General features: G+C 43.7%; 1 protein-coding gene across 1 annotated transcript; it reads right to left on the bottom strand.

Annotated features, from left to right (window-relative positions):
* Positions 1 to 42087: 42087 nt before the first annotated feature.
* Positions 42088 to 71723, bottom strand: ALKBH3 (alkB homolog 3, alpha-ketoglutarate dependent dioxygenase). The gene is made up of 10 exons (XM_066583463.1): positions 71690 to 71723; positions 67350 to 67459; positions 63064 to 63158; positions 62310 to 62344; positions 60145 to 60192; positions 52998 to 53101; positions 52740 to 52828; positions 51091 to 51300; positions 47042 to 47140; positions 42088 to 44661 (listed from the first exon to the last, which is right to left on the bottom strand). The coding sequence occupies exons 2-10, from the start codon at positions 67420 to 67422 to the stop codon at positions 44578 to 44580; spliced, it is 837 nt and encodes a 278-aa protein (XP_066439560.1). The 5' UTR covers positions 67423 to 67459; positions 71690 to 71723; the 3' UTR covers positions 42088 to 44577.
* Positions 71724 to 72089: the final 366 nt, after the last annotated feature.

The raw sequence follows: 72089 nt of genomic DNA, 5'->3' as shown, positions 1-72089 counted from the left end.
ATGGTTACCTACTTCATTCCAAGTAAGCAGGGGAGAGACTTAGGAATTGCTGGGTTTGATGGAAATTTCAAGGTGTCATGTGACATTTGAAATAGTACAGGTTTTTCTAATTTCCTCTCCCCCCTTAAGGCCGCCTCACACGAGCGTAAGATTACCGCATATGATGTGCGTGCATGTGATACGCGGTAACTCACCGGAAATAAAATACACTGCCTTACGCAGTTCGGCTCACATTCGCATGTAGGAATTGTGTAATACGCGAGAGCAAAAAAGAGCGCAGCATGTTCTGCAGCATATTACGTGGGAGAGAGAAGATTGTTCTCTATAGGTGCATAATAAATGCCGCCCGTATGCAATTACATTTTGTATGGGTGGCATATATACGCACCGTTGCAAAGCGACAGCGCGAGAAATTTAAACAAAAAAAAACCAGGAAGGCGACCCTGTGTGGGGGGAGTGTATATATATATATATAGAATCTCAGATTTTTTTTCCAACAGAAAATAATAAAAATACGGAGGTGAATCGCGTCTGAAAAACTGATGCCCTATGGATGTAATGTCTTTTGAAATACGTAATAGATTTTAAAAAAATAAAATACTAAATTTTTTTAAATTTTATATATGACTTGTTTCAAAAATACATTCCATCTATATGTTTTCCATCTGTATTTCTATTTTCTGTTGGGAAACTACTGATCTCTATTTGCCCAATAGAATACCAATAAGGAGACAAAAATTAGATCATGCTGCTTTTTTGAAAACTTCTTCAATGTGATCAGCCGTATAAATTAAAATGAATCTTCATTGTGCTCATCTCAACATGAAACCAAGGGCTAAAATAGATGGCCATATGCGCAACTACGCTTGCCGTTACAGTGTGTAGTTGCGCATGAGCTGGGATTTTTTTTTTTTTTTTCTTGAACTTTTCAAACCCCGCACTAGTGGTGTGAGTTTGGGGCAGGCCTGTCTATCACGCATGCAGTACTAGGGCTTATTCAGCGTATTTTACATCAGTATTTTTTGAGCCAAAACCAGGAGTGCAGAGAAAGTATAATTTAAAGATTTGCATTTCTTGGATATTTTGGACCCATTTCTGGTTTTGGCTCACAAAATACTGATGTAAAATGCGCTTGTCTGAATAAACCCCTAATAAGTGAGAAAATCGCTAATGAAAACTAAACCATTGAAATCAACGGGACTGAATCACACCCATGTGCTTTAGCCCTAATCAGAAGTAAAATACGCTAGTCTGAAAGTAGCTTTAGGCTGGATTTAGAGGTGTGATTTGTTTTGTCCTGAAAGAGCTATCCAATTTTTCTTCTTTTTTTTCAAATGTATTTTTGCAATTTTTCAGGTGCGATTTGCATCAGTTTTTTACATGCATTAAAAAAACAGAAATGTACATGCTTTGCACTTCCTGGTTGTTTTTTATAATTTAATTTAATGCACCCATTGACTTGAATGGGTGATTTTCATATGAAATTAGCACTGAAATAATACAAGCTGCTATTTTTTTTCCTAAATCTTCATATTGAATAGAATGAAAAAATCATTTGTGTGAATATACCTTTTAATAAAAAGCTGTGCTTGTCCACAGTTACTTTCTAGCATTGCAGCCCAGAGCATTGCAGCCCAGACCCAATCAATTGCCGGGGTAAAGCGGTAATGCAGTTAACGTTATCCCCTACCCAAAGGAAAGGGGACAACAATATGATCAGTGAGGGTCTGACCACTGGGACCCCACTTATCCCAAGAACAGGGGTTCCTGCATGAATGGAGTAGAGATCAAGCATGCACCATTGCCTCATTCACATCAATGGGAGTGTCAGAAATTGCCAAGTGAAAGCGATCAGCAATCTCAGGTACTCTTATTCAGGAACCTTTTGGGACCCCCATTCTTAGGATCAGTAGGGGTCCCAGTAGTTGGACTGACTGATCATAAAGTTATGCCATATCCTGTGGATAAGGGATAACTTGGCACAACCCCTTTTAAGTGAATGGAGCTGCAAAATCAGACAAAGCCTGAGGACGAGAGTGACCCCATTTCTGAAAAGATGATTACATCCAAAAAAATTCTGTCTGCAACTTGGCTGTAGTGTCATGATGATAACCCTTCTCCTCTCTAGGGCTTCAGGCAAATGGTGGAGAGGGGGCGGGAGCTCAGTGCACTGCTCCCGGCTCTTCCAGCCTCCTCCCCCTGAAGCGAGGGACGCCGTATATCGGCCGGGCGTGAAAACCCGGCCGATATACGGTCGCCTGAAGGCGCCCTAAGTTACAGAACTTTGAGTGGCTTTCCCATTTATCTGAATGCATCTTGCAGAACTAACCCCATCCAGTTATATAGAACTTTCTTTCAGTTGAATAACTTGCTACAGCATGTGAATTCTCCCCTAAGGGAATGTTCACAAAGCGTGGAGAAAACCCGCACCAAAATCAGCCCATGTGTAGATTTTGAACACATATCTCACTCACTGTATTGCAATGAATGAATTCCGATGTGAAAATCTCCACAACAGATAGAGTACGCTGTAGGTTTTGTTTTCCCGCTGTCGGGCTACATCCACACACAATATTTTTCTGACGACATTCATCATGCGGGGCAAATAATGTGTTACTTTGATAGATCAGACTTTTACGGACGCAGCGATACCAAATATGTATCTTTGTTTTATTATGTAGATTCTTTTATTATAAATATGGCAAAAGTTTTTTTATTTATTTATTTTTTTACTTTTATTCCTTTTTAGTTTTACTAATTAGTAAAACTTTCTTGATCTTATTTTTACTTCTTTCTTTAGTCCCCACAGGGGACGACCATTTACGATGCTTTGATCGCTCCTGCAGTATGGTGTAATGCTACAACATTACATCATACTGCGATCGGGCAGGCAGTTCTATCAAGCCACCCCACAGGTATGGGACCCCCAGCTACCATGACACCTGCACAGCTTCCTGTGATCTCATCGTGGGGGGGCTCAACGGGACTTCCAAACATCATTTGGGTGATTTAAATGCCCCTGTCAGAACTGACGGCATTTAAAGGGTTAACAGTTTCGATCAGCTACGCTGTTGATTGAAGCTGTTGCCGCCAGATGTCGGCTGTAAGAAACAGCTGACACCAGCATTGTATGAAGGAAGATCGGAGCCCAATCTCTCTTCATACATAGACCGCCAAAACAGGCCTTCAAAAGGAGTATCGGTGGTCACTAAGGGGTTAAACAACATAGGAGCCAAGTAACAACAAAAATGGAAGTGCAATATGTGGCTCACGATGGGGACAGACAGCACCCGCTAGACCCTATTGACTATAATGGGGTTTGTCAGGTGTCCATTGTGCATTTTACCAGACAAAGTAGCACACCATGCTGTATAACTTGTCTGGCATCTTTGGCAGATCTGTGCCCAAGCCTGGATGGAAACAGAACCTCATCTGATGAGCGTTTGTGTAGAACGGGAAGATGCCGCCTGTTCCTCACTTGGATCTAAATCTCTATTTTTGTGCACCAGCCTGAAATGTAAATGTCTTCAAGCAACAGGGGACGATTTACTAGGCAAAATGTTTGTACGTGTCGTGTGCCACATTTACTATGTGGTTGAAACCCTTTATCCACCAACCTGATGATTGTGATACTATGACTGTCTGGAGAAAGAAGTTTGACTAAGAGGAGTCTTAAGATGTGTCGTCTACAGTATTATAGAAGTGCGCCATTTTTGGCTGCAGAATACTGTTGTACATAAACAGAACATCAGCTGGAGAGGCGGTGGCGGAAGGAAGAGAACAGCTTCTAATATGTTTAGTGAGTCACAGCCAGTATATGTCTACCATTTTGACACCGTTGGCACAATTGCGCAGCTTGTAAATTTGTACCTTCATGACCTTATTGATAAATCTCCCCTGATTTGTCATTACTTACCTGAGAACGTCTTTAAGTCAAGTCAGGCTGTATTTACATAGACGAGGACAAGCTCATGCTTACAAAAATGTGTTTTCCCTGCGATACGTTCTGTGAGAAACGCGGTATGTACGTGTTTCATGTGCATGAAAATTGGATATTATTTCAATAGTAAAAATAAAAATCGCATCAAACTCGCATGAAAATTGCATCTGCATGCAAGTGGGATAAAAAAAATGTTTTTCACTACCATAGAAAATAATGGGCGGTATCCCCCCAAAAAATAGGACATGCTGCCCATGTAAACAGACCCAATGCAGATGAGGGGCCTTTCACACTGGGCGAAATAGGAAGCACCACACATTGCAAGCCTTTGTAAATTGCACGCCAAAATTCGCTGGCTACCTGCGGATTCTGATACTGAATTGAAAATGGCTTAAAACCTGCCTGCAATTCCGCATCCAAATCCGCAGTTAGGGCTTAAACACATGAGCGTAGATTTCTTCCCTTACATATGCAAAAAAAAAGACAAAAGTATTATAGAGGTGATACTTGTATTGACTGACCAGATAAATTGTATGTGAAAGCTCTTAAGATTAGACAAGCGTATTTAAATGGAGGTGCTGACATGTTCTGACCAGCTGACAGGAAGGGGTCAGCGATTCATGCTGCTTGTGCAAATTCTGACCTCATATCAGCACGGTGCAACAGAAATCTGGATTCATCTGACCAGCAGATGTTTTTCCACTGCTCAGTGATACAATTTTAGCGCTTTTTGGCTGACCGGAGTCTCGCCTTTCTGTTTCTCAGAGACGGCATTGGTACTTGAACTGGTTGTCTACTCTTATAGTCAAGAATGACGAATTCTGGATTTGAACACATTAATGGGAATACCAGCATTGTATTTGGCTGCAATTTGCTTGTATGTGTACCGCCTGTTCATCAGAATGATTCTTGACATTCTCCTCTGACCCCTTGGGTTAACAAGCAGGGTTGGAGGCCAACAAATTCTTTTGACTTTTCTGTTACATGATATTTTTTTTACTGTTCCAATGTGCATTTTCAATGCTGATTTCAAATCTGGCATCAGTTTTTGTGTGGATGCTATAGTTTTCTTGCAATTTTATATTTTTGATTTTAGTCGGAAAATCTATGCTTTCCCATTTTTTTTTTTTTCCGTCTTTCAGGTTCCACTGACTACGGGCTACATTGTGATTTGTTTACAGTCAAGTACAGGAGGTTAAATAGAGTAAAGGCCGAACCTCAGAAGGGCATAAGAACACGTCAATCTCACAGTTTGTAATATGGCTTCATCAAGTAGAGACAGATGTGTGAATAAACCTGATGCCTTCTGCTACATATGGGGATGCTACACACTTCCTCATCAGAGACGGAATATAATGTCTTTTGTGAGGCTTGCTTACAAAACTTACTTCAAAATTCCTCTTGGTGACCGGGACAAGAAATGGGCTCCATATATTATGTGTCATAACTGTGAAGAAATGCTTCGTGCCTGAACGAAAGGAAAACGAAAGGGTCTACCTTTTGGGGTTCCTATGGTTTGGTGTAGGAAACAAAAATTGCCATGCAGTCACGTACCCTAATATACTTTCGGCAATAAGACCTGTACAACATGGTGAAGATCACCCGGTTCCACATTTCAAAGGCTTTGCATGTGAAGGAGGTGAAGATAGTGAGGATGTTGAAGACCATGATATGGGGGATGAAATAGTTCTAGAAAGAGAAGAATCCTCATCTGACACGGCACAGTCTTCATGTCCTCAAAAACTTAATAAACAAGAACTTAGTGACTTAGTGATTTGGGCCTCTCCAAGCAATCGTCAGAGCTGTTAGCCTCAAGATTCCACAAGAAACATTTGCTACATCGCTCAGCAACAGTTTCTTACTTCCGAAAGAGACAGCAAGATTTTATTAGATTCTTTTCAGAGGAAAAGGATTTTGGTTTTTGTCCCGGTATTCCAGGCCTTCTCCATGAATTAGGGATAAACCCATACAGTGTAACAGAATGGCGATTGTTTCTTGATAGCTCCAAGTGTAGCTTAAAGTGTATTCTCTTGCACAGTGGTAACGTCTACGGTTCAGTTCCAGTTGGACACTCTGTGAATTTGCGAGAAGAGTACAATGATGTCAGGAGAGTAATTGATCTACTGAAATATCATGAGCCCAACTGGATCGTTTGTGTGGATCTGAAAATGGTTAACTTTCTTCTTGGGCAACAAAAAGGTTTTACCAAGTATCCGTGCTACATATGTATCTGGGATAGCAGAACTCGAGAAAAACACTGGGTACAAATGAAGTGGCCATACCGAGACACTTTAGAACACAGGTGTCAAACACAAGGCCTGCGGGTCGAATCCAACCCGCCGCCTTATTTTCTGTGGCCCACCAGCTGTGCAGCAGGTTCCCTCACCCTCCGTGCTGCTGTCAGTAGGCGATCTTCTATCGGCTTGTTCTGTCTCAGTAGAGCAGACAAAGATAGAGGAGTGCCGATAGCACACTGACAACGGCCACAGAGGAGGGGAGAAGACAGCATAGAACATGATCTCTGGTGCCAGAAGAGCGGTGCTGAGGAGGAGCAGCTGCAGGGTGAGAGCCTAGTCAGCACTGATCTCCTCTCACCGGCCCTCCCTCTGTTTATGGCTGCAGGCGTAGGGAGATATTAGGGACCCAAGTGTGTAGGAGAGCCCCAAAGAGGACTGAGATCAGTTGGTATACCTGCCAGTGAATCCACATTGGATGCAGGTAAGTATAAAAATGTGTATAAAAATGCAGAAGTGTCCTTGTGTGTGTGTATATATATGTGTGTATGTATATAATATATATAATATATACAGACACGCACACTCTCACAGGTGCACATATATTATATATAATATATATAATGTGTGTGTGTCTGTGCATATATACGTTTATTAGTGTGCCTCTGTGCGTATATGCATAATAGTGTGCGCCTGTGCGCGTATATGTATAATAGTGTGCGCTTGTGCGTGTATGTGTATAATAGTGTGCGCCTGTGCGCGTATGTGTATAATAGTGTGCCTGTGCGCGTATGTGTATAATAGTGTGCATCTGTGCGAGTATGTGTATAATAGTGTGCGCCTGTGCGTGTATGTGTATAATAGTGCGCCTGTGCGCTTATGTGTATAATAGTGTGCGTCTGTGCGTGTATGTGTATAATAGTGTGCGCCTGTGCGTGTATGTGTATAATAGTGTGTGTCTGTGCATGTATGTGTATAATAGTGCGCCTGTGCGTGTATGTGTATAATAGTGTGCGTCTGTGCATGTATGTGTATAATAGTGCGCCTGTGCGAGTATGTGTATAATAGTGTGCCTGTGCACGTATGTGTATAATAGTGTGCGCCTGTGCGCGTATGTGTATAATAGTGCGCCTGTGCGAGTATGTGTATAATAGTGTGCGCCTGTGCGCGTATGTGTATAATAGTGTGCGCCTGTGCGTGTATGTGTATAATAGTGTGCGCCTGTGCGTGTATGTGTATAGTGTATGTGTATAATGTGCGTGCATGTGTATAATAGTGCGCCTGTGCGCTAATGTGTATAATAGTGCGCCTGTGCGTGTATGTGTATAATAGTGTGCGCCTGTGCGTGTATGTGTATAATAGTGTGCGCCTGTGCGAGTATGTGTATAATAGTGCGCCTGTGCGAGTATGTGTATAATAGTGCGCCTGTGCGAGTATGTGTATAATAGTGTGCGCCTGTGCATGTATGTGTATAATAGTGTGCGTCTGTGCATAATAGTGTGCACCTGTGCGTGTATGTGTATAATAGTGTGCCTGTGCACGTATGTGTATAATAGTGTGCGCCTGTGCGTGTATGTGTATAATAGTGTGCGCCTGTGCGAGTATGTGTATAATAGTGTGCGCCTGTGCGCGTATGTGTATAATAGTGTGCGTCTGTGCGTGTATGTGTATAATAGTGCGACTGTGCGTGTATGTGTATAATAGTGTGCGCCTGTGCGTGTATGTGTATAATAGTGTGCGCCTGTGCGAGTATGTGTATAAAAGTGCGCCTGTGCGCTAATGTGTATAATAGTGCATCTGTGCGTGTATGTGTATAATTTTGTGCGCCACTGGCCACTAAGGGGTACCTTATTACCAATCCGGCCATTATGGGGGTCATTTTTATTATACTGTCTTACAATTAGAATCAGCCCTTTGAAGGCGACCATAAGGCTGATGTGGCCCTCGGTGAAAATGAGTTTGACACCCCTGCTTTAAAAAGTAGCAAAAGCAAACATTGTGAACGAACCTATCGTCAGTCGAGACAGAATAATCCCCACCCCTCTCCCCCCTCGCTCCACATCAAGCTCGGCCTGATGAAGCAGTTTGTGAGAGCATTGGGTACATATGGTGATTGTTTCCAGTATATTGTTTCTGCATTTCTAGCTTTATCTTTTGAGAAAATTCAAGCAAGAGTGTTCAACGGTCCTCAAATTCTTGTTCTTTTACGTGATGAGAAATTTGTCAAGAAGATGAATAGGAAGGAACAGGCAGCACGGATGTCTTTTGTAGAAGTTACAAAAAATTTTCTTGGTAATAAAAAAGCTAAGAATTATGAGGAACTTGTTGAAAAAATGTTAGCGGCCTTTCGTGAACTTGGATGCAACATGAGTGTTAAGCTGCATTTCCTTAACAGTCATCTCAGTCAGTTCCCAGAAAACCTTGGCGATGTTAGTGATGAGCAGGGAGAACGCTTCCATCAGGACTTGTGTACAATGGAGGAAAGATATCAAGGACGATGGGGTAAGAACATGATGGCAGACTACTGCTGGTCCATAAAACGCGATTGCCCTGAGCAAGTACATAAACGCAAAAGCTATAAACATAAATTTCTGCCGGACTAGAACTAGCGCCGACTGTAATGGCCGTCAGAAAGTTGTTGTTCATTACCGTACATGTTATGTAAATAATAAGTACATTTGCATCATATCAACTAAGGTTTTTATTTCCCTATGTACCATGTACTTAATTGTGTTGAAAATGCCCGGCTGCTGAAAGTTCTGGAAAGCAGTGCAGGGGAGCCAGCAGGAGGATGCGTCTGAGTGGCGGAGAGGTGAGCAAAGTTGTTTTTTTTAACCAGCTAGGGATGATTTTCAGGGAAGGGCTTATATTTTAAGCCCTTACCTGAAAATCATGCTGTGGGGGTTGCCACAAAACCACTGCTTTCAATGAGGCCAGCAGCAGCGCCGACCCCATTGAAAGCAATGCGATAGCATCCTGGACTTCTGCCACAGCTAGGACAGCTGTGGTAGAGGATTCCTTAATCCTGTGGCAGAGGATTCCTTAATCCCCGCGGTCCCTGCAGCGTTTTGTTTTGCGCTGCGAGACGAGTGTTTTCACTCGCTCTCGAAGTGCAAGAAATAAAAACGCCAGTGGGTGCGAGCCCTTAATCATACAGCATAAATTACATGATACTTTTTTTCTGCAGGTCAATACGATTACGATACCCAAAATATTATAATTTTTTTTTTGGTTTTTCACTTTTGCACAATAAAAACCCTTTTTTGGAAATTATAATTATTTTTACACTGCGGCATTCAAAGTCCCATAATTTTGTATCTTTCCATGGATGGAGCTCTGTAAGGACTTGTTTTTGAGTGATGAGCTGTAGTTTTTACTGGTACCATGCAGAGGTACATACGGCTTATTTGATCATAGAATCATAGAATAGTAGAGTTGGAAGGGACCTCCAGGGTCATCGGGTCCAACCCCCTGCTCAATGCAGGATTTACTAAATCATCCCAGACAGATATCTGTCCAGCCTTTGTTTGAACACTTCCATTGAAGGAGAACTCACCACCTCCTGTGGTAACCTGTTCCACTTATTGATCACCCTCACTGTCAGAAAGTTTTTTCTAATATCTAATCTGTGTCTCCTCCCTTTCAGTTTCATCCCATTGCTTCTAGACTTTTCTTGTGCAAATGAGAATAGGGCTGATCCCTCTGCACTATGACAGCCCTTCAGATACTTGTAGACAGCTATTAAGTCTCCTCTCAGCCTTCTTTTTTGCAAGCTAAACAATCCCATATCCTTTAACCGTTCCTCATAGGACATGATTTGCAGACCGCTCACCATCTTGGTAACTCTTCTCTGAACTTGCTCCAGTTTTTCTATATCTTTTTTAAAGTGGGGTGCCCAGAACTGGACACAGTATTGCAGATGAGGTCTGACTAAAGAAGAGTAGAGGGGGATAATGACCTCACGTGATCTAGACTCTATGCTTCTCTTAATACATCCCAGAATTGTGTTTGCCTTTTTTGCTGCTGCATCACATTGTTGACTCATGTTCAGTCTATGATCTATTAGTATACTCAAGTCTCTTTCACATGTGCTGCTGCTTAGCTCAATTCCTTCTATTCTGTATGTGCTTTTTTCATTTTTCTTGCCCAGATTTAGGACTTTGCCTTTCTCTTTGTTAAATACCATTCTGTTAGTCGCTGCTAACTGTGCAAGCTTTTCTAGATCTTTTTAAATACTCTCTCTATCTTCCCCAGTGTTAGCTATCCCTCTCAGCTTTTTTTCATCAGCAAATTTGACCAGTTTCCCATCAATTCCCGCCTCCAGATCATTTATAAAAATGTTGAACAGCACTGGGCTCAGGACAGAGCCTTGTGGTACCCCACCAGCTAAGCTCCCAGCCCTCCCCAACCTTTGTTCATAGCCAGCAATGGGACTGGGCGGGACAGAGTGGAGCTTAGCTCCGCCCCACCCACGCCCTCCCATTGCAAATGCCGGACTGGAGAAGAGAGGCAGAGAGCCAGTGAGGGGGAGAAAAGGGGGGAACTGCTTAGCTGGAAGCGTATATCGGCTGGACGTGAAAACCCGACCGATATACGCTTGTGTAAATAAGCCCTTCTTGCGTTTTTTTGTGGGATAAAATGAAGAAAATAAGCATTTTGCCTCCTTTTTTAAGTTTTTTTGCTGTGCAGGATAAATAGTGTGTTCAATTTGTAGTACAGGTCGTTACAGACACGATGATATGAAATATGTGGGTTTTAATTCTTTCATACAAATAGGGCAAAATGAGCAAAAAGGGGTAATTTTTTTACTTGTTTTTTTCTACATTATATATATATATAAAGCTGAAAGCCCTCACTCACTCACTGACTGACTCGCCAAAAGTTCTCCAACTTCCCGATGTCGTAGAAACATGAATTTTGGCAGAAGCATAGATTATCTCCAAAATAGGAAAAGTAATTGGGTCCCAACTCGATTATTCAATTCTAGCGCAAAAGAATTAGCGTCAAAATTTTACATACGTAATCTAAATCTCTCACTTCTCAATGTCATAGAAACTTAAAATTTGGCACGAGCATTGATTATGTCATAAATAGGAAAAGCTAATGGGTCCCAACTTGATTATTCAATTCTATGCGCAAAAGAATTAGCGTCCAAATTTTACGTACGGAATGTAAGTTTCTCACATAGAAACTTAAAATTTGGCAGGAGCATTGATTATGTCATAAATAGGAAAAGCTAATGGGTCCCAACTCGATTATTCAATTCTATGCGCAAAAGAATTAGCGTCCAAATTTTACGTACGGAATGTATTTTTCTCACTTTACTGTGTCATAGAAGCGTGAAATTTGGCAAGAGCATTGATTATGTCATAAATAAGAAAAGCTAATGGGTCCCAATTAGATTATTCAATTCTATGCGCAAAAGAATTAGCGTCCAAATTTTACGTACGGAATCTAATTCTCTCACTTTTTGGTGTCATAGAAACATGAAATTTGGAACGGGCATTGATTATGTCATAAATAGGAAAAGTTAATGCGTCCCACCTTGATTGTTCAATTCTAAGCGCAAAAGAATTAGCGTCCACATTTTACGTACAAAATCTAATTCTCTCACTTCCCGGTGTCATAGAAACTCGAAATTTGGCAGCAGCATTGATTGTGTCATAAATAGGAAAAGCTAATGGGTCCCAACTCCATTATTCAATTCTATGCGCAAAAGAATTAGCGTCCAAATTTTACGTACGGAATGTAATTTTCTCACATAGGAACTTAAAATTTGGCACGGGCATTGAATATGTCATAAATAGGTAAAGTTAATGGGTCCCAACTCGATTATTTAATTCTATGCGCAAAAGAATTAGCGTCCAAATTTTATGTACGGAATGTATTTTTCTCACTTTCCGGTGTCATAGAAACGTGAAATTTGGCACGAGCACTGATTATGTCATGAATAGGAAAAGCTAATGGGTCCCAACTCGATTATTCAATTCTATGCGCAAAATAATTAGCGTCCAAATTGTACGTACGGAATGTAATTTTCTCACTTTCTGGTGTCATAGAAATGTGAAATTTGGCACGAGCATTGATTATGTCATAAATAGGAAAAGTTAATGGGTCCCAACTCCATTATTCAATTCTATGCACAAAAGAATTAGCGTCCAAAATTTTACGTATGGAATGTAATTTTCTCACTTTCCAGTGTCATAGAAACGTGAAATTTGGCACGAGCATTGATTATGTCATAAATAGGAAAAGCTAATGGGTCCCAACTCGATTATTCAATTCTATGTGCAAAAGAATTAGCATCCAAATTTTACGCACGGAATGTATTTTTCTCACTTTCCGGTGTCATAGAAACGTGAAATTTGGCACGAGCATTGATTATGTCATAAATAGGAAAAGCTAATGGGTCCTAACTCCATTATTCAATTCTATGCGCAAAAGAATTAGCTTCCAAATTTTACGTACATAATCTAAATCTCTCACTTCCCAATGTCATAGAAACATGAAATTTGGTACAAGCATTGATTGTGTCATAAATATGAAAAGCTAATGGGTCCCAACTCAATTATTCAATTCTAAGCGCAAAAGAATTAGCGTCCAAATTTTATGTACGTAATCTAATTCTCTCACTTCCTGCTGTCATTTTATATAAAGGAAACGTCGCATGGTTGCCTCCACGTGGGGTTTCCTGGGTAACGCAGAGAACTATGCAAAATGGTGAACACATTTTACCTCGGTATCTCTAAAGTAACCACGACTTCATAAGATTTTCCGTGTGAACACCAGATAAACACCAGTACCAAATTAACTCGGGCGAAGCCGGGTATATCAGCTAATATATATATATATTTATTTTTTTTATTTATTTTTACACTCTTTATGTCCCTGATCGCTATGATAAGGCATTGAGGGCTTTTCTACTGAAATGCCATAGCGCTTATAATAGTGATCATAGGGAATGACAACATATCAGCCCTCCACAATTACATCGCGGGGGTCCGATCACATCCCAGGGGGAGCGCCCTTCCTCTGTGAACCCTTTACATGCCACGATCTACATAGATCCCTAATGGGTTCTATTTTTGTATGTCTAGCAATACCCATGTAAATGCACCCTAATGATGATGCAATGACATTTTGCTGACTGCAATGTGTCAAAAAATCATTTTGAACAGCGACCAAATACTTCTGCTGCTCCAACACATCAGAAGACTTGAAGTTATTCTTCTTTGGGGCTTTACAGGTTTTATATAAAGTGAAGTCCTTGAAAAGTTCTTTAACCTCCTAACACATTTTGAGCTCCAATTCTGCACTAATTGCAGAGCTCTGCTTGCTGCCAGTGAATTGAATATTCTTGCTTACAATCAATGTCTAAAACAATGAGAGTCCCAGCACAGCTGCTAGAATTGTTACAATGTATCAGTGGTGACAGGCTTCTGTGAACTAATGAATACTTTACACGGGGTGATTATCACCCAAATTATTGTGGGAAACAGTAAATTAAGGTGATAATTGTCAAGCAAAACTAAAAACCAACTGACTATCGTCTCATGTAAACAGGAGCCGCTCAATGTTTGAGCAACTCCTGTTTACTGTGAATGGAGGTGAGCGCTGGAATAATCCAGACTCACTGCTTCCATTCACTAGAACACAGGAGTGACAGTCGGGGATGGGGGGGAGGGGGGGTGAAGAATTTGGACAGCATCAGAGCCCGACTTCTCCTCTGTGTCTGCTGTGGACAGACGAGGAACTGAGCTCTAAGGGTGGGTCATACAGGCGAAGGTGATATGCTGATTACATCAGGATGATCACTGAGCTTCCCCCCTTCGTGCTGCTGTCAGTAAAACCTCCGGAACACTAGTGGTTTTTTTTCCGTTGGTGTATAGTTCATTAAAAACGAACTCCACACAGACCTGTATTATTATATGGTGCAACACACTACAAAGTTTTTTCACGCAGACATGAACTTCGTGAAAAAACTAATCACATGCAGTATTCTGATTTGTTTTATGTACGTGCCTTGCCTATTCAAATCAATGGGGAGTCAAAAAGAAATGGATACTACATAGAAGTCATCTATGTACATTCCGCACGCTGTCCTTTTTTTTTTTTTTTTAAAGATGCAGAAAAAAAAATTGGGCTTGAGTCAGTTTGTATCCACGTTTGTATACTTAAAAGGGTTACATGAGGAACACAAGTAATCCCCAATCCACAGGATAAGGGATGGGGGGGTCTCACTGATGAGTCCCCCACCGATGTTGAGAACAGGAGTCCCGTATCCCCCTCTGCCTATCACTGTGGGGTCGCTTCTCCCCTCATAGTGATGTCAGAATGAATGAAGCGCTGGTTCATTTTGTGCGTTTGGCATTGCATTCATTTCAGTGGGGCTGACAGAAATACATGAGTAATTGCCACTTGGCTATCTCCGCATTGAAAGTGACTGGAGCGTCTGCGCACAATTCGCCATCAGCTATACACATCAGCAGCACAAATCTCTGCCCTGTTCTGGGAGTTTGTTACAGTGTATAAGTGCAGGGAAAATGTATTAGTCTGTAGTCCTCGTTGCATAGGTTACAGAGGATTGCCTCCATGTTGAAAAGAGAGAAGTCGTCGTAAAATGCGCAAAATTGACTAACGATGAACACCATTTTTATACAGATATTTGTGCAAATGTATTGTAGCCTTAAAATGGAATAAAGAACAATCGGGCATATTAATGAAGTTTGGTATGCCAGATTTCTGGCATTAAACCCCTTAATGACGCGGCCCTTTTTTTTCCCACTTTTTTTTTCCTCCCCCATTTAAAAAATCGTAACTCCTTCATTTATCCATCGACGTCGCTGTATGAGGGCTTGTTATTTTGCGGGATGAGTTGTATTTTTCAATGGTGCTATTTAATGCACCATATAATGTACTGAAAAAGTTAAAAAAAATTCTAAGTGGAGTAAAGGGAACAAAAATGACATTCCGCCATCTTTCAGTGCGTCTTGTTTCTACAGCGCATAAACTGCAACAAAAACGACATGATAACTTGTATAGGCTTTTTTTTACCGTACTACACTTTTTTTTCAAAGACATTTATTTTTTTTCAATTATTTTCTGCTGTCACCTCCTGCGCGCAATAACTTTTTAATTTTTCCACCAACGTGCTTGAGCGAGGGCTCATTTTTTGCAGGATGTCCTGTAGTTTCCGTTAGTACCAATTTGGAATACATACGACTTTTTGATCGCTTTTTATTGCATTTTTTTCTGGGAGACAGGGTAACTGAAAAAGTGCATTTTTGGCGCTCTTTATTTTTTTTTCAGACGACATTCACCGTGCGGGGTAAATAATGCACTACTTTGATAGATCAGACTTTTACGGATGCGGTGATACCAAATATGTATTTTTCTTTTATGATTTTGATTTTTTCATTATAGATATAGCAAAAGGGGGTGATTTAAACTTTTATTACTTTTTTTTTTACAATTAATAAAACTTTATTGATCTTTTTTTTAACTTTTCTTTTAAGTCCCCCTGGGGGACTACAACATGCGATGCTTTGATCACTCCTGCAGTATGACGTAATGCTATAGCATTACGTCATACTGCATTCTGACAGGCAGCCTATCAAGCCACCCCACGGGGATGGCAGTCTCCTAAGCCAGCCCTGGGGCCTTTCAGAAGGCCCCCGGCAGCCATAACACCTGCACGGCTCCCCCGATCTCACTGTGGGGGGGCGTACAGGACCCCCGAATATTGTTCGGTGATTTAAGTGCCGCTGTCAGAGTTGACAGCGGCATTTAAAGGGTTAATAGCCGCGATCGGCCATACGTAATAAACAGCTGATGCCCGCGCTGTATGAAGAGAGGTCACCCCGCGACCTCTCTTCATATATACCCCGACGCTCCAGAACGTAAATGTACGTCCTGGAGCAGGAAGGGGTTAAAAACTGTAAATTATTGAGCACACCATAGTTTTCAACCTTTGGTCTTTTTTTTGGCCTCCGACACTTTTCTAAATCTAGTGGTGGCTAAGCAAAAACGGAGTGTGGCCACATGCAGCCCATCAGATTTACTATAATTTCTGCAATAAATTGGGGTAAATTATGTCTGCAGCCTACATCAGCTCCTAGCTTGCTTACATTTCAGCTTTGCACAGACGGACTGAAAGATGCGCCAAATGTATGTAGATGCCCGTCCCTCTTAATACATTTCACAGCAGCGCCACCTCTACTTAGAACGACATCTAAAACGCCAGTCTAAGTATATATACCCCATAGTCTCATCATGATATTTCAAGTATATAATAACAAGAGTGCCACTGTCCTAAATTTGGTATAATTTCTACAATTTTCATTGGCTCATGAGTCACACGTTGTACGACTAGACCCAAATATGGGATGAGGTCCAAGCCTCTGAACCCTGCTCTGTACCCGTGCCCCCTAGCCAGTGGAAGTAGTTCTTTCTAAGTTCCTTGCTGTAACAGATTCTGAGAAGCTGTAATGGTAGGAGGACAATGTTCCGAACAGCATAAATATTAGTTTTCCAGCGTCATGCTTCCACTTCTGAAGTATCACATTGGGAAAACTGGTAATTTGGCTCCACCTTCTGGTCACATCTTAGAATGCTGGTAGAAAAAACTTTCCAAGTGCCGTACTGCAAGTTGTTGATGCACATTAGCACCCGACCGCTGTCCCAGTGACTACTGCTCCTGCACTTTTACATGGGAGCCATAGTCGATCTCTTCCAACCGCCCACCTCTATTCCCTGTAAGCAGTAGTCGTTCATAGAATGAGTTACTCCTGTTTACACGGGCCGATAGTCGCTTGATTTTTAGTTCTGCTAAAACTCGAGCAGCTCCAACCGCTGCCCTGTCTGCGGTCACTTGTAGATAAGACAACTATCGCCCAAATTTGCTGTTAACAGCGATAATTCGGGCAATAATTGCTCTATGTAAAGGTAGTTTAAAGGGAACTAAACTCATCATGGTCTATTCCTCTTCCTTTGTATTGATCTCCCTCATGTACAATATCCCTCTCCTGAAGACAGCTACTGGAAGAAATTATAACAGCAGAGGTGGAGGAGTGCCTTTAGGCACCCTTCTGTCTACAATGATATATATATATATATATATATATATATATATATATATATACTCAGTGTCAGAAAAATCCCTCCCCCAGAAGGGATTATCAGAATGTGATTCTAACATTGATATAGATAAGTGATTAAAGTTCAGGGCAAAAAGACCATTCATTGCAGAAAACTGACCCCTTGTGGGGAAGCTCTAGCACCCTGTTGTACCACCTCTAGCTTGGATACAGGATGTGATACGGGCGGACATGGAGGCTCCAGTACGCTGTTGTACCACCTCTAGCTTAGATACAAGATGAGATATGGGTGGGTATGGGGGCTCTAGTACCGTGTTGTACCACCTCTAGCATGGATACAAGATGTGATACGGGTGGGCATGGAGGCTCTAGTAATCTGTTGTACCACCTCTAGTTTGGATACAAGATGTGATACGGGTGCGCATGGAGGCTCTAGTACCCTGTTGTACCGCCTCTAGCTTAGATACAAGATGTTATATGGGGGGGGGGGGGTATGGAGGCTCTAGTACCCTGCTGTACTGCCTCTAGCTTGGATACAAGATGTGATACAGGTTGGCATTGAGACTCTAGTACTGTGTTGTACCGCCTCTAGCTTGGATACAGGATGTGATGCGGGCGGACATGGAGGCTCCAGTAACCTGTTGTACCACCTCTAGCTTGGATACAAGATATGATACGGATAGACATGGAGGCTTTATTACCCTGTTGTACCTCCTCTAGTTTGGATACAAGATGTGATACAGGAGGCATGGAGGCTCTAGTGCCCTGTTATACCGCCTCTAGCTTGGATACATGATGTGATACGGGCAGGCATGGTGGCTCTAGTACCCTGTTGCACCAACTCTAGCTTGGATACAAGATGTGATACAGGTTGGCATTGAGACCCTAGTACCCTGTTGTACTGCCTCTAGCTTGGATACAGGATTTGATACAGGCGGGCATGGAGGCTCTAGTACCCTGTTGTACTACCTCTAGCTTGGATACAAGATGTGATATGGGGGACAGAGATGCTCTACTACCCTGCTGTACCACCTCTAGCTTGGATACAAGATGTGATACGGGCGGACATGGAGGCTCTAGTACCCTGTTGTACCGCCATAGCTTGGATACAAGATGTGATATGAAGGGGGGCATGGACGTTCTAGTACCCTGTTGTACCGCCTCTAACTTGGATACAAGATGTGCTATGGAGGCACATGGAGGCTGTGGTACCCTTTTGTACTGCCTCTAGCTTTGATGCAAGATGTGATATAGGGGGGCATTGAGGCATATCAGTCCACATTTGCTGTTGATCATGCAAACTCGTAGGCCGAGTAGCCACGGAAGTGTGACAATGGAAAATGCCTCCTGGAAGCCGCCATGGGAGGAACACATGTGGCTGCAGGATGTCCTGAACATATTGCTGAGCTGTCATTGTCCTTCGTACCACTACTAGGAGTGACCGACTGTAGTATGCAATGGCCCCCCAAACATCACACCAGCAGAGGGCAGTTTGTCGCTCCACAGCAAAGACAGGATTGGGGCGCTCATACTGAGGTCTCCAGGCATGAACATGGCGATCGTCAGCGTACAAACTAAACTTGGATTAGTTGTTGAAGACAACCCGGTTTCACTGCATAGCATCCAGTTTTGTCACCACTGCAAAGGAGGAGATAGTGGGTGGGTGTCAAAGGCTGTACACATAATGGACGCTGTCAAACCAAATGTCCTTTAGCCAAGCGCCTGGAAATGGTTCCGACAGACACCGGGGTGTCATGATGGTGCCACCTGTCTCTGGATGGTGGACAATGAAACAGAGCTGCTTGTCAGACGATCAGACGCTCCTCTCTACTGGTGGTCTGTCGGGGGTCCTCAGCCCGGTTGACTTGTGTGCCCCCATCCACTGGTCCCAACACCTCCTAACAGTCTGCTCAGACGCTCCTTTTTACTGGTGGTCTGTAGGGGGCGTCCTGAGCCCAGTCACCTTGTGTGCCCCCATCTACTGGTCCCAACACCTCCTAACAGTCTGGTCAGACAATCCTCTCTACTGGTGGTCAGTAGGGGGCGTCCTGAGCCCGGTCACCTTGTGTGCCCTCACACATCCACTGGTCCCAACACCTCTTAACAGTCTGGTCAGAATGGCCCGGGGGGGGGGGGGGGGGGGCAATTCATGGATAGACCCTCCAGCTTCTTACATGTCTAGTGGTCAACAAGTTCTACACAAATGGAAAAAGACGTCCACTACACACAAGTAGCCTTTGAGACTCTTTTTATAGGCCAAGGGTGGAATCATTTTTAGGGTCTCAGGTGACAAGACCATTCATCTAATCACCCCACAACTCTCATCATTTACATATCTGCCTGAGTTTTGCAGCAAAACAACAACTTCTTCTAGGGGTGAAATTTACTTCATTTTTTTGGAAAGAGTATATGTATAGCTGGTACGTCTTCTTGTATATACTGATATGGGCCGTGTTGGTATATAATTATATATGTACAACTGATAAAACTTAGGCTGCAAAGATATTTCTAATTTAACGACAACTCAGATTTAGTAGAGCTTCTTATCTACTCTTATATGGATGTACACGTCACCGGATAGTTGTGGTAGTGCGAAGCGGTGGCATTTGAGCAGATTGTGTGTAGGAAGCCGCTGGGATATAAAGGAATGACAGTGTACTAGAGGGAATCACAAGCTCCAGAGATGAATAGAGACTGATCGATGCTGCGAGAAAAAAACATCGAAACAATGCTGGAAGTTTGCACCTCTTCTGCATAGATCTGGAGATTATTGCCTGGGATCTTCTGCAGAGTAACCCGCACCTTCCCCCTCTTTTGTTCTAATCCTGTAGAGCAATAGAATACAAGATTCAGAGCAGCAAAATACACCTTGAGCGTCTTCAGCTTTCCACTACAGACCAACCTCTATCCTTCACCATGTCAGTCCCTCAGGCTGAGGACCATCTCTACACTTATGAGGAGGCCATGCAGTACTGCGCCTACATGGAAGATGAGTTCCCTTTGCCCTCTCCAGCTCAGGGGGCTCCTAGGAAACGTAGACTAAAATCTCAGATTCTGTCCTTTGAGGAGATCCAGGAGGTGGAAGAGGAAGGAAGATCCCCTACTGAGGAGGAGAATGCAAGAAGATCCTTCCTGCAGTCCCTGGAGAGTCTCAGGAGGAGCTCCAACCACACTCATCTGCATAAAGACATACTGAGCCGCTACAAGAACAGTCAAGACTCCAGTGACTCTGATTCTACCCAGTGAGGAGCAACAGGTGCCTCCACTCCAGGGCTTCTGTCTATGGTACCAACTACTTCTTTCTATGGACCCTTTAGTAGATGTCCTGGGATCCTCCATTCTTGCTTGGGTGTCTCACCAGCACATGAGCACCTTGTGGATTCACTTTCAGACTTGACTCCAGACCCAGTTATCTGGTGAGGTTGGGACGTTGTCCTCAGGAACTTCATCTATTACTGAAGACTTCATCTTCATATGGACGAACCCGAACATTACAGCCCCTTACAGTAGAAAGTGGTGCCAGTTTCTTAGTATGAGATGGGTCTGTCCAGCCTGAAAATCCCCATTAACTTGTTGGTTCCTTATCCTACCCTAGTATTTGTACATAAGTCCCATGAGTCCTATCATTGTTACTGTGCACTGTGTTGACTGCAATGGGCTCATCTGCAGTCTGTGTTGGCTCCAGTATGCTATGTAACAATGATGGCACCGGTGATGTTTTTGTCATGGTTTCTGCCACATTTTTTGAGGTGAAGAAACATTAAGACGGAGAGAGCTGGCTGTCTGTGGCAAAATGTGCAATTACACCTTTTTACTGCTAGAAATCTTAGTTGCTACGCTTACTATCTTTAAGGCTGCGCTCACATCTGCATCTGGGGTTCTGTTGCTCCATTCGAGGAACAGGAAAGGAGAATCCCCTGGCTGAATGGATCCATCTTATGATGGAACCGAAGAGTGGCGAACGGATCCCATTGACTATAACGGTGTCTGTTTGGTTTCCGCTCAGCTGTTGGCATTTTACTGGAAGAGAAAGTGCTGCATGCTGTATTTCATGCTGGATCTGTGATGGAAACTCCGAACGGAGGTTCCAGCGTAGATGTGACACCACCGTAAATCTACCCTTGCTGTAACAGCCATACCTTTTATTTTTACGTCGGTGTGACTGTATGAGGTCCGGCTTCTTGTGAGACGAGCTGTTCTTTATTTTAGCATTTATTTTGTAATACACAAAGTAACAGTTCCATTTATATGAACTTCTACTGTAGGAGAAAGGCAAAAAAAGGCAATTGCTCCATTTTCATTTCCACCCTTTACTTCCCATACATAATGTAATAAGGGTTATTATGATTACATTTCCTGTTATTTGCAGCTTATTTAATAAAGTGTGTGTAAAAACGTGTTTATTGTAAACATTTATTGCAGTTATTTTGCAACAAGTTTAACTTTTCATCTTTTTTCCTACCTATGATACACTGGAATATACACTGTTCAAAACCAAAAAACGCATGGGAACATTTAGGCCTCATGTCCACGGGGAAAATCAGGCCCGCTACGGATTCTCCATGGAGAATCTGCAGCGGGTCCCTCCTGCCCCGCGGACATGAGCGCTGAAAAGAAGAATAAATAAGAATAAACTTACCCGCAGCGGACCGGGCAGATCTTCTCTTCTTCACGGCCGGATCTTCTTTTTCGGCCGGCGGATGAACTCGGCACGTCGCCGGCGTGCCGCGCGCATGCGCCGGGCACATCCGCCGAGCCGAAGCAAGAAAGATCCGGCCGTGAGGAATAGAAGACCTTCCCGGTCCGCTCCGGATGGGTAGATTCTTTTAAATTCCTATTTTAGGTCTCCCGCGGATCCGGACGGCTTCCATAGGCTTTAATAGAAGCCCGCGGGAGCCGACCCCGTGGGAGACCCGCACGAAAATGGAGCATGGTCCAGATTTTTTCATGCTCCATTTTTTTTTAAATCCCTTTTATTGACCATCCGCGGGTATTTATCTACCCCGCGGGTGGTCAATGCATCCCTATGGGGTGCGGATCCGCGGGCAGGAGAAGAGTTAAAATCCGCTGCGGATTTTAATTCTTATTTTGCCCGTGGACATGAGCCCTTAGGCCTCATGTCCACGGGGAAATTAAGAATTAAAATCCAGAGCGTTTTTCCTGCACGCGGATCCATGCCCCATAGGGATGCATTAGACACCCGCAGGTAGTTAAATACCTGCGAATGTCATTTTTCCCTGCAGGCACGGGTCCCGCGTGCAGGAAAAAATCCGGACATGCTGACATGCTCCATTTTAGTGCGGGTCTCCTGCGGGGACGGCTCCCGCAGGCTTCTATTGAAGCCTATGGAAGCCGTCCGGATCCACGGAAGACCCGCGCCTGAATTAAACTCAGCTGCTCCTGTGCGGTTCTTCCCTTCTTTGCAGCCAGATCTACTTTCTTTGGTCCGGCAGATGAGCCCGGCGCATGCGCACGGCACGCAGCCGGCATGCCGAGCACATCCGCTGGGCCGAAGAAAGAAGATCCGGCTGCGAAGAAGGGAAGACACGCACCGTCCGCAGCAGGTGAGTTTATTCTTATTTTTTAGCCTCATGTCCGCGGGGCAGGAGGGACCCGCTACGGATTCTCCATGGAGAATCCGTAGCGGACCTGATTTTCCCCGTGGACATGAGGCCTTAGGCCCAATATCCCCGGGCGAATTTGATTTGCAGAAACCGCGTGGGACACCCACCCGGGAGATCCGCAAATTAAGCCGCCCATACAGAAGCATGGGCGTTCGCAAATGGATTTAAGCATGCAGATTTGTTTTGTGTACCTTCTGGCCCGGAAAACAAATCCCAGCATGCTCCATTTTTGTGCCGTTCCCGTACGGACAGCTTCCATTTTGCAACCCTGCATCCCCGAAGTGATGCAAGGCTGTTTTCACATGAAGACACCTCGCATCCCTGGGGATTTTACATGGATGGTGAGCGAACGATGGTATAACCTGGGTACATACTGTATATAATTATATATGTACAGCTAGTATAAGTTATGGCTCTCCTGTATATAACTATATATATACAGCTAGTATAACCTGGGTATACACTGTATATAATTATATATGTATAGCTGGTATAGCCTGCGTATATACTGTATATAATTATATATGTACAGCTAGTATACGTTATACCTCTCCTGTATGTAATTATATATGTACAGCTGGTATAACCTGGGTATATACCGTATATTTGAACACTTTACCCACAACTGAAAAAAACGCATCAGAAACCTGCATGCAGTTTACAAACCGCATGTACTGTATGAATCCACGTGCGGTTTATAATAGTGCACGCAGTTATGGATGTGATTATAATTGTGGTTCAGAAATGCAACAAAATCCATGAACAGAGTCTTCGGCCGGCTGCACGCAACTGGGTCGGATTCTGCATGCGTGAGCCCGCGGAGGTATCCATCTCTGTGCCCCGCTGGCATCCGCATGTACCTGTAATTTCTTTCTTTTTTCTGTACTGCGGATGGTCCACAAAGCGAGCCATCAGACCCGCGCAGTACAGTTTTTTTTTTCCTTTTAATCACTGACTTTCCAGCGCCGTCGCTAGGAGATGACGCGGGTGCCTGCGACTTTTCCGCAATGTCAGGGCAGCGGGTCGCACGGCTTGCATTGAGTTCAATGGAGGCCGTCTGTGCAGAATCTGCACTAAAATAAACATAGGAGGCAGTATTATAGTAGTTATATTCTTGTACATAGGGGGCAGTATTATAGTAGTTATATTCTTGTACATAGGGGGCAGTATTATAGTAGTTATATTCTTGTACATAGGGGGCAGTATTATAGTAGTTATATTCTTGTACATAAGAGCAGTATTATAGTAGTTATATTCTTGTACATAAGAGCAGTATTATAGTAGTTATATTCTTGTACATAGGGAGCAGTATTATAGTAGTTATATTCTTGTACATAGGGGGCAGTATTATAGTAGTTATATTCTTGTACATAGGGGGCAGTATTATAGTAGTTATATTCTTGTACATAGGGGGTAGTATTATAGTAGTTATATTCTTGTACATGGGGGGTAGTATTATAGTAGTTATATTCCTGTACATAGAGGGCAGTATTATAGTAGTTATATTCTTGTACATAGGGGGCAGTATTATAGTAGTTATATTCTTGTACATAGGAGCAGTATTATAGTAGTTATATTCTTGTACATAGGGGGCAGTATTATAGTAGTTATATTCTTGTACATAGGGGGCAGTATTATAGTAGTTATATTCTTGTACATAGGAGGCAGTATTATAGTAGTTATATTCTTATACATAGGGGGCAGTATTATAGTAGTTATATTCTTGTACATAGGGGGCAGAATTATAGTAGTTATATTCTTGTTCATAGGGGCAGTATTATAGTAGTTATATTCTTGTACATAGGAGGCAGTATTATAGTAGTTATATTCTTGTACATAGGGTGCAGTATTATAGTAGTTATATTCTTGTACATAGGGGGCAGTATTATAGTAGTTATATTCTTGTACATAGGGGGCAGTATTATAGTAGTTATATTCTTGTACATAGGAGCAGTATTATAGTAGTTATATTCTTGTACATAGGAGGCAGTATTATAGTAGTTATATTCTTGTACATAGGAGCAGTATTATAGTAGTTATAGTATTGTACATAGGAGGCAGTATTATAGTAGTTATATTCTTGTACATAGGGGGCAGTATTATAGTAGTTATATTCTTGTACATAGGAGCAGTATTATAGTAGTTATAGTATTGTACATAGGAGGCAGTATTATAGTAGTTATATTCTTGTACATAGGGGGCAGTATTATAGTAGTTATATTCTTGTACATAGGGGGAAGTATTAAAGTAGTTATATTCTTACACATAGAAGCAGTATTATAGTATTTATATTCTTGTACATAGGAGCAGTATTATAGTAGTTATATTCTTGTACATAGGGGCAGTATTATAGTAGTTATATTCTTGTACATAGGAGCAGTATTATAGTAGTTATATTCTTGTACATAGGGGCAGTATTATAGTAGTTATATTCTTGTACATAGGAGCAGTATTATAGTAGTTATATTCTTGTACATAGGGGGCAGTATTATAGTAGTTAGATTCTTGTACATAGGAGGCAGTATTATAGTAGTTATATTCTTGTACATAGGGGGCAGTATTATAGTAGTTATATTCTTGTACATAGGGGGCAGTATTATAGTAGTTAGATTCTTGTACATAGGAGGCAGTATTATAGTAGTTATATTCTTGTACATAGGGGGCAGTATTATAGTAGTTATATTCTTGTACATAGGGGGCAGTATTATAGTAGTTAGATTCTTGTACATAGGAGGCAGTATTATAGTAGTTATATTCTTGTACATAGGGGGCAGTATTATAGTAGTTATATTCTTGTACATAGGGGGCAGTATTATAGTAGTTATATTCTTGTACATAGGGGGCAGTATTATAGTAGTTATATTCTTGTACATAGGAGCAGTATTATAGTAGTTATATTCTTGTACATAGGGGCAGTATTATAGTAGTTATATTCTTGTACATAGGAGCAGTATTATAGTAGTTATATTCTTGTACATAGGGGGCAGTATTATAGTAGTTAGATTCTTGTACATAGGAGGCAGTATTATAGTAGTTATATTCTTGTACATAGGGGGCAGTATTATAGTAGTTATATTCTTGTACATAGGGGGCAGTATTATAGTAGTTATATTCTTGTACATAGGGGGCAGTATTATAGTAGTTATATTCTTGTACATAAGAGCAGTATTATAGTAGTTATATTCTTGTACATAAGAGCAGTATTATAGTAGTTATATTCTTGTACATAGGGAGCAGTATTATAGTAGTTATATTCTTGTACATAGGGGGCAGTATTATAGTAGTTATATTCTTGTACATAGGGGGCAGTATTATAGTAGTTATATTCTTGTACATAGGGGGTAGTATTATAGTAGTTATATTCTTGTACATGGGGGGTAGTATTATAGTAGTTATATTCCTGTACATAGAGGGCAGTATTATAGTAGTTATATTCTTGTACATAGGGGGCAGTATTATAGTAGTTATATTCTTGTACATAGGAGCAGTATTATAGTAGTTATATTCTTGTACATAGGGGGCAGTATTATAGTAGTTATATTCTTGTACATAGGGGGCAGTATTATAGTAGTTATATTCTTGTACATAGGAGGCAGTATTATAGTAGTTATATTCTTATACATAGGGGGCAGTATTATAGTAGTTATATTCTTGTACATAGGGGGCAGAATTATAGTAGTTATATTCTTGTACATAGGGGCAGTATTATAGTAGTTATATTCTTGTACATAGGAGGCAGTATTATAGTAGTTATATTCTTGTACATAGGGTGCAGTATTATAGTAGTTATATTCTTGTACATAGGGGGCAGTATTATAGTAGTTATATTCTTGTACATAGGGGGCAGTATTATAGTAGTTATATTCTTGTACATAGGAGCAGTATTATAGTAGTTATATTCTTGTACATAGGAGGCAGTATTATAGTAGTTATATTCTTGTACATAGGAGCAGTATTATAGTAGTTATAGTATTGTACATAGGAGGCAGTATTATAGTAGTTATATTCTTGTACATAGGGGGCAGTATTATAGTAGTTATATTCTTGTACATAGGAGCAGTATTATAGTAGTTATAGTATTGTACATAGGAGGCAGTATTATAGTAGTTATATTCTTGTACATAGGGGGCAGTATTATAGTAGTTATATTCTTGTACATAGGGGGAAGTATTAAAGTAGTTATATTCTTACACATAGAAGCAGTATTATAGTATTTATATTCTTGTACATAGGAGCAGTATTATAGTAGTTATATTCTTGTACATAGGGGCAGTATTATAGTAGTTATATTCTTGTACATAGGAGCAGTATTATAGTAGTTATATTCTTGTACATAGGGGCAGTATTATAGTAGTTATATTCTTGTACATAGGAGCAGTATTATAGTAGTTATATTCTTGTACATAGGGGGCAGTATTATAGTAGTTATATTCTTGTACATAGGAGGCAGTATTATAGTAGTTATATTCTTGTACATAGGGGGCAGTATTATAGTAGTTATATTCTTGTACATAGGGGGCAGTATTATAGTAGTTATATTCTTGTACATAGGGGACAGTGTTATAGTAGTTATATCCTTGTATATAGGGAGCAGTATTATAGTAGTTATATTCTTGTACATAGGGAGCAGTATTATAGTAGGTATATTCTTGTACATAGGAGGCAGTATTATAGTAGTTATATTCTTATACATAGGGGGCAATATTATAGTAGTTATATTCTTGTACATAGGAGCAGTATTATAGTAGTTATAGTATTGTACATAGGAGGCAGTATTATAGTAGTTATATTCTTGTACATAGGGGGCAGTATTATAGTAGTTATATTCTTGTACATAGGAGCAGTATTATAGTATTTATATTCTTGTACATAGGAGCAGTATTATAGTAGTTATATTCTTGTACATAGGGGCAGTATTATAGTAGTTATATTCTTGTACATAGGGGGGCAGTATTATAGTAGTTATATTCTTGTACATAGAGGGCAGTATTATAGTAGTTATATTCTTGTACATAGGGGGCAGTATTATAGTAGTTATATTCTTGTACATAGGGGGCATTATTAAAGTAGTTATATTTTTGCACATAGGCGACAGTATTATAGTAGTTATATTATTGTACATAGGAGGCAGTATTATAGTAGTTATATTCTTGTACATAGGGGGCAGTATTATAGTAGTTATATTCTTGCACATAGGGGGCAGTATTATAGTAGTTATATTCTTGTAGATATGGGCAGTATTATAGTAGTTATATTCTTGTACATAGGAGGCAGTATTATAGTAGTTATATTCTTGTACATAGCAGTATTATAGTAGTTATATTCTTGTACATAGGGGGCAGTATTATAGTAGTTATATTCTTGTACATAGGAGCAGTATTATAGCAGTTATATTCTTGTACATAGGGGCAGTATTATAGTATTTATATTCTTGTACATAGGGGGCAGTATTATAGCAATTATATTCCTGTACATAGGGGACAGTATTATAGTAGTTATATTCTTGTACATAGGGGTAGTATTATAGTAGTTATATTCTTGTACATAGGGGCAGTATTATAGTAATTATATTCTTGTACATAGGGGCAGTATTATAGTAGTTATATTCTTGTACATAGGGGCAGTATTATAGTAGTTATATTCTTGTACATAGGAGGCAGTATTATAGAAGTTATATTCTTGTACATAGGGGACAGTGTTATAGTAGTTATATCCTTGTATATAGGGAGCAGTATTATAGTAGTTATATTCTTGTACATAGGGAGCAGTATTATAGTAGGTATATTCTTGTACATAGGAGGCAGTATTATAGTAGTTATATTCTTATACATAGGGGGCAATATTATAGTAGTTATATTCTTGTACATAGGAGCAGTATTATAGTAGTTATAGTATTGTACATAGGAGGCAGTATTATAGTAGTTATATTCTTGTACATAGGGGGCAGTATTATAGTAGTTATATTCTTGTACATAGGAGCAGTATTATAGTATTTATATTCTTGTACATAGGAGCAGTATTATAGTAGTTATATTCTTGTACATAGGGGCAGTATTATAGTAGTTATATTCTTGTACATAGGGGGGCAGTATTATAGTAGTTATATTCTTGTACATAGAGGGCAGTATTATAGTAGTTATATTCTTGTACATAGGGGGCAGTATTATAGTAGTTATATTCTTGTACATAGGGGGCATTATTAAAGTAGTTATATTTTTGCACATAGGCGACAGTATTATAGTAGTTATATTATTGTACATAGGAGGCAGTATTATAGTAGTTATATTCTTGTACATAGGGGGCAGTATTATAGTAGTTATATTCTTGTACATAGGGGGGCAGTATTATAGCAGCTATATTCTTGTACATAGGGGGCAGTATTATAGTAGTTATATTCTTGTACATAGGGGGCAGTATTATAGTAGTTATATTCTTGTACATAGGGGGCAGTATTATAGTAGTTATATTCTTGTAGATATGGGCAGTATTATAGTAGTTATATTCTTGTACATAGGAGGCAGTATTATAGTAGTTATATTCTTGTACATAGCAGTATTATAGTAGTTATATTCTTGTACATAGGGGGCAGTATTATAGTAGTTATATTCTTGTACATAGGAGCAGTATTATAGCAGTTATATTCTTGTACATAGGGGCAGTATTATAGTATTTATATTCTTGTACATAGGGGGCAGTATTATAGCAATTATATTCCTGTACATAGGGGACAGTATTATAGTAGTTATATTCTTGTACATAGGGGTAGTATTATAGTAGTTATATTCTTGTACATAGGGGCAGTATTATAGTAATTATATTCTTGTACATAGGGGCAGTATTATAGTAGTTATATTCTTGTACATAGGGGCAGTATTATAGTAGTTATATTCTTGTACATAGGAGGCAGTATTATAGAAGTTATATTCTTGTACATAGGAGGCAGTATTATAGCAGCTATATTCTTGAACATAGGGAGCAGTATTATAGTAGCTATATTCTTGTACATAGGGGGGCAGTATTATAGTAGTTATATTCTTGTACATAGGGGGCAGCATTATAGTAGTTATATTCTTGTACATAGGAGCAGTATTATAGTAGTTATATTCTTATACATAGTGAGCAGTATTATAGTAGTTATATTCTTGTACATAGTGAGCAGTATTATAGTAGTTATATTCTTGTACATAGTGAGCAGTATTATAGTAGTTATATTCTCTTCTTATTATCTAATATAATAACCTCAGTACAATCTTTCAGTACAAGGATGTCTCTGCTCTTCAGGGGTTACTAAGGAAAGTTTAGACTTTGACAGTACATACTGACCTACTATAGATAATGAGCTTCTCCCAGATTATACCTTAATGCTGCAGTGGCTGCCCTTATCATTAGCACAATCCCATATCAGACTAAGAAGTAGATGTCTGTTACATTATATAACTGTCTGATATAATAATAGCTCGCTGCCAGAGATAGTGATCATGCGATTAGATTGTAAGCTCCTGGAGTCGGGAATAATGGCACTGTATGAAATCCCTGCTTAGATATATGGAAAGTGTGGGTGAGTTATGGAAGTAAACTAACACGCTCATACATTGAGTTTCTCCTCCATACTTTGAAAGAAATTAAAATTTTCCAAGACAAGATGTCATATTCCCCAAATCCTTCATCGCACAGCCGGGCGTATCTCTGCCAGTGCACTCTAAGCTATCTTGATTTGAATACTCGTTTTAGTGGGGAGAGAAATAGGGACATGGGGGAGGGTCATAGTGGAAGACGAAGGGTCTTTAGAAGCACTGACAGGTTCATGTCATATTAGACTGAGTGTTAGTAGAAGGAATGTGATCTCTGGCAGCACAGAGTATTTTAGGAAATTTAAGTGATCAGAAGCAAAGTCAATATCTTATGCCAATACAACATCCAATGATTGTAATGATGCCACTGGACTGGTGGTGGGGTGTGCAGATGAACTGCAGCCCCCATCATTACAGAGCAGTGGAGAAGATATGACCTTTCGTCCTTGTCTTTCTCTTTGAGGCGCTGTTCCCGGTGCTGAACCTCCTTGTAAGGATTCGTACAATCTCCTATTGACAATATACATAACCTGTACAACTGCAGCTGATAGGGAATACTGGATCTTGTAGTCCATCACGCATAGACGCTCCGCAGGTTACCTAGGATTTAGCTAATTCACTGAGTGCCATTTATCCTTATTCTTAACAATTGCTCATTCAGTTTCTCATTGTTATGTCACCTCGGAGCCGGTTTGTCTTTTAATGAGCTTTGAGAAGCTCATGTCTCACTTTTCTGCTAGAGCCAGATGTAGCAGGGCTCAGTTTGTCATTAGAAGCTTTGGAGATGAGTTGCTAATATATGGTGTTAAGATAATGGAGTTGTTGTTTTACCTGCAGTTCTATGTAAAAACACAGATAGCCTAATTACGCCAAATTACAGACTCAGCTCTGCTACATTTGGCTGCTGTCTCTAGCTGAAGAGTGAGACATGAGCTTTTAAAAGGATGATTTTTTTCATTTGGAACAATTATACTATCTGTAGTTTTATCTACTCCATTATTTTAACACTATACGTAAGCAACTCACCTCCAAAGGTTCTAATGACAAATTAAGCTCTGCTACATCTAGCTACTGTCTCTATGTTAAAATGTAGCAGAGCTGCAAGGTTTTTTTTTTAGGAACAATTTTACTATTTGTGCTTTTACATAGAACTACCGGTAAAACGATGACTTCATTATTACCTTAGCCCATTAATCCCATAATGAGCAAGTATAGAAAAGTGTTGGAAATGCATTGGTGTATCAGAACGGAGTTTGTCATTTGGCATACAATTTTTTTTTGTTTTCAGTGGTTTTCAATAATCAGTTAGTTATGTTGATGCACAAAAACAGCTCTGCTACATCAACAACTAATACCTGTCACATGTGACAACATCACATATAATCGCTCATACATCATCAGGCATTTTTGGATTCTATTTCTGTTTCCAAATTCGAAGCTGAACTAAAACATTTTACAGATGCAGCAGAGCTGAGTTTTTTCATGCAGCAGAGCCAATTTTGTAATTTGCTCCATTGTATCTTCATATAACTTTACTGTGGTATTCCAGATAAACGGGCTACAAAAAATGTGCACAGAAAAACCTGTTAAGTGACAAATTCAGCTCTGCTACATCTTTATATATTTGTGTACAATGTTATATCTATAAGATTAAGTATTTTATGGTATTAAAAGGGAAAGAATTGACTCCTCTATGATGCTGGACCATCCGTGTGTTATTGATCACGGTATATTTGGAGGTTGCAGGTGGGAATTGTAGTTTCGCCACAGCTTGTCATGACGAAGGTTATAGACCACTGATGTATAGAATACACAGAGTTAAGATAAGGGTCATGCCAAGGGTTAACATCTTGTTTTGTATTTAAAAAGAGGCAAAACAACAATTAGATAAGAAATTATATTTATTAATTGAGAAATACATAGCATGAAAAATAGAACTATTGCTGTCAATACACAACGCTGCCCCCTAGAGGATATGAGGCTGGATAGAAACCTTCACCAGATTCAACTAGAAAACTCACATTGCTGAAAAGGGATCTCACAAAAAGTCAATAGAAAAATAGATACTTTGTCCTAGAAAACATGCAGTCCTATGTAAACATTGCCAGGAGCCAGAGATTTATAATCCGATATCCCTGTGGGATCCCAGCAAATATCAAGTAAGTTCCATTCATAAATGAAGATGTCGATGTATTGGAGTGCAGGACCTTTAGAGTCCTAAATGAAGGGGCCCTTTTGAAGAACTTGAATGTCAACCCAAGAGTGGAGGCTCCTTACAAAGTCCACGTTGACATAAAAATGGCTGCCTTGGAATGCAGAACCTTTGGAGTCCTGACTTAGGGGTCCCTATGAAAAAGTTGTTGGATCCATGATTGTCATCCTTGGAGTGGTGGACCTGGCTCAAGGGTCCTTACAAAGTTCACACTGTAGTAGAGGACCTTTGCAGTCCCAACTTCCTTATGAAAAAGTTAATTCCATGGAGGGCAGCTCTTGAGTAGAGGACTGCTGACTCCTAACATAGTCATGGTTGATGAAATGGATGGAAGTCCCATGACTGGTAAGATCTTTGTGAAGTAGTTGGTACCATGGAGAGCAGCCCTAGAGTGAAGGCATTTGCTGCTCCTCACAGAGTAGAATCAGAGTCACTGGAGTCCTGACTGGTCTTGTAGCGGCTCAGTCTGTATTTATGGAGATGAGTATGGTTGGAGCTCCTCCTGAGACTCTCCAGGGACTGCAGGAAGGATCTCCTGGCTTTCTCCTCCTCATGAGGGGACAGCCCTTCCTCCTCCACCTCCTGGATCTCCTCAAAGGAGAGAATTTGAGATTTCAGCCTGCTTTCCCTATGTTTCCTGAGAGCCCCTCTGCTTTTAGAGCTCAAAGGAAATTCTTCTTCCAGGTAGGCGCAGTATTGCATGGCCTCTTCATAGGTGTAGAGATGGTCCTCAGCCTGTGGGACTGACATACTGGAGGAGAATGGGATTCTGTGAAATGCTTTGCAGAAGATGCTGAGAAGGTTTTGCAGCTGTGTCTATAAGCAGCAGATATCCAGGTTCTCTGAGGCTTATGACTCCCTCCTGCTCTCTCTTTATATTCCAGCCTCCTCCTACACATAATATGCTCAGATGACACCCAACTCCTTTTAAAGGCTGCCATCCGGTGACGTGGAGCTGGATTCTCAAGTGACACAAGCATGAGGTGGTGGGTGATGTGGGGGATCCTGAAGAGGGCTTCCTGTAAAGGGGATGTTATGGGATATTCTTATTTACTGAATTAATGGCATCTGTAAACTATAATTTCTAAATGAAAATACCTGTAATCATGATTGACAGCTCACCCTAAACCACTTCCAGTGACAGGTGCCCCCACCATCTTATGCTCTTGTCATCATAGACTTACACATTGGGAGGGGGGGCAGATTGATCCAGTAAATCATAGAAACCAATAAACTCTGCAATATATGATACCTAGTAGGCTGCAAGATGTAGTTTATAAGCTCCAGCTCAGAGACCAATGCTTAAGCCTACAGGATCACCTGTGATGAAACTATAGTAATGGATAGTTACATAACCAGCCATTCCCTAACATACTGTTCCAGAAGGAGTAATAATAGATTAGACAAGATTTAGGGAAGTTACATCCCCATATCAAGAGGTTTTATCATAAACTATGTACACATAACATTACTTATCCTGTATTATACTCCAGAGCTGCACTCACTATTCTGCTGGTGGAGTCACTGTGTACATACATTACTTATCCGGTACTGATCCTAAGTTACATCCGGTATTATACTACAAAGCTGCACTCACTATTCTGCTGATGGAGTCACTGTGTACATACATTACTTATCTGGTACTCATCCTGAGTTGCATCCGGTATTATACTCCAGAGCTGCACTCACTATTCTGCTGGTGAAGTCACTGTGTACATACATTACTTATCCTGTATTATACTGAAGAGCTGCACTCACTATTCTGCAGGTGGAGTCACTGTGTACATACATTACTTATCCTGTACTGATCCTGAGTTACAACCTGTATTATACTCCAGAGCTGCACTCACTATTCTGCTGCTGAAGTCACTGTGTACATACATTACTTATCCTGTATTATACTGAAGAGCTGCACTCACTATTCTGCAGGTGGAGTCACTGTGTACATACATTACTTATCCTGTACTGATCCTGAGTTAAATTCTGTATTATACTACAGAGCTGCACTCACCATTCTGCTGGTGGAGTCACTGTGTACATACATTACTTATCCTGTACTGATCCTGAGTTACATCCTGTATTATACTCCAGAGCTGCACTCACTATTCTGCTGATGGAGTCACTGTGTACATACATTACTTATCCTGTACTGATCCTAAGTTACATACTGTATTATTCCCCCGAGCTGCACTCACTATTCTGCTGGCGGAGTCACTGTGTACATACATTACTTACCCTGTACTGATCCTGAGTTACATCCTGTATTATACTCCAGAGCTGCACTCACTATTCTGCTGGTGGAGTCACTGTATACATACATTACTTATCCTGTATTGATCATGAGTTACATCCTGTATTATACTCCAGAGATGCACTCACTATTCTGCTGGTGAAGTCCCTGTGTACATACATTACTTATCCTGTACTGATCCTGAGCTACATCCTGTATTATACTCCAGAGTTGCACTCACTATTCTGCTGGTGGAGTTACTGTGTACATACATTACTTATCCTGTACTAAACCTGGGTTACATCTTGTATTGTACTCTAGAGCAGCATTCACTATTTAATGCAATGGCTGTGATTGGTTCATCGAGCGCTGTAGTGATTGGTTGATCTCGAGAACCAATCAGAGCCAGTGCTTCTTGGAGGCGGGGTTTGTGACTCCTCACCAGGAAGCGCTGGATGAAAACTACAAGCAAGTGTGCCGAAGCTGTAGAGGAGAAGTGCAGCAGAGCTGGACAGAGGCTGTTAGGTGATGTATTGAGTTTTGTTTTTTTAATGCAGCCAGGGCTTACTTTTGTGCTAGGGCTTGTATTTAAAGCCCCCACTGAAAATCCCGGCACGCGTAACTTTGTAGCAATAAAAAATTGCAGCGAGAAAACGCAGCGATATTGGCCAGAATACAGATGCAATATTGCTGCCGCCTGTGTGAAAGAGGACTAATACTACATTTTCCATGCAGAGGATGCTATAAGGTAAATCTATAGTCAGCCACAACTTCAACCAGTGGCCTTGTTCTACATTCACTGACTTCTGCTGAATTTGTGCTTATAGTCTAAGGCTGATCTGAAAAAGCAGAGCTGCAGTGTAAAGCATGGGGGAGGGAGGAAACAACATACTCAGCCTTTCATGAGTGAGAAGGTGAATTTCAAACTACATACGACTCCAACGGACATTGTAACTAAACTGCACTCATAGGATTATAGTTGTGCCTTAAGGGAGCAGAGATAAAAAGATGGCACAGCTGATGACAATACACAGCAGGTAAACAGCAATCACATGGTAGTGACATACATATAATTTGTAACACTACAACTACATCATAGCTCTAAGTTGGCTGTGTAATATTTGGGGTAAGCCTTAACAGAATGGGGACATAAATGTGCAACCTCCTTAAAATGGCTGGGCTTAGAGGATAGCAGTAGCTCCATAGGAATACACTACCCAACCCAAAGTACCTGGACCTCTTATCAGTAGAATGGATTGTCTTATTAGCAAAAACCATGCTACACAAGGTGCGGACCCTCGGAGGTGTGAGACATAGCTTGTGGTGGGAACTGCATGCGATTGGATACATGGATTATGCCGCTGCACACAGGCCGTCCATCATGAAGTGCAATGCATCGGCCCGTCTACAATGGTGCAAGAAGTGTTGCCATTGAGCAGTTGAGCGATGGAAGAACATTCTATTGAGTGACAAATCACTTTACTCTCCATTCAGCTTCATAATAGTGCAGGGAAAGCTCTATGTTATCCCTAAATGTCAGTAATGGGTTGGTATTTAGGAGATACTTCTCAGGTTCGGTTCCAGTGCAGCAGTTACTGACAGCTCCATCTTATCCTCCTGTAAAGGAGACTTCTTCTCAGCAAGAAGTGATGTGTCACCGCAGCTCAGTCATCTAGTAAATGCTGCTCCCATGTATCACCTGGGGGCCACTTCAGGGATTCAGGGTCTAAGCATGAGGCTGCACATGCAAAGATGGACACAGCACACACTCTGATCAGTGAGGGTCTCCACCGATCCCAAGAATAGGGGTCCCGTGTCCCCCTTATCTTGTCACTGCAGGCCTGCAATACTCCCCGCAGTGATAAGGAGACTAAACAGAGCTGCAGTCAGGTATGCATGGCACTACTCTATTAATTTTCAGTGGGACTACTGGTGATAGCCGAGAGCTTTGCATTCAGCTATTTCCATCGGCCTCAGTGAAATGGAGTATGATCCTGTCAGCAGCACATAAATATTTCCATTAACCCAAAGAGGGGGCTTAAGGCGTGTAGGGTCTGTATATGCCGCATTACCAAGGAGTCCGAGCAGTGACTCCACTGTACATCCAATAATCAATAAAGAAGGCGGCAGCATAAATGGTGAAAAAATACTTTCAGTTTTTATTCCTTCAATCTTAATACAGTCTATGTTTCAACCTTGTGTGGTCTTTGTCAAGCCCTGGCCTTAGTGCTCTCCTCCATGTAGCCCCCCGCCTTAGTGCTCTCCTCATGTAGCCCTGGCCTTAGTGTTCTCCTCCATTAAGCCCCGGCCCTAGCGCTCTCCTCCATGTAGCCCCCAGCCTTAGCGCTCTCTTCCATGTAGCCCGGGCCATAGCGCTCTCCTTCATGTAGCCCCAACCTAATTGCTCTCCTCCATGTAGCCCCGGCCTTAGCGCTCTCCTTCATGTAGCCCCAACCTAATTGCTCTCCTCCATGTAGCCCCGGCCTTAGCGCTCTCCTCCATGTAGTCCCCGGCCTTAGCGCTCTCCTCCATGTAGCCCCCGGCCTTAGCGCTCTCCTCCATGTAGCCCCCGGCCTTAGCGCTCTCCTTCATGTAGCCCCCGGCCTTAGCGCTCTCCTCCATGTAGCCCCCGGCCTTAGCGCTCTCCTCCATGTAGCCCCCGGCCTTCGCGCTCTACTCCATGTAGCCCCCGGCTTTAGCACTCTCCTCCATGTAGCCCCCGGCCTTAGCGCTCTCCTCCATGTAGCCCCTGGCCTTAGCACTCTCCTTCATGTAGCCCCCGGCCTTAGCGCTTTCCTGCATGTAGCCCCCAGCCTTAGTGCTCTCCTGCATGTAGCCCCCGGCCTTAGCGCTCTCCTCCATGTAGCCCCCGCTTTAGCACTCTCCTCCATGTAGCCCCAACCTAATTGCTCTCCTCCATGTAGCCCCCGGCCTTAGCGCTCTTCTCCATGTAGCCCCCGGCCTTAGAGCTCTCCTCCATGTAGCCCCCGGCCTTAGAGCTCTCCTCCATGTAGCCCCAACCTAATTGCTCTCCTCCATGTAGCCCTGGCCTAGCAGTCTCCCCCATGTAGCCCTGCCTTAGCGCTCTCCTCCATGTAGCCCTGGCCTTGGCGCTCTCCTCCATGTAGCCCCCGGCCTTAGCGCTCTCCTCCATGTAGCCCCGGCTTTAGCACTCTCCTCCATGTAGCCCCAACCTAATTGCTCTCTTCCATGTAGCCCTGGCCTTAGCAGTCTAACCCATGTAGCCCTGCCTTAGCGCTCTCCTCCATGTAGCCCTGGCCTTGGCGCTCTCCTCCATGTAGCCCCTGGCCTTGGCGCTCTCCTCCATGTAGCCCCTGGCCTTAGGGCTCTCCTCCATGCAGCCCCAACCTAATTGCTCTCCTCCATGTAGCCCTGGCTTTAGCACTCTCCCCCATGTAGCCCTGCCTTAGCGCTCTCCTCCATGCAGCCCCGGCCTTAGCGCTCTCCTCCATGTAGGCCCCGGCCTTGGCGCTCTCCTTCATGTAGCCCCCGGCCTTGGCGCTCTCCTCCATGTAGCCCCAGCCTAATTGCTCTCCTCCATGTTGCTCTGGCCTTAGCACTCTCCCCCATGTAGCCCTGCCTTAGCGCTTTCCTCCATGTAGCCCCAACCTAAGGGCTCTCCTTCACGTAGCCTTGGCCTTTGTGCTCTCCTCCAAGTAGCTCTGACTTTAGTGCTCTACTCTATAGAGACCTGGGCCTACCACTCTCTTCCATGTATCTCCAGCCTTGGTGCTCTTTTCCATGCATCCCTGGCATTAGTGCTCTCCATCATGTATATCTGGCTTTAGTGCTCTTCTCTATATAGACCTGGCCCTACCGCTCTCTTCTATGTAGCTCCGGCCTTAGCAGTCTCTTCCAAGTTCACTTGTTAGCTGATCCTTATCTAGATCAAGAAAGGCAAAAATAAGTGTGCGAGTATGCAGGTGGGTGCCCGAAAGCAGCTCTCCAAAACAGTTGACAATAGATGCACCTTCCTGCTTCAGTTGACAGTAGGAAGAACAGCTCTGGAGTACAAACTGCTACTGTAGATACATTATTCAATAAAGAAGGCAACAACAGAGTACAGAGCAAATTTTTAATTAAGGGGACGGTTTGGATCATACAAATAAATAAGTACGGGACATTTGGCTCACTTGGGTGCAGTTGTGCCTCTTCCTACAGGTTCAGATAAAGCAACAACTGTCCCCGACTCAGCCCTGAAGCTAAATATGTTACACGCTTTGTACTGACACGTTAATGCTCTGATCACATCTGCATTCAGGGTTTCTGTTCTCCCGTTCTCTTACAGAAGCAGAAAAACACAATGCGTGCCAGGAACGTATCCGTCCTATGCCAGAACCGATCGGTAGCAGATGGTTCTCCCTGACTGCACTAGGGTCCATCTGGCTTCTGTCAATCTGTCCAGTATTTTCCTGGACAAAGGATTGAAGCATGCTGTGCTATTTTGTCCGGGACGGATCTGCTTGGGATGCTTTGAACGGAGCATCAAACACGGGTATGAACAGAGCCTGAGTTGTACCTTGCAGTAGTAAAGCCGTGCAAACTCTGAAAGTAGGTACTGATTGGTTTCATCACGCCCAAGTAAGGACAATCAGCGCTGGTCAGTAGGTCATCATGACCCATTGGATCCAGCTTGTGGTGGGAAGTGTAAGAATATGGAGTTGTGATTTCTGGTTTTAGATAAAACTCAGGTAAAGTCATCATTATCAGATCAGATCTGACTCCTGGCAGCACCATGGAGCATTGGCTTGAAGTGGTCCAAGGACTTGGGTGAGTGCAGTGGGGGTGATGGCACTGAGGAAGAGGCTGCAACTGTTGCCCGAGCACCATAGCTCTTTCAAACAGCTGACTGGCAGCAGTGCCAGGAGTCAGCTTCCCACCAGTCTGATATTGATGATGACCTACCTTAAAGGGATTGTCCAAGAATAGTATAAAATTGCTACTGTCAGTACAGCCAATCGCAATCCCACCTAGGACAGGACATGTGTGGACCAGAGGGGCATGGCCATGGCAGAGCCTACGGCTTCATTATTCTGAACATGAAGTGATAGGCTCCGCCCTTACCTCCTTTCAGTCTGCATATTAATTCTCCTACTACTGTACTGTTAGGCCCTGTCCCCTTTCCTCCCGTGGTCCACATATGAATTCTCTCATCCTAATACCGGTTTCCACTTGTTGCACTGAGAATTGTCATTTTACACCATTCCTGCATAACCCCTTTAAGGATAAGTCATCAATAGCTTAGGCCTGAAAAACAAAAAAAAAAAAACTTTAATTCTTTCTTAAAATGACCTCCTGCTTTTGGGACAAAATTCAATCCCAGGACTGGAGGATAAGGAGAGTATATAACCTGCAGTTGTTGTTCTCTGCTCCCCCTCCCATCCATCGGTTTTGGGGGGGGTCTTGCTTTTGGTTGTCTATTGTGTCTGCAGCAATTTTCTATCTACCTACCTAGCACCGACTGTGTACTGCTCTCCGATGGATCACATGAGCAGCTCTGGCCAATCAGAGAGCAGGTATAGGGCACCGGTAGTCTAACACTATCAACGCATCGGGCGATTAGGTAGTGTGAAGATCGCATCTGCCATCCTGGATGACTGGTAGCAAGGCCCAGAACATCGTAGGGTCGGCAGAGAAGAACAACTAAATATAATATGCCCCCCTTTCGCGGAAAGAATTTTCTCCCAAAACTGGAGGGTTGCTTTACTGAAGAATTCTGGAACTTTCTAATCGACTTCACAATTCAATTTCTTATGACTTTCGAGTTCTCTGCTTGCCGTCAGCTAGTCAGCAGCTGAAGTCACGTTTTTTGTTTTTGTTAAGTCTTTTTCCCATATTTCTAGCCAAATCAGAGCCCCCCCCCCCACTTCCCGTTCTGCTTCACCAGCTGCCCAGCATAATGTCAGCTTATGCTCAGCTAACGGCGGCAGACCGGTTGCTATGGATGTCTCATCATTATCCCTCGCCTGCACCCACATAGCGATGGCCACGTAATAAGTGTATATGTGGGGGTGGGACAGGCATAGCCATGGAAATCAGATTAAGGGAAGATTGGACCGGAAGTAACAGGTTATGTAACGATAAGCACTGAACACACAGAGGACGTCTCTGCTGGGAGCTGCAGCCGGCAGGTGCGATGTTCTGCAGAATATCGGCCATGATAAACTGCATTATTAGATCAGGGGGTGCAGGCCGCTCTAGGATCTGCTGACTCACAATTCACTTAAAGGAACAGTAGCCCAAGTAGTTTATATCACCATTTACTTGACAAGGGAGTACAATCTATTACTCTCTGTTATGCGTCATTTCGGCCCACAGAAGAAGCTGGCTGTAGTGCTCTTCTATGGGATGAGTAACAGGAAGGACAGAATCATTACTTTATGTCACGTAGCTCCATTGTTGAGAACCTCCAGAGACATTTACATGCATATATGTGACGGATATAAGAGCAGTGGCTCATAACGCTCCAGCACTATTATAAGATGGCAAGATGGAAGTTCATTAACATTGAACTTTGTGAGAGTTGAATACGGCAAAACTTTCCTATCAGCTCAGAGCCATTTGGAACAGGAGTAATCTGGGTTTGGTTGCTATGAATGTGCCCGACAACCACATATAAGAGTTTGTAGTTGCTAGGCATTAAATCCATAGCAACCAGACTGTCTCAACTGTTTAGCTCAAAACTGAGTAGATTAGCATAGGATGATCATCTTCATCTCTGGCTGCATTATAAGGGTGCTTTCACGCGTAGAGGAATTGGTGCAGACTTGGACTCTAATTCAGCTGCGGAACTGCAGCCGATTTCACCTTTTCAGCTAGCGCTAGGACCTAAGGAAGAGAGAGAGGATTCAAAAAGATCTAGACAAGCTTGCACAGCGGGCGGCGACTAACAGAATGGTATTTAACAAGGAGAAATGCAAAGTCCTACATCTGGGCAAGAAAAATGAAAAAAAGCACATACAGAATGGGAGGAATTGAGCTAAGCAGCAGCACATGTGAAAAAGACTTGGGTATACTAATAGATCATAGACTGAACATGAGTCAACAATGTGATGCAGCAGCAAAAAAGGCAAAACACAATTCTGGGATGTATTAAGAGAAGCATAGAGTCTAGATTATGTGAGGTAATTATCCCCCTCTACTCTTCTTTAGTCAGACCTCATCTGGAATACTGTGTCCAGTTCTGGGTACTACAATTCAAAAAAAGACAGAGAAAGTGGAGCAAGTTCAGAGAAGAGTTACCAGGATGGTGGGCGGTCTGCAAATCATGTCCTATGAGGAACGGTTAAAGGATCTGGGAATGTTTAGCTTGTAGAAGAGAAGGCTGAGAGGAGACTTAATAGCGGTCTACAAGTATCTGAAGGACTGTCACAGTGCAGAGGGATCAGCCCTATTCTCATTTGCACAAGGAAAGACTAGAAGCAATGGGATGAAACTGAAAGGGAGAAGACACAGATTAGATGTTAGACAGTGAGGGTGATCAATGAGTGGACCAGGTTGCCACAGGAAGTGGCGAGTTCTCCTTCAATGAAAGTCTTCAGAGGCTGGATAGACATCTGTCTGGGATGATTTAGTGATCCTGCACTGAGCAGGGGGTTGGACCCGATGACCCTGGGAGGTCCCTTCCAACTCTAGCATTCTACGAGGAGCACGTAAAAACACCTACAAATGCCCACTCACTGCCTGCACATAACACACTCTGAATACTAAGCACTCACTGCCAGCACCAAGAGCACAGCGCCCACCTTCACCTGCTACTGATCAGGTGATATGGAAAATCTGCACCAATTCCACTACGTGTCAACGCACCCTTAATCAGCTTTTTACATAAATTGAGGTGGAGAAACTTTTTTCGCTGCTCACACATGAGTGAACTACGGGCACATTTTTGCGCCCATATTCCATACTAGTGTCCCCGCCCAGCTGGAGGTCTACTGCCCCAAACTCAAAACATCATAGAGATCTACAATGATGTGTATCCAGGTCAAATAGACCCGCAGTTTGGCTGGGACACTTGTCCGTATAATGGATGCAAAAGTGCATGTGAATCCGACCTCATACGTAGTAAACATTATTACATACTTGCCAATACAATGACTTGTTAATAATGGAAACAGTCAACAAGTTTGTTGTCCAGAACCTCCTAAAAGATTTATGCGGGAAGGGGGAGTGGGCGAAATACTAAGTTTTTGATGACTGCACTATGCCCAATGTAAAGATGAGACTTCCCAGAATAGAAATCACCAGAGCAAGTTGAATAAGCAGTAAATGCTGGGAAATTATATCACTGACGCTGAAAAATAGTGAGCGCAGCTCTGGAGTATAATACAGGCTGTGATAAATCAGAATCACGGTAAATAATAGATGGGAAAAAATAAATAAAAATCAGCAGACTAGCGCTCCAATCTGAAGGATTCCTTCGGGAAGGTGACTAATGAATATTACGCAAGTGTGCAGAGATGCGAATGGTGGGACTTACCTGGTGTGAAGCACCTGTCTGAAGACAGGAGTCCAACACCATCAGTCCGGTGGGGCTTTGAAATATATCCAGAAGAGCAGAATCCCTAATCCTTAGGGAGAGCGTCTGGAGAGAGGCCACAGGTGGAACGAACTTGGTCAAGAACACAGTAAACAAGGTATTGCTGGAAATACTGTAACTCCCTTCATCGAGGAGCCCTATGGACACACAGGACTCCTCCACATCCAGGTACGTAAGGAGCCAGAAAGGGTTCTGGGAGGTTTCAACATCAAACAATTTATTGGTAAACAAACCGCCATACCTAAACACAGTCAATGGTAAAGGAGGAGGGCAACGGAGCGCAACGTGTTTCAGAGCTCCTTCTTCAAGCACAAATCTGGTGGTCCCGGCTGCCTGATCAGGTGTTCACACTTATGCAACCACATTATTTTAGTGTTTTTTTTTTATTTTTCCACCCTAAAAGATTTGAGTTGGTTTTTCAACATAAAACTGTACAGATAACGGGTCACACTGAAGATGGAAATAAACCAACAAAGGTACTTGCGCTGTGGGATCTGGAGCGAGCGTTCTCCTCCGGACCCTGCAGCACATACTCCCCATAGGGCATGCTATGGAAAATGCTTTTCCACGCCCACGAAAATCAACTGTGATTTTCCACTCGCGGGGTAAAAATCGCAGCGTGTCCCATTCTAGTGCAAGCCTCGCACGGACAGCTTCCATTGCAGTCAATGTAAGTTGTCTGTCCCATGGCGAGTTGCATCGGATCCACGTCATTGCGGGGAGTCAATGCCGGGGCACAGGGTCTGGTTTCTCTGCCAGTTTTCGCAGTCGGAATCAGACCCGGTCGTGTTCATTCGGCCTAAGATGAATCCTTTCAGATTTAACAGGTGTGTAGACTTTTAGTTTCCACTGCACGTACACAGTGACTGCATCAGCAGAATAGTGAGTGCAGCTCTGCAGTGTGTATGTATATACAGTAAATCATAAACATAACTAAGCATTTCCTCCTTAATTACTACCATTAAGTACAACAAAATAAGAAAAAATTAATCTAGTTCAGTAGACTCCTCCAGCCAGAGAACGCAGCAGCTTGGTTTATTTCAGTAACGCTGGGGAAAACAGATCCCAAAATCGTTGGAGCGGTCCATGGAATACCCTGCAGGGGGCTTCTTACGGCTTCCCTCCTGGGAACATAGTCCGGAACGTAAGGTTAATCCGGGGCCGCCGGTCATGATATTCTTTTGGCACACGGTGCTGCAATGAAGAAGTATGGGAAGTAGGATTACAGTGAATATCCAGCGGCATACCGCGTGACCCAGATGCAACAGACACTAGAACACAGGACTTCTGCAACCTATGGCTGGCAGGGCATGCTGGGATTTGTAGTTTCCTGCAAGTACTACCACTATAAGCTAAAGGCCTGATGTGCATCAGGCTGTGCAGACCCAAGTTTCTGAATTTCACAATCGCATAGTTTAGGTCTCCCTGGTGTGCTGCGAGGCATTAACCTGTTCCGAGGACCTACAAACTGTCATTTCTGACTGTAAAGGATCAGACTTCCTGTACAAGTCATACATTCTATTTCCTAATAATATGTCCTGTGAAGTATTAACTAAGTAAAGCCTGGGAGGAAAAACAAAATTCCACTACTAGCAGGAAACCATCAACAAGCAGGTTAGCTGCTGCTGACTGATTTTATGAGGTCATTTTTTATTCTATGGATAGCTTGTATTATGGAGTCATGCAAGGAAACAAATAAAGGAGCCGCTGTGCTTCATGGAGTGCAAGTAAGGCAAGAGAAGCCGAAGCTCAAAGGAACCTCAACGAAAAGGCGTCCCACCATTCAGCTTGTAGCCACCTGGATCATTTTAGCCCCCACCTGCATGGAGCCACAGACTGCCCTGGACACCTCGCCCATACAAGGCCTCCATGCCAGAGATGGGATAGAGCTCACACCACGCTTTATGCCCAGGGTTTTCCTTCAACCTCACCAAGCCCTTGCCATGGTCCCCGTATTTTAGCAATTGTGGAGGTTCCAACAGTTGGAGCCCTATGCTCATTTGCAGCATATTGCTAGGATAGTCTGATATGCCAAAAGTCATAGGGCAGGAACAACATATAGGACCCCTTCTAGCCAGGCAAATGGCCACCAAGCAGTGAAGCATAGCAGGCGCTGGTCAATGACATATTAGGTGGATCAGTGGACCCAACACGTCATGCGAAGACCGTTCACACCAGTATGGTATCACCACCAGTCTGCACAGAGCCTTGTTGACCACTGCCATTCATTGCTTCATGGGGTCTACGCCACACGCAAACCTGAAACAATTAGTACCGTGACTCATAGGACCACGCCACATATTGCCAGTCCTCTAGGATCCGGTTAGTAACCTCACAAGCCCAGGTGGGGCGCTGTGTCCGGAGATAACAGAGGTCTCCGGTGGTCTTCTGCCCCCATGTCCCATGAAAGCTACAGAACGCTGTGTGGACCTGCAGGATACGTGTGTGGGGTCTCCTACATTGTATGCGATTTCTGCTTAAGTTGCTTGTCTATTCCCAGGGACAAGCTTAGCCAGACACCACTGGTAGCCATCATTAGACACCCGTGGGCGGCCACTGAGCTGTCCACTGTGGGTGGTAATGTCTTCTATATTGCATTCCCGATACACACGTAACACTGTGGATCGAGGAATGTTAAAATGTCCCCGCAACTCTGGAAATAGAATGTCCTATCCATTTGGCGCCCACCATCACGCCTTGTTTGAACTCTGATAATTCATGTTGCCTTCCCATGAGCACGCTGACCAGTATTCAACTTCTCTTCTTACATGGTTAACACCTCAGACAGGTGAGGTGGTTCCCAGGACATCACCAGAGAGAACACCACTTCATCATCAATTTACATACTGCTATCCCAACACTTTTGGCATGTCAGTGTATGCATACAATTATATGTTCCAAAGGCCCATTTAGACAACGATTATCGCTCAAAAGATATCTTTTGAGTGATAATCGCTGTGTGCATTTACACGGCAAGATGATCGCTCAAAAAGCAGTTTGAGTGACAGTTTTGAGAGTTTACTTTGCATAAGTGTGTAAATGAAGACTCCTCTGTATGCAGAAGACAAGCGGGACCGCCATCTTCTGCATACAGCCGTTGCCTTCTCGGAGCGCTCAGCTGGTCTACAGCTGAGCGCTTTGAGCAGGGTATGCAGAACACAGCTGTAGCCCTGTCTTCTGCATACTCCTGCTGTGTTCTCCGAGCAGGATACCACCTGAAACAATAGTATCAGAGGAATTAGACCCAACTGAGAATCATTGGGTCTAAAAGGGACTTTAGAATTAAACCATGAAAGATCTATTAACAGCAACATGATGACAGTTTCCAAAATGCAACTGGATATACAGTTCGGAAATTGGTATGGACATGATGAAGGTGGGGCTCCCCTAAAATGGCTTCAGCTTTTGACTGTTCTGGACTCTGCATACAACCCTTAAAATGTTCATTCATCCCAATAATCCCTTTCCCGATTCCCCATTAACCCTAACCAGCCAAAGCAAAAGCTGATGTGCAGGAGTTATGGCAGACGCGGTCCATCCGCTTAACGCAAGTGTTACCTCAGTGCTTCCTCACCTGCCAGTCTTCTTGCGTTGCTCCCTCCATAAGCAGGAGGCTTCCATGGTCCAGTGGTACATGCACACGTTCTGCATACGTGTAATCTCCGTGCTCCTCCTGGATAATAAGGGAATAGTAATGACGGAATCGTTCTGCTTCAATTATTCATCATTTTCAACATCTCCACTGCTGAATGAAAACAATGCTTGCATCCAGGGGCTGAAAACCCTTTAACAGATCTACTACTATTTACAGCTGAGTATTTGCTACAATTGACTGATACTTTTATACTGCACTGATGTTATAATGAGTCCTGTGCTCGTTTCCATTCAATAACAGCAAGCATGGATCTTAAAAATCAGACCGGAAAGGAATACAAGATTAGAAAGTTTCAGGACTTTTCATTACTGAAAGATTACCGCACTCTTAGAAAACTTTTAATATGTCATAGTGACAAGTCAGTGTTTAATTCGGTGGAGGTCTGGGCACTGAGACCCCCAATATTAAGTAAGGGGCAGCTCACAGACGTCTAGTAATGCAGGCAGGACTGTAGCTGAGCTGCTGCAGAATTGACGATGCCATCTGCTTCCAGTGCTGTCCATCCTGACTCTAGGGAATCGGCTGAAGGGCAGATATCCTGCGTGGGGTACCTCCGTCTAATCAACTATTGATGACCTATCCAAGTCATCAATAGTTAAAAATCCCTGAGAACCCCTTTAAGCTTCATTGACAAACTCCTTTTTGCAGTTAGTCGGCACTAGAGATATGGCGATAAAGTAATGATTATGGAAGAGGAACTTGATGGGTATTACAGTAAATAAAAAGTTTGTTAGTCTCCCCCTAGAGTTAAATGTCTGATAGCAGAGAGTAAAAGACTGCGTCCATATGTGCAGTAAGATGGGATAAAACAGAATGTACAGTCAGTGTCACATTACCTGTGTAATGGAGCCAAATACCTGAGATATATGAAGTGTGGAGCAGTAACTATTCATATCTATGTAATCCATCTCCTGAGCCATGTACTATCACGTATACCAGAGAGGATCCGTCTCGCACCTCTATCACAGCACATAATACTGGGAACGCTCCCGGCACGTCATCCCCTGCTGTGTGTAGGAGGCGGCTGGAACTTCTGCACAGATTGTAAATGGGAACATGAATGGTGACATCTCCGCTGATGCCTCCCCCGGTGCCCCATTCATACGCTGACATTCACGTTACCGCGCTGCGCTGACATCCTGCGGGGGAGACGCGGATGACATCACTTCCCACAATCTAATGCTGAATAACACAACTAATTAACTCGATTTTAATGCAGTGAGAAGTGTAGCAGTTATGTAAGAACATTCAGAACTGGTCTTGTTACATAATGAATGGCTGTAACCAAGCAGGGAGGTAATCATGAAGAGGTGGATGATGGGGGCAGTAGTACCAAGGTGTTATTGTGTATCCAGAAGGTTCAGCGATACTCAGTTCTGTGCGTCACCGAGGTCGTTATATAACACCATCTCGTTAGATGGATAAAGGGGTTTACACGAAAGTTCCTCAAAAGAAGCTGCTGCGGCTACTTGTACAATGAACCGGTTCTGCTAATCAAACTGCTAGAAGCTGGAAAGGAGCCTTCTTTGCCAATTATGACATTTTACAATTCAACTTTTACTAATTAAAAAGGCCACACAAAAAGCATCCTAAGTGCCCTTTAACACAGGAGAATGGTCAGGCACTTAAAGGGGCATGGGTGAAAACTGTTAGATCGGTGGGAGTCTGACTGTTAGGGGGTCTCCCATTCTAGGAATTGGTGGGAGTCCCATGTCCCAGGCTTCCATTTCTGTAGTGGGGAATGAATCCACTGGCCGCACATATGCGGCAGCAGCTCCATTCCACACAATGGCGCAGATACATAGTCGAGAACAGCACTCGACTATTTCTGACAGCACCATAGAAATGAATGGAGTGCTGCCACGCCATCCGTTTCTATGGGGCAGAGATAAATTCTCCTTTTGCTCCGATATTGTATTCTCTTATATCAATGTTACAATCACACAGAGAAAGCTTCATTTCCATTCCGACCACTTCCAAATCTCTCTAGTTTGTACCTAGCCCAAGTTAAACCTGCTAACAACCCCCCGCCGTAAATGTATAGTAGTCACAGGCTTGGGAGCCAGCTGCCTGCAACAGCCACAATTGATCAAAGCTAGTTAACTACTTGGATGCTGTGGTTGATGATGACCTATCCTGACGTGCGACATACGGAACAGTAGTGGAAGTGCCCTAGCCAGCTTCATTCTCACTGAAATCAATGGGAATATTCAAAGTTCAGAAGAAAACATTTTTTTTTTTTATATGAAAAATGGGGAAAAAAGAAAAAAAGAACACTTTGTATCGCCAGTCCATAAAATTTTGACCTATTACGGCCACGTTGATGGAAAAATAAAAAAGTTATGGCTTTTGAAAAATGGAGATGAAAAAAAATACCAAAAATCGTTTGGTCCTCAACGCCAAAATAGGCCGTGTCCTTAACCCCTTGAGTGGCGGGTTTCCTACCACCCTGTCGTGCCCACCAGGGCAGGTTTTTTAAAATGGTCTAATCATTGAATTTCAACTAATTTTGCAGTTGCGTCTCAAGAGCCATAACTTTTTCATTTTTCCATTGACATGGCCATATGTTTTTTGCGGGACAAGTTGTGATTTTTTAAAACAGGAGGGAGGAAAAAAAAGAAATGGGGAAAAAAGAAAAAAAGGGGCCATGTCATTAGGGGTTAAATAATGTATTAACTTCCTTCTCTGGGTCATTACGACGCATGGATACCATGTGTGATTGTATTTTTGATTTTTTACAAAGTAAAGGGAGACAAGTGTTTTTATAATTTTTAAACTTTTTTTTTTTTTTTTTTGTCCCTTTAGGGGACTTCCACAGGGACCCATCAGGACCCTCTGATCACATTCCGGGGGTCTGATGGTGACAGCCCTTTACATGCTGCAGTGACAGCCCTTTACATGCTGCAGTCACATAGACTGCAGCATGTAAAGGGTTAACACAGCAGAGATCGGAGGTTTTCTCTGATCTCTGGTGTAAGAGCTGGTACCTAGCTGTCCTCTGATAGCCAAGCACCAAGCTCTCCCTGTCACAGAGACCATCGGCTTGCTTCTGACAAGCCAATGGTCTCTATGGCAACCTGTAAACAAAGCAGGAGATTGCCGATATGCCGGCAATATCTTCTGCTGGTTTTTCAAAGCCCTTGCACTGCTCTGTGTGGGTCTGTGCAGGCAGAGCACACTGTCACAGCTTGTGGCATTGTGTTCTGCAGCTCCCATAGTGATACATAGCCCGGAAATCTTCCGGGCTATGTCACTATGAGCAGTGGAGCTCGTCCCGGAAAATTTCCGGGCGTGCCACTCAAGGGGTTAAGGGGTTAAAATGATGACAAATAGAAGAACGCTGTACATTTAGTATCAACGTATTCGTATTGTCCTGCACAACAAAACCTGCCGTCATTAAAGGGTTAAAATCCGATCACTGTCAGAAGTTTGTGATGACAATATTTGTAACAGCACTCATTCACCAGGTATACACGGCTCTCCTGCTAAGCAGTATATAGTTGTGTAATACTGCCACCTAGTGACGTAGGTCTGCTGCGCATTATCTGCAGTATATCTTATGTGGACATATCCTATATACTGGAAATAAGGAGCAGAAAAGCGAAACAAAAAATAAATAAAAACCACAAATTGATCATGGGATGATAACAGGTCCCTTTTAAACACGGCATCAGCTGAGGTAGCATCATCGGTTGTTTCGGTATCCACCAATCGCTACAATGGAGATTAGTTGCACAACTATGGCCAACTTTCTGCCAGAAGCAGTGGACCAATCACCTTCTTTTCTTGGTAGCCCCCCCCCCCCTCCAATAAATCCGATATTTATGGATAGCTAAATGTCAATCAAAACACCCTCAATCTGCTGATTCGTCGGTACCAGATTTTCTACACCTCATGGCACCTGGTGACCCGAGCTAGCCTGGCAGGCAGCGGGCACAGAGCTCGTACTCCTGCATGCTTCTACTTACAGGTGGTGGCTTCTTCCTCATCTGGAACATGCGGGTCTCCCCAAAACTCAAAGAGGCGATGACTGGATTCTTGCCCAAGTCAGGCTCGTCATCGCTGTGCCAGTCGATGCTGTCCTTGTCGTGTCTGTAGAGGTTGCAGAGCAGGGAGTTGAAGCTGTGGCCGGTCACCTCCTCAATCCGATCCTTCAGCATGGTCAGCAGAGGATGCCACTGCAGGGAGAGACACTCCAGGACGTCAGGCGTGAGAGGTCTCAATATGGAAAATAATGCAAGTTCAGTAATTCTCAGTATGCATCCTGGCATGTAACTTTAAAGGGGTTGTCCACTGATGTGACGTACTTACCCGCTACAGCGATGTCAAAACTTCTATGGCCGATGCAGAGACAGAGCAGGGGGCCGAACAGCCAGCCCTTTGCGATGACGTGACAGGCAACGACAGGGCCATACCATGTGACTTGGTGACAGTGCCATAAGTGGAGGTTCCAATACTATTGGACCAAGTTAAAAGGGGTTTTCCAGGACTTTACCAATTATCCTCAGGATAGGTCAACAGTTCGGGTCCGCCATTCAGGATCCCTGCCAACCAGTTGATTCCTGGCATCACTGTCAGCAGTGGCGTGCAGCCACGTGATCTCTAGGAGAGATGGCACTACCACATTACAGCAGTGAGCTGTCAGCATTCAGAGAGGGCTGCTTGGATGATGGACAGGGGGGGGGGGGGGGGGGGCGGAACCTTCATTCTGGCCCCCACCACTACCCGCACCTCCCACACGGACAGCAGCTCCGGGGACCATCTGATCGTCCGGGATACCGAGCAGGGGACTCCTGTCAATCAACCACTGTTGACCTAGCTTGAGGATAGACCATCATTACTGTAGTCCTAAAGAACCTATTTAAAGGGGTTGTCTGGGTTTGTTTTGACTGATGACCTATCCGGAGTATAGGTCATCAGTAGTTGATGGACAGGGGTCCACGCCTCGGGGGCCCAGTCCATCAGCTGATCATCTGGCCCGCTGTCCACTGCAGCAGGCAGGACACATGGTCATCAGTGGACACTGGAGGAAATGTGGCTGCCGGCTCCACTCCCATTGAAATCAATGAGAGTCCTGCTTTGCTACTGCACCTCCTGTCTTGGGCAGAAAGTGCACGTGACACTTGCATTGACTTCAATGGGAATTAAGCCAGCACTCGAACTTCCTTCCCTGTGGAGGACAGCGGGCCTGATTATCAGCTAGCTGATAGATGAGGGTCCTGAGCGACAGACCCTCATCGATCAACTACTGATGACCGACACAAGCCCAGACAACCCGTTTAAATATTTCGCCTCCCTGGATAGCCAGCTTAAATCAGTCAGATCTCTTCATAGCCATTAACCCTTCTGAGTCCAAAATCAATAGCATATGCCATAAGTCTGAGGACTCAGCCAATATAATTCACACTGATCCCAATTCCCAATGCAGAAGAGTCCATTATAGTGAATGAGACGTAAGAAAACGACCCCCATATCTTGTGATCGGTGGGGGTTTCTAAAAGAATTTTATAGATAATCGGCTTGTTATCTGACTTAGCGAAACCGTTATGGATCAACACTCACTTGCCAAAAAGTGGAATATCTGACATTTATACATGAAAAAAGTTTAGACACTCACATGAGGATTGGGCTGCATTGTCGAACGGGAGTAGGTGTAGGGGACCTCCCCAAACCAGCAAGTGAGTCTTGGTTCCTGGTAAGGTCCATCTGTCACAGGGAGACAATGAATGCAGAGGAGACGGAGGTTAGATGTGCATTTCCAGGGCTCCGGTATAGAATGTACGCAGCAGGGTGGGGGTTAATATTGGATATAGTTTTGCATGGGCTTCTGTTGCCCTCTGCTGGTGGATGTTAGATATAACAATATTTCACCTACCCAGACCTACATTGGTTTTCTGACTCCATGGAATCTCATGTTGTAATTGTTCAAACATCCAATTTGCTTCTTTGGGGTCAATGAATCGGGGAAAGAGTCTCAGCCTGCAAAAGAGGATACAAAGTATGTGGATCTCCAAGCTCTCCTCCTGCTTAGATTTTTTTGTGAGATTCTCATCTGTTTTTCCCGCACCTTAAAAAACACGCAAGGTGGCGCAAATTTACAGGCTCCGCACTTCCTGGAACTCTTAATTTTTTTCTATGGTTCCAATGGTTACATGCGTTAAAAAAAAAAAAAAAAAAAAAAAAAAAAAAAAGGTGCAATCCATCTTTAAATGCACCCATTGACTTGAATGGGCGACTTTTGTCTTAAAATCGGACCAAAACAGGACAAGCTTCGTTTTTTAGATAACTCAGGCTGTCTGTAGAGTAAAAGAAATGCTAATGTGAATATCCCCATTCAAATCAATGCATTCACCCATGTGAATACAACCTTGCGATTTGGTCCGTAAAAAACTGTTAGATTTTTTGTGCGATTATCATGTATTTTTGCAATTCTCAAAACGTGATTTCCACCCATTTTGAATACGTTTTTAATGTCACTGTAGAGAAAGCCCTGCGCAGATGCCCTGTACCCCCTGGCGAGGGGGCTCCACTGTCTAAGAACAAATTAGTGCTCTCATTATGGAACCCTTCAATTGGCCGCAGTTAGGCGTGACTGCAACATCATTAAAAGTGAACTTTCCCATTCGACTGGGTCACTAAGTTTCCAAGCGACCCCCTGTGCAGTTTGTGCTAGGAATGAACAGTAGATTGGACTCAGGCTTTCCTGAAGGCCCTTTTATATGGAACGCTTATCCTTCAAAAAAATGTTAAAAAAAAAAAAAAAGCGGGAATTTTTCTTACTGATAATTCCCTTTCTTGAAGGCATCATGACAGCATACGCTGGAGGTCGCTCCCCTGCTGACCTGAAGGGACAGGAAGAGGCAGAGCATAAAAGGAAGCTCCCCCTCCACCAACACCAGTGTGTTCCAAATAACCACAATGACCGTATACTTAACCAGGTGTGTTTTATTGACTTCACAAATCTCCAACAATTAAATTATATACATACACAATACATCATGTGAAAATTAAACATGTCAGTGGGGGAGGGGGAAGAGCCCGCATGCTGTCATGATGCCTTCAAGAAAGGGAATTAGCGGTAAGAAAAAAATTCCTGTTTTCCCTACGACATCATGACAGCATACGCTGGAGGAATACCAAATCATGGTAAGTGCTTTTTAGGGAGGGACTACCGCCTGCAGCACCTTCCTCCTGAAGGTTGCATCCTGACTAGTTTTCAAGTCCAGCCTATAATGTTTAATGAAGGTGCGACTAGAGGCCCACGTGGCCGCACCACAAATCTGCTCAATGGAGGTGTGTGCTCTTTCTGCCCAGGAATACACCACCGCCCAGGACGAGTGGGCTTTCAGTCCTTTGGGAAGGTGGGGGGGGGGGGGGGGAGAAATGCCCTGGGTCTTGTAAGCCTTCTGGATGGCTCGCCTGAGCCAATGGGCGATCGCGCCTCTAGAAGCGGCCCTTCCTTTGGCCTGCCTCTGAAATCGAATGAAAAGTTTGTCAGTCTTCCTGAAACTTTTTGTCGCCTCTAGGTACTTTAGTACTGCTCTTTTCATGTCTAAATAATGGAGCTTTTGCTCCTTCTCGTTTTTAAATTTCTGACAGAAGGATGGAATAACAATTGTCTGACCCCTATGAAAGCCTGACAGGACCTAAGGCTGTAAGGATGGGTCCAAGGTAAATGCGATTTTATCCGGGTGAATTGTCATATATGGGGCCCTATGTGATAGGGCCCGGATTTTGCCCACCCGCCTAGCTGACGCAACTGCCACAATAAGGGCCACCTTGTATGTCAGCATGGCAATGGACAAGTCCCTCAGAGGTTCGAATGGTGGTTTACAAAAGGTCTGGAGGACTACAGACAAATGCCAGGGAGGAGCGGTAAGTCCAGTAAATGGATGAAGTCTACCCCTTCCCCCCCCCCCCCAAGAAACGTTTTAACCCATCTGTGTTCAGCAAGAGCGAGGTCAAAGAAAGCCCCCAAGGCTGCCACCTGGACCTTGAGGATACTTGGGCTCAACCTCTTATCCAGGCCCTCCGGAAGAAAATCTGGCTGTTCTAAATGCTGTATATTCTGACCCATCCATTCCAAAGAATTTCTTCCAAACTCTTGAATAAATTTTTCTAGTTGAAGGTTTAAGGCGTTCACAAATGGTAGAAACCACATTGCTGGATAGGCCCTTTCCTAAGAATTTTACCCATTCAATATCCTGGCCGTCAGCCTGAATTTCTGAATCTCTAGGTTAAAAAAAAAAAAAAAAAAAAAAAAGGAGGGCCCCGACGAAGTAGATCCAGTCTTGGAGGGAGGTGGATGGGATCTCTGACAGAGGGATCTCAGGAGAGGGAACCAGGGTTGGATCCATGTTGGATTTCAGATTGTTAATGAGCCAACCCAGATCCCATAATAACTTAAGTGTGGTGCTTAAATGCGACCTCAGAATTGTCGGAGAATCCGGCACCAGAAGATAAACGTCCAAATTACGTAAATATGCTACCATCTCAATAAACGCCTTGGAAAAAACCCAAGGAGCGGAGGAAATGCCAAAGGGAAGGCAAATAAATTGAAAGGGGCGGATTGTCCCCTCTATTATCAGCGCAAATCTAAGGAACTTTTGAGAGTTAATGTAATTGAGGATATGATAGTACGCATCCTTAAGATCAATCATGGCAATCACACTATCCGGACTAATTAGGGGGATTAGGGTTCTGATTGTCTTCATTTTAAACTTCCTGTATTCTTTGAAGTTACTTAAAGGGGTTGTCCCACGAAAGCAAGTGGGGTTATACACTTCTGTATGGCCATATTAATGCACTTTGTAATGTACATTGTGCATTAATTATGAGCCATACAGAAGTTATTCACTTACCTGTTCCGTTGCTAGCGTCCCCGTCTCCATGGTGCCGTCTAATTTCAGCGTCTAATCGCCCGATTAGACGCGCTTGCACAGTCCGGTCTTCTGGCTGGTGAATGGGGCCGCTCGTGCCGGAGAGCTGGTCACCGCGTCGTCATCGTAGCTCCGCCCCGTCACGTGCCGATTCCAGCCAATCAGGAGGCTGGAATCGGCAATGGAACGCAAGGAAGGAGAAGAAAATCCATGGTGCACCATGGGAGAAGACCTGCGGTCCACCGTGGGAGAAGACCAGCGGCGCCATCTTCACAAGAAGAAAAGAAGAAGCTGCAGAACGCTGATGCAGGTAAGCGCAATGTGCTTTTTAAAAACTAACCCATGCTTTCTTTTTAACAGGGCAGAATGCGGGGGTAAGTGAAAAAAAAAAAATTTCACTTTCGCCGCGGGACAACCCCTTTAAATCTTTGAGATTAATTATGGTATGGTGTGACCCGCCTGGTTTAGGAACTAGAAATAATGGTGAGTAAAATCCTTTCCCCCCCTTTCTTGTATGGGAGCGGAAGTGACAGCCCTGAGGTCCAACAGATTGGGCTTAGGGCTCAATCACACGGGCACTGATCCGCTTGTGTTTCTGCTGGATAAGACGGCCGCATTGTGTGCGGACGACTCTCTACATGACCAGCTCCATTGCCGGCTATGTGTTCTTTCTTCCGGCGGTGCGGAAAGTCGTCCACACCTGCAGTGCAGCGGTCCTAATTGTGCAGAAACACAGGCGGATCGGCGTCCGTGTGACTGAGCCCTTAATGAGAGCTTGTCCTAGAACCGGAGACTGTATAGAGGTTAACACGAACCTATCCGGGAGGGCGAGACTCTAGCTCAATCCTGTAACTTTCCACTACCAGGTGTAGAACTCATTTGTTGGTTGTTACACCCTGCCAAGGTGTAACCCCACTAATCTTCTTCCTACCAGACACGGAAGTGTAGATACCTTACCCCCTTCCTCCCTTGGGATAAGACCATCTCCCAGCCTTTCCTTTCCCTAGATAAGCCGGAACCGAGGGACGTGGAGTGAAGGGTCTTTCAGGAGGCCTGTTGGTCGGAAGCCCTTGGCTTTTGTCTGGTGCCTTTCTAGAAGGTGATCTAAATCTGGTCCAAAAATGTGCCCCCGAAAGGGTAAAGCACACAGCTTGCTCTTAGAGGTGACGCCCCCTAACCACTCTTTTACCCAAATTTCTCTTCTAGCCGTATTGGCTAAAGCTGCCATGCAGGCCCCAAAGTGGACTGACTTCATGGAAGCATCCACCAGGAATCCCGTGGCCATCTGAAGCAAGGGAATGCTGCTAGACATTTCCTCTCTTGAGGCCTTTTGGTCTATTAAAGAGGAAAGCTGATCCAGCCAAACTGCCATGGAGCATGCTACTGAGGTGGCTGCAATGTTGGTTTTTATGACCAAATTAGACGTGGTCCAGGCTCTACACATGACGAGATCCATCTTATTGTCCATCGGATCCTTAAGGTGAGGCACGTCATCAAATGGTAGTCTGCTCCACACTTTTCCACTCATTTAGAATTAGCTGTTTAAGATTAGCATTCACGGGAAACACGGATTTGCGTTGAGGTAAAAGACCCGCAAACCTATCATCCTGCGCTGTGCGGGATTGTTGTACCTAGTCTTCGGCCTGCAGAGTCTTACGGACAGCTTTAAGCAATTGATCCATGTTGGCGGTGGAAAATAGGTATTTCCTTTGCTCCTGCGCCACTTCGCTTAATTCCCCCAAAGAGAAATCTTCGGCCATGTCAGAGTCAGAATCCGACGCCACTATAGCCGATCTTCTTGCGGCCCCCGAGGTCTCCGGCTGAAACTCAGAGAGGGAGGACTGTACTTCTTCACGGACAACCGTCCGGATATCAGACATAAAGGAAGAGTTTTGGTGAGCATGTAATGCAGAGTGTTTTAGTGTAGGCATCATCCAGCTTTCCCAAGCACACTGGACATTTCTTACTCCTTCTTCTAGCCTCCTTAGGTTTTGGAGTATTCCTGTCCTGAAATGACAAGGGAAAACTCCATCAGTGAAGGGAGTGTAATGCAGGTGTTTACAGGTTGGCCCACAGGACTACTTACAGCCTGGAGATTATCTGGATCCTCCCTGGCCAACATCCTGCACAGTGCATTCGGACTCCTGTCCTTAGGAATCGGTCCCCCGCCTGTAATAGCCGCCTGCAGCGTTTTTTTAGTGCAGGGGCTTTTCAATTTTCAATTTGGTGCCAAGCCACGCACCCTGCATGCTCCAGCCGACGTCCCGCCCCCTTACGGAGTGCCTAACGTCAGCCGCTAGCGCCGCAGGGAACAGATACAGCTGTCGCTGCCTGAATGACAGCCACGGTGGTGCCAGATAGCCCGTTCTTGGAGCCAGGCCCACGCAGTCCCCGGTTAGGATCCAGATGGCGTACTTCCCACTGGAGTAACCGAGGCTGCCAGGGACAGGAAAAAACACTGGTGTTGGTGGAGGTTTCTTTTATGCTCTGCCTCTTCCTGTCCCTTCAGGTCAACAGGAAAGCAACCTCCAGTATATGCTGCCATGATGTCGGAGGGAAAAGTAGTTTGAAGGAGCAAAATTGAACGATATTCATTTGGTGTGACGATGGCCAATGATTGAATGAGAATTTGTTTGCTTATAATTACTGTTGGCTCGTTCGGTTTACATACCAATCGTTCAGATGTTCTCGTTGGCCAGTACAGTTAATGACGGAACGATTTAGCGAGCCAACGATGTATCTGCCTGTAGAAACAGGTTGCCTGAGCGAACGATAAATCGTAAGGTGTAAAAGCCTTTTTACACCAAGTGGTACCCAGACAGCGGTCTGTGCTACAGATAGTGATCATTAGCATACAAGCATATGCTAACACAGCATAAAATAAAGAGGTCAGTTATCCGTCAATGGGATTTACAAAACACATGATTAGCCCCATTTACACTGATTGAACGACTTTTGAGCGATCATCTAACGACAGTTTGAGGGACAGTTTTGAGCGATCATCTTTGCATACTTTATAGTAGCTATTTAGCTACTATAGAGCTCTGCAGGCAGAGCAGGACACAGCCTCTAATAGGACAATACAGCTGTTTTGCATAAACAAACAGCTGTATTCTTCTCAGCTCTGACTGCCAGTGTCCCTGCTGTGTCCTGCTGTGAATTCACAGGCACAGAGAATCTTATCAGAGCAGCCGACTGATATCAATGGGTTTGTTCACATTAAAAATATGGTTGTGTGCAAAAAAATAAAAAATTAATACCCGCTTTATCTATTTGCGCATCAAGGGGCTCCATGGAAGTCTATGGGAGGTGCAGAAATAATCAAAATATTGTGCAATGCCTCACGCACATATGAAGGCGCCCTAAATCACACATGCCTTTCAGCTGGGTTTTTGATAAACAATTAACATGCGCATCAAAGAAGCCGACATTGGGGTGGCCCATAGAGATATGGCAAAAACTAAAGTGGCAGCTATGCAGCAAGACACCTTCCCAATGTGTTCCATCTGCTAATAGTAATGTTAGGGGAAAGTAATAGCTTTAGATTCCAGCTGGAAGATGGGGCTCACAACTGATGGATAATATGAGAAATGGCGCTTACGCACAACATTTCCGATTACACGAGCTACAGCAATAATATTAACTATTTGCTTCTGCAAAACAACCATCAGACTTTAAAACTTTACGTTTTTGTCCTGACCATCTACACATTTGTGCCGTTCCTACAAAAATCCCCCCAAATATATGAAAATAGACAAAATTCCGACACAAATACTTGTCAGTCGGCGCTTAAGGACCGGACAGCAGACCTCTTGGTAATCTCTGTTGAACAGCCTTGCGATCTGCTTCCATGAAGTGAAGCAAGAGTTGTTTTTCTTCTTCCTTATTAGTAAAAGTCTGAAAATTCATGGTCTTTGAGCTGAACCTAGTCGTAGACAAAATCAGCTGAAACTGCCCCAAATAAAGGTTTGTTAAGAGGAAAACAATTAGATGGGGTCTGGCTTTGTAGCTGAAAGTTGGGTTTTTTGGGCCACCCTAGCTGACATCCTAGTAAGACCAAAGGAGTGCTATACAGGCAAACACAGTGGTAGGACATCCGTGACCGTGTTCAGCCCGCCCCTCCAGCTTCCAGTAAGTGCTCACCTGGACACCCCAGACGGAGACGAGCTGATGTCATGGGTGCCGTCCTTCCTGAGAACAAAAATATTCAAAAATGTTCTTATTAAACACTCAAATAACCCAAAGTTACATACTTGTTCTACATTTAACCTCTCACATCGCCAAGCTCGTTTTTTTGTTGCTGTAACATATAGAGTATTTCATCCTACAGTGAAGTAACTATAAACTATCCGTGGTCTTCTCCATGGTGGATCAAGCAGCACAGTGCTCTGCCAAAAAAGGGGTTTCCCGGGACTTCAATCAATAGATAATTGTCATTAACAGATAATTGGCGAGGGTCCACCACTTGGGACGCTACAATGGGGACTGAGCTGTCTGCACTGACAGCGAGAAACGGCAAATTAGCAGATTGGCAGGGATCCGTGGCGGTGGAGTGCCACTCACCAACTACTAATGGCCTATCCCCAGGATAGGTTATCAATACTAAAGTCCCAGACAACCCCTTTATGCAATAGGACATAATGTATGGGCTGTGGGTGATACAGCCTCAGAAGCCGAGTCTGCACCATCCCGTTGTAGGAGCCAGCTGTGACCGATACCCGACCTTCTGCTGTTAACCGCTTAAATATCACAGTCAATGTAGATCATGGCATTTAAAGGGTTCACGGGTTGCCATATCAACCGGGCAACAGACAATGGCGTCCAAGCATGAAATGGTGTGCGATTGCTATAGTAAGCGACAATGCATTGCAGTAGAGAAGTACTGCAATACATTATCAGAACATTTCTGGTTCAAGTCCTCTAAAAGAGAAATAAAAAAAAATAGAAAAAAAACCCCACAAAACAACAAGTAAGAAAAAAACCCCTTTTTCCTCCTTGTATAAAATAAGTTTTAACAATTTTTTTTTTGTGGTAAAACTTATTGACTCGGCTTATACTCGGGTCGGCTAATACTCCAGTATATACGGTATGTGGGTTTAATTGTTATTGACTAGAGTATAAGCCTAGCTATACTCGAGCATTCAGGTTAAAAAAAAAAAAAAAGCAATACTCACCTATCAGACGGCATCTGTGTCCCCGGCGCGATGCTCTCCCCGGTGGTGCAGCCAGCTGCTGTAGTCTTCTCCCCACTGTCTTCTCCCTGGCTTGCTTTTGAAATCCCCGCCGTCAGCGCTGTGATCGGATCGAGCGCCGGCCAATCACAGCCGGCGCTCGATAAACCAATAACAGCCATTCAGAACAACATCACTGAAAGGCTGTGATTGGTTTATCGATCCAATCACAGCGCTGACGGTAGGGATTTCAAAAGCAAGCTAGGAAGAAGACAACGGGGAGAAGACTTCAGCAGCTGGGCGCACCGCCGGGGAGAGCATCGCGCCGGGGACACAGACGCCGGCTGATAGGTGAGTATTGAGTTTTTTTGTGTTTTTTTAACCTCACTCAAGTATAAGCCGAGGGACCTTTTTTTAAGCACATTTTTTTTGTGCTGAAAAACTAGGCTTATACTGGAGTATATATGGTATTTGGTATCACTGCAGCCGTAAAAAAAAAACAAAAAAAAAAACAAATCCTAAAAGACAGTCAAAATGCTTATTTTGTTCATTTTGCCTCCCTAAAAAGGCAATAAAAGTGATAAAAAAAAAAAAAGATGTATGTACTGCAATATGGTGCCGATAAAAACTACAGCTTGTCACCCCAAAAACATACCCTTACAGAAGTCTGTTGATAGAAAAATAAAAAAGTTATCGTTATATCCATGAAAATGGATATATATAATTCTGGTTTCATTGTAATTGTACCAACCCGGTGAAAGTTTATCGTATCACATATGCTGTATGATTAACGCTTTCTCCCTGCCCACCAAAAAAAAAAAAAAAAAGCTTAACATTAAATTGTATGTACTGCAAAAGAGTAATAATAAAAACTACAGCTCAACATGAAAAAAAAAATGCCCTCAAAGAACCAGGCCAACAGAAAAAAAAAAGTTATCGTTTATGAAAAGTGGAGATGAAAATTCCCCCAACTTGTTGCTTCCTTAGGGATTAATTAGGCCATGTGAATAAGTGATTACAAAAAGGTGTATATCGCATAATCTAGATTCTATCAAACATCACAGCTATTGGCTCCATGCAAGAGGGGAGGGCCCACCGTTGCACGATGTGGTACAAGTCACTGGAACGACTACTCACTCAATGACGCGCGGCTCTGGCACTCTCCGGGTCACCTGAAACAGAAAACGAATGGTTTGTATCAGGCTGTATTCACACAGGTGGCTTTCATGCACAAGGAAGAAAATCGCTGCATGTCCTACTCTCGTGGATTTCACGGACAAGCTTCGAACACGCAGCGTGTGGTGCGTTGGCATCCATGTCCAATTTTTATGGGAGCAATTTTCATGCAGCCTACGGATGGTATACATGATAAGCACAGGACCTGCATTGCATCATCCTGGATGACAGATTTGGTGCGCTTTCACACAAATGTAAACAAGCGCGTAATACGTAGCGAGTAGAGCTCACTGGTTTCAATGGGTTAATTCCCAGCTGCGCATTTTACGTAGTGTGTCCTATCTTGGCGTGTATTACGCACCAAAATAATCCACTGAAATCAATGGGCGTGAGTAAATACGCAGTAAATATGCAGAAACTTGCGTATTCGCCGCGTATTTGCGCTCAAAATCAATGCAATTTCATGGTTTTTTTTAAACGCAGGTAAAAAAAAAAATAAACAAAGACACACAGGGAATCGGCGTATTTCGGGTCGTGTATACACAGTGTATTCACAGACTGAAACACACAATACGGCCGTGAGAGCCTTTAGTGTCACAGTTTTCATCAGAACAACTGCTGGGAAACTTCAGCTGCAGATCCAAGTTTGTCTCTGAAATCCCCCCTAATATACGGAGCTCGTTTACTATACAGATACAGCGCAAGCCATGCTTACCTCTGCGGGTTCTTCATATACAAACCGCCTGTCCGGATTGACCACCTCGCTCGCCCAGCGCTGGGGTACGGCAGCGGGAAGGACCGTCCGGGATGCTGGAAGACAGAAGACATTGAGCTGTGATGTAGTTGTGTGGATAGTAAAGAAGAGCGCAGTATATAGACAGAGCCCAGCAAGGGGCTTAGTTACAGGGGCCTGCTAAATCACACATAATGACCTACATCTCTCTAACAGATTGCGTATTTCATGGCCAGCACACAGACCCATTATAGCCAATAAGGCTGTTCATACAGCCAATGAATTATCACAGAATGTCCTATTCACGTCCGTTTCACAAACTAGAATCGGACATGCAATGTCCACTGCCGCAGGTATTGGGTGTCAGTGTGGTGTCCGATGTAAGCTATATTATATATATAGTTATTCCTAACTCTTGGAACAACATGCGACTTTGACGCTTGTGAAAGTTGCGAGTGCAAAGATACAATACATTTCTGTTGCAAAACGCATCGCAGTCACACATACAAAAAATAAAAATTGCGGCTCTGCACGTTTGATATCAATCCAAGTTTCTCAGAACAATATTGCACTCGCTCGTGCAGATACACCCTAGAGGGGTTTTCCATGCAAATGCTATTGAGGACCTATCCTCAGGATAGGTCATCAATAGTTGATCAGCTGGTTGGGCGCCCACTGTCAGCACCGCAATACACTGGCACTTGGCTCAGACCCGTGTGTAATGGCTGGCGCTTGTAATGGATTTTAATGACAATTACACCTGCAATTACAAGCAGTAGCCACTACACAAGAATCGGAGCCATCTACTTCTGTTCAGACCCCTGTGTATTGCAGCGCTGTCTATGGGCGCCCGATCTAGTGATCGACTCTTGTTCATCTATCCTGAGGATAGAATATAGTATTTGGGTGGAAACCCTCTTTAATTGGCTTCTTATGAAACTGGCCTTGAGTGTGTGGAGCTTAGAATGAGCACCAGGGACCGATAGACATCTTTGTATGGGGCTGCAGAATATGTTGGTGTTATATAAGCAACAGAATATAAATAGTGCAACAAGACGCGTCTAGATGAGAGATTAATTACTTGCAGATATCAGTCCTGGCTGCAGTCTTGACTAATATATTGAGGCTCATAGTAACATAGTATGTTAGGTTGAATGAAGACAATGTCCATCTAGTTCAGCCTGTTTCTACTCTCCCCTTGTTGATCCAGAGGAAGGCAAAAAAAACCCCAATGAGGCAGAAGCCAATTTAGCCCATTACGGGGAAACATTCCTTCCCCACTCCATAATGGCAGTCAGAATAATCCCTGGATCAACCTTTGATAGTTCCCACCTCACTGTAAGACCCGGATCAACAACCCGCTGGTCACTTAATGCCTATATCGTGTAATATCATAGCGCTCTAGAAAGACATCTAGTCCCTCTTAAACTCCTCTATGAATTTTGCCATCACCACGTCCTCAGGCAGAGAGTTTCACAGTCTCACTGCTCTTACAGTAAAGAACCCCCTTCTGTGTTGGTGATGAAACCTTTTATCTAGACGTGGCTCTGCTTTTTAGCTTCTGGTTCTCATTCAGCTTCTTGTGGAATTTCATTAAAAAAGGCCCCATTGAAAGCAATGCTGCACGGACCTGCATTTAAGCGCGTTTGTGCACGTACGTGGGTGCACGGTTTTGTGCGCACCTATGTACGCTTACGCTCATCTGAATGCACCCTAAAAAAGAAAAAAAAAAGAAACATTTGCAGGCAAAATTTCGATACAGAAAAGAGCATCCCTTGAGGAGGCTCTCCCACTCGGAGAGGGCGATACGCATTGGGTTTCATCCCCACTTTTTGCCGCCTGTATAATCAGGTTATTTACCTTCCATGCATTTGAGGTTTGTCTGATATGGGGTCTTTGGGGGCTTGGCTTAAAAGATTGCAGCATATCTGCACATACTCTATATGTTTATGTATTACAGATAGCACGCTTGCACTTCAGCATTTATACCCCTTGTTATTCTGTTATACTGGGACAGGTCACAGCACTGGGGTCTATTAATCAGTATTGGCCTTTTATTTGGAAGGTGGTTAGCCATTTGCAGGTTGGCGCAGAACAAGTCATCTTGGGAGAACAATATGGGTGTGTCGGTCACACATTGTGGGGACATTTACTGTATGTTTAGTGTTTTGTACATTATTGTAATTATTTTTCGCTCACGTGTCTATATATTTATATATGTGCAATAATCTTTGGTATTTGTGACATATCAGTCTCCTATTTTTGGTGCGTCAGAGGCGTTCATACACACAGCTTTTTTGGAGGATCTCCTTAGTATTTGATCTTTAGTATGTTGCCTACTGCAGCCATTTATTATATGGACAAGGAGGAAAAAAAGAGGGGTGGAGCAAAACCAGTACAGTTGTATTTGTTGTGAACAATGATACTATAAAAGGTCGTGAGGTGAAGTGGTAACTTCAATAATAGAGGTGCTGCCAGACCAGATGACGCACCACCTGGGTGGTCGTGATAGAGTGAGAGAATAGAAAAAAAAATGGCAATGGAGACGGCGCAACACTCCAGATTAAAGCAATATAAGAAGTGACCAAATGTATGTGAAACTTCTCCTTTTATTTAATAAAGTACGTGGACAGCTTGTGAATACACGTTTCGGGGATAACCCCTTCGTCAGTTCAGCTGGTGTTTAAAATATACAGGCAATTGGTGGGTCCCAAAAGGGTTAAAGATTAGATCGGTTTGCCTGTGGAGTGTGGGTCAGCCAGGGCAGGAGAATTTATTATATGGAGCTCAGATTCAGTATGTACTAAAGGTGATGGCTGTGATTTTCCTGTTTCTTTGAAATTAGGTCTGCATCAAGAAGTGACATGCAGAAACACAATTTTCTATGTTGGAATTTCGCACATGGATTTTGCTCATTGACAGGGCTACATCTGGGCATGGATCCACACCAAAAAGCGGGTCAGAAAGATGTGGATTTAAAAGACTGATTAAAAAAAAAAAAAAAAAGAAATTTCGCATAAGATTTGTGCGTTTTGAGACACTCAAATCTCACACCAATATAAACCCCATTAATTTGAATGGGGTCATACACATGAGCGATGTTTTCTTGCTTGGCACCGCAACGCGATGCGTGAAACAAATTGCACCATGTTCTATCTGGCTGCCTGATCTCACATTGCAGCCCCTGTGTTTTCAATGGGACCAGCAGCAGCAGTGCCAGCTCTATTGAGAGGAACTGGAGAAACTTGGCGATCCTCTGCCACGGCTGCGACAGCCACAACGGAGGATCCCTTCATCCCCCAAGTCACGCGAGGCTGTTTTCACATAAAAGCACCACACATCCCTGGTGTATTCACATGGATGGCGAGGGCAATATGGGGGCGGTGTTCACGGCCTAATAGGCAACTTCACACTGGTGAGAGCTATAACAGATGGGGAGGGGGGGGGGGCAGCTCTATTTGCACAAGTGCCACTAGCATCAGTGGTCACATGCCATTCATGCACAGATGCTCGCTGAGACCCGTGGCCAATAAATTATGAATGGCACATTACCGCTGTACTCGCTTCCAGGGTTGGAAAATATGTTTTAAGGCTTATTCACACTGCATATTTTTAACGTGCGTAATACACACAGAATGAAACCCATTGGCGTTTGTGGCGTTATTCAAATGAGCACATTATTGCACGCATATTTCGGTTGCATGAAAAGAAATGCAGCATATCACATTTCTGTCCTTACTATGGACCAAAATAGCCCATTTAAGTAAATGGGAATGTGTAAATACGCAGTGAATAGGTGCAATATATGCATATTTACGCCTGAAGTCAATGGACCTGCTTGTATTTTTTGCGGGTGTGAAAAACCAGGACTAAAAACTGCATATGTCCGTGTGAATGAGCCCTTATGGTGTGTTCATGTGTAGTGGAAATGCTCTGAATCCAACTCAAAATCCACAGCGTTTGCGCATCAAAAGACACCTCAAAATCTGCACCATTGGGGTGAATTTTGACCGGTATTCAGTTGCGGACGTGCAGCTGATTTGAATCTGCAACAACGCTCCTATCACCTCATACTGAGCCCTCCCTGCAGCGTACATCCCTCACCGAGCCACCGCTATGAAGCGCTGCTGCTGGTCAGGTGGGCCGAAATCCTGCAGATTCCACTATGTGTGAACGCAATCTCAAAGGAATTTATCCAATGCAAACAAGTAGCCAAGTACAAACCAGCAGGACAAGAGCAACACATTACGCTGCCAGATGCGACTTACCAGGACGAGAGGCACTTTTAGCAGGTCCCGCCCACGCTCCCTGCACCCGCGCCCTTTGTCTCTTATCATCCATCCTCCGGTAGTCCGCCTCCAATATTCATCACAGTGATCTGGAACGAGAGATCAATTTACTCATTTCAGTATTTAGGGAAAGCTTTTTTTTGAAGGGGGTGGGGGTGAGATACTGCTGCGACAACTGGGGGAAAAGGCGGCCTAGCTGTGACTACTGGGGGGAGGCAATGCCATCAATGTTGAGTTAAAGGCCTAGTGTTTCTCAAAAAAACAGCAACCCTTGCCCCTGGACTGTAGAAGTGAAAATGTTGAGTAAATTTTGGCAAGAGTGGTGCCGTTTCTGGAAAAAGAGAACCCCTTTAGTAGTGTCACCACCTCCCCCAGTAGTCAAAGCAAGGCTCCCTTTTTTCCCAGTTGTCATAGCAGTATAGCCCTCCTTACCCCCCCAACAGTCACAGCTGTGCCGCTTTCCCTCAATAGTGACAGGACAGCTCCAGCCTTCTCCCAGTAGTCACAGCAATGCCCCCATTAGTAACACCAGGAGTTCAACCGCACCTCCAACCCACCTTCAGCCTCCTCCCACAATGGCCTATTATGGGCAAATCTTGCCCGCTGCTGTATGAGGTTTCTTGTTCAGTACCAGAAGAGTACCACGTCATTATGTGGCAGCTGCTGAGATCTTTGACTGCCTGGTAAGAGTACCCTGTGCCCACTTGTGCCAAGAGCGATGGAAGGTGCAGCTACCTATAGTGATAATATGCCACTGTTTCCTTCAGCAGCCGAACATAATTGCATGCAAGGCTGGGGAGCAAGACTCAGTAGCCAAAGCAGATTTTCTAATGGCCGTAGCAATGAGATCTTGACAAGGCCTGAATTGAATCTGCTAATCAGTGACTAAAAAGAAAAAAATATGCCACGTACAGCGAGGATACGGAGCACATTAAAGTGACCCTACAGCTTCAGAACAAAATTGTGCCCCAGGACAGTAGGAGGAGGGGGGTATATTACCTTTAGTAGTTCTTCTCTGTCAGCCCTCTGATCCGCCAGTTCTCTGTCCCATTTTTGGCAATTCAAGATGGCCGATGCAATCTACAGACTCCCTAATCCCCATAGTGTTAGATGGTATTAGTGTACCTTGAAGCCACCAGGAAGTAGTGCTGGAGAGAGCACTGACAGCTGAGTGATGCCCCCAAGTACCTCACTGGCTGCACAGATGGCTCCCCTGCAGGTCCTGGAAGCTGAGTCGTATTCTCTCCTGTTCTCCCGGCCAACACTTGTCCTCCCTGCTCCTACTGTGGGCGCAGCTCCTGCTTCATTTCCGTAGTCCCAGCCGCTGCTGCTGATCGGCATGGTTCCCCCTTGCTGCTGATGTTGACTTCCGGTGTCCCCGCCGCTGTCGTCCTGCAGTCACTACTTTATCCAGCTGTATGGCTCTCCAGCCTGAGCTCAGTGTATGTTCCCTGTGCGTGGCCAGCCAGTTAGTCTTTGTCGTCGTCCCCCAGCCCCCGCTGCTGTAGGCTCCGTGCTGTCCTCCTGGAGCATGCGCCGTCCGCCAGGCAACTACTGTCCCCCGGGACACTAGCCCTTCCTGCTGTCCTCCTCCTCTTATACTCAGCGCCCGGCAGCTGTGAGTCCGTGTCCGGCCGCCGTGGCCTTCATGATGTCCTTGTCCGGTACTGTGCGGGCCATCTCGCCTCCCTGCAGCCGTGGCTATGTCCAAGTCACCTCTTCTGAAGGCGATTAAAGTTGGCGTTGTTAGACATAACCCATTACACACACTACTTAGGCAGTACAATCACCAATGATGGGGATGCCAAACCTGATGTCCAGTGTTTTATCGGTAGTCAAAAAAGTATGGCGGTCATTTTGGAAATCCAAAATCAGAACCAGCGGATAGGAGGGACAGAAGAGACTTTCAATGGCAGGTGAGATACTCCCTCATCCCTCTGTTCTGGGACAGAATTTTCTCCTGAAACCAGAAGGTCGCTTTAAACAAGGTAAGAAGTCTTGTAGCGTCAGAAAGTGATCACCCGTTGCAATAGTTTAGAACGTGGCTAGCAACCTAAACAGAGGTCAGATTTAGTATGGGCACGACACACTGCCGTACTCAAACGCCATTTAGGAGAAGTTGCAATTTGTAAAAGATTTATGACAGCTCTGAAGTCTGTTTCTAGAAGGATTTTGTAACTATGGGCCATGCAGCACCGTTAGCAGAAGGTCCTGAATTTAGCAGGCCTGGGCCTATTATTTAAAGGGAAATCCTGGCAACTTTTCGTACCGGGCAGTGGCCTGCAACAAGTAGGGGAGGCACAATTTTTTTTTTTATATCGGTCATTACCAGTGGCGTAACTAAAGGCTCCTGGGCCCGGGTGCAATCGAATCCTCTATAGTTACACCAGCAATCATTACCTATTGGATTAATCTAACAGGTCAAGGTCTATATTATTTACCCTCGTGTTCCTGGATGACACCATGTGCGGTAGGATTCAGAACAGAAGAGGAGGCGAAAGAAAAGAGATGTGCGGCAATTAAAGAGGGCTTATATTTTGTGGACTCTGATCTGGATTAAAGGGTTTATTCAGGCTTTAAAAACTTTAAAGTCTTAGGCTGCATGTCCACGGGTGTGATTCCGCCAGCGAATCACGTTGTCTGGAGCCTTCCATAGCCGTGGCGTTCACGAACAGCGAATTATAGCGATTCTCCGCTCGCAGGATTCAAATCGCAGCATGCTGCAATATGCCACGATTCTCTGCAGTCAGCCTATCAGATAGACCCAGTGCTGAGCACCGTCAGCTGTCTGCTGTTCCCCGGCAGCGGCTCCCCCGGTGGAGATCTGCCGTGCGATATCGCTACGCCCGTGGACAGGCAGCCTTACGCCTCATGTCCACTGCTAAAATAAATAAAAAATCTGGAGCGGATCACCCGCAGAGTGATAAGCGCCCCATAGGGATGCATTGGACACACGCAGGTAATTAAATACCTGCGGATGTCATTTTCCCCTGAGGCGCGGATTGCGTGTGCGGGAAAACACCTGCAGCATGCTCCAATTTAGTGCGGTGCTTCCGCAGGCTTCTATTGAAGCCTATGGAAGCCGTCCGGTTCCGCAGCTGAATTTCTGCTTTTCGGTGCGGGAGTGTGGGAGTTAAAAAAAAAAATACAGTGCACGGCGCGTGCGCGCAGCGCGTTGCCAACGTGCCTAGCACATCCGCCGGGCCGAAGAAAGAAGATCCGGCCACGACGGAGGGCAGATCCGCAGCGTCCGGACAGGTAAGTAATTCTTCTTTTTAGGCCTCATGTCCGCGGGAAAGGAGGGACCCTCTGCGGGATTCTGCATGGAGAATCCGCGGCGGGCCCGATTTTCCCCGTGGACATGAGGCCTTAGAGTGAACGCCCACGGATGGATTTGCACCACGTTTCCCGCACAGAAATCCACTCGTGAATTCCGCAGGGGCAAGGTTCTATTGCAGCTAATGGTTTCCTGCCTGCCAACACACACATATGGATTTCTACCGCGGATTTCCATAGCGGGGAAAAAAAAAAAGATTAAAAATCGCAGCAGGTTGTATTTTACAGCGGCTTTCCGCAGCGGGAGGGCTTCATTGATATCAAGGAATGGAGACCGTGGAAATAGGCGATCACTTCCTGGCACTTTTTTGTTTTGAATCGCGGGCGGGAGAATATTCTAGTAAACGAGTCACACCCGATAACCACTCTGTCAAACCCAAGCTATACCACAAAAACATATATTTTTAACATTGGCCACTATGAACATCCTGTATATAAACTGGCAGAATGTACCAGAACAAGTGCAAGGACCTGGCATAACAACCAATCAGACTGCAGCTCTCATTCTGCATAGGCTCCTAGGCAGATAAAACCTGCCACCTGATTGGTTGCTTCCTACTTGCACTGATTGCTGGTTCGCGATCACGCGAAAAGGGGGCGGAGCCAAAACGCCGATGCTTCCAAGACCAGCCGAAGGGAGAAGATGCATCTGCGCAAGCGCGTCTAAAAAAGCAAGAAGACACCGAAGTTAGACGGAACCATGGCAACGGGGACGCCAGCAACGGAGCAGGTAAGTGAATAACTTCTGTATGGCTCATATTTAATGCACGATGTATATTACAAAGTGCATTAATATGGCCATACAGAAGTGTATAGACCCACTTGCTTTCGCGAGACCACCCCTTTAAATTATTATGGCAGGCAGACGGCTCCAGCGGCGCCTCGTGTCCTCTACAACCACATGATCCCAGCTGTAATGGCTGGCACACTGTACACATAAAGTTATAGAAAAGCCGAGAACTGTGCGTTCCAACTACTCCCACCTGTTTATCACGCTGCTTCCGCTTTCTGTGTTACACTCAAATGTATCCCTCGTCTACAACGCTCCAGCAAAAAGGTTCCACCTCATTATGTGTGTATTATACCACTGCAGAAGAGCATAATAGGGGCTGATTGCAATAAAGGGCAGGATGGTGTGAGAGAAAGCTGAGGCATTGATAAAGACATAACGTGAATGGTTGATGGAGACCTAGTAAAGGGTTGTTAATAAAGCCTTTGTACAGTCATTAGTAATGATAAATTCTGTCCCTTTCTAATACACATGCTAGAAAATCGTCATAAGGCCGCAGTCACACCTGCTTATTATTGTATACTCTTTTATTCATCTACTCAAGGCGAATATATAAGAATGCACATATTATTCATTTCACAGCAGATGCTGTT

Source organism: Eleutherodactylus coqui, chromosome 11 (genome assembly GCF_035609145.1).
Source record: "Eleutherodactylus coqui strain aEleCoq1 chromosome 11, aEleCoq1.hap1, whole genome shotgun sequence".
NCBI lineage: Eukaryota > Metazoa > Chordata > Amphibia > Anura > Eleutherodactylidae > Eleutherodactylus > Eleutherodactylus coqui.
This window is presented reverse-complemented; position numbering and strand designations above follow the sequence as displayed.

Coding starts and splice junctions, on each gene's coding strand:
- ALKBH3 (XM_066583463.1), bottom strand. CDS start 67,422: ATGGATGATAAGAGACAAAGGGCGCGGGTGCAGGGAGCGTGGGCGGGA. Junction 62,345..63,063: donor TATATGAAGAACCCGCAGAG/GTAAGCATGGCT, acceptor TTTCTGTTTCAG/GTGACCCGGAGAGTGCCAGA. Junction 60,193..62,309: donor CCAGAGCCGCGCGTCATTGA/GTGAGTAGTCGT, acceptor TTTTGTTCTCAG/GAAGGACGGCACCCATGACA.